Below are 72,089 nucleotides of genomic sequence, written 5' to 3'. Positions count from 1 at the left end.
GCAGCACTTAATGTCTGCAAGTAGTGGGGTTGACCAATGAGTTGTTTGTCTTGCAGACTTCTTTCGGGCCCATGTTGGTGTAATCGTTCAATTTGAGTGTTGTGTTTATTGCAAATGAAGCATCCTCTACAGAGGACCGCGCCCGCAACCTCGGCATCATACTCGACTCCTTCCTCACTGGCGTATCTTCCTCGTGCTTCAATACCCTCCGCATTCTCCGCTACACCTTCAAATGGATACCCCCCGAATCCAAATAGCCTGTCACCCACGCACTCATAATCACCAGACTGGACTACGGGAATGCCCTCTATGCTGCAATCAACAAATCTCTACTCAAACTCAGACTATCCAGAATGCTGCAGCCAGACTCGTCCTCGGCATCCCACGACAAAACCACATCACCCAGCTCCTACGAGAACTCCACTGGCTCCCCATGGAAAAGCGAGTGACCTTCAAGCTGCTCACTCATGCCTACAAATCCCTCCACAACACCAATACCTCAATTAAAGACTTTCCTTCAACGCACCCAAGAGAAACCCTTGCTCCGCTGACCTTGCCCTGGCCGAAATCCCAGGCATTCGCAGAGCCAGAACTGAAGGAAGAGCCTTCTCCTACATCGCGGCCAAGACCTGAAACAAACTCCCCCCTCAGCATCAGGCAAACCCCCACACTGCAAGCATTCAGGAAAAGCCTTAAGACCTGGCTCTTCCGATGAGACAGAGTTGCCTAAGCTCCTGCCCCCAGTGCCTTGAGACCCTCACGGGTGAGTAGTGTGCTTTAAAAATATCTGACTAATTGATTGATTGAGGTGGAAGCATCTTGCAACCTTGACTATTCCTGTGTGCTATATGGTGTGACACTGGTTGTGGGTGATTCATAGGTAGGTGTGTGCATGACGTATGTGGATTTATGTATCTTTTTACTCAATTGGGGGTGTTGGGAACCGGCATTGTGACCTTCATTTTAATCAGCCTACGATGAGTAGGTAAAACTTCATAAATCCTCTAGAGTGTGTGTATGAGTGTGTGATCAGGCATTCTGTATGGTGTATTTTCATTGTGATCCTTTTGCGATATGTCATGTAGTGTATTCCTATTGTGCCAGAATGAACTTGCCATCTTTTGCCTTTTTTTCAGGTCCCTCTAGGGTCCTCTTGCAGGATGGGCTGGAATTGAAATGAAGTGGGGGGTCTGGGAGTAAAGAACAAGAAAGGTCTGGGGCGTACATATGAGGCACTAGCTCTGAAATTCACTGCGCTCTGGGATAAGGGGGTGGATGAACCCCAGACATTTAGTGCCTTGTATTTATTATTGTTCCTTAGAAAAGGAAGACACATAGTAAAATGGTTGCATGGTACCCTCAATGGGATGGAAACGAAGCCTGTAGTTGGTCTCAACCTAAAGTGGAAGGCAATATTTCGGACCAGGATTGGTCAAGGATACTGGCTTACCCATAGACGGTCCCCCGAAATACTTGTCTTAAAGTTGTCCAATTTAATATCATCCATCAGACCTCCCTCGCCCCGAAAAAGCTCACTGCGATATATGGGAGGGGAAGGCCAGGCATTGTGTGCTGTTGAAGGCAGATTTCTGCCATATGACCTAGTTATGCGCTCATACGCAGGGGTTTTGGTCATCGGTGGTGCAGAAGTTGAATGGGACGCTTGACCGCACCACCGGGCCAGCCGTCAATTTCCATTTCATGGCAATGTGCCTCTTAGCCAAGCTAAGCGCTAAATCTAGAAACCAACTCCCCACTTTCTTGGATTTTGGATGGGGGAAGGCCCCAAAAGGTTCACTTCCAAGGACCACACTGTGCAGTGCACAGTAGGTGAACCTGTTGGGGGCCTTCCCCCACCCAAAACCCAATAAAATGGGTAGTCGTTTTCTAGATTTAGCACTTAGCATGGCTACAAGGCACATTGCTATGACATGGAAATTGCGGCTGGCACGGTGGTGTCAAGATGGGAGGCTGCTCTTAAGCAATGGGCTCAGGCAGAGGACCAAGCACTTCGGAGGGAGGAGGCCCGGGGGTTGCGGAGAAGGCCCATAGCGCCCCTCTGGGTGGAGGTACTGGACGCATTTGAGAAGCCAGAGGATCGAAGCAATTCACCTTCTGGTGGATTTTGATCCAGGAAATAGGATGGGGTGGCTGCCTAGCAGCCGGCTTGATGGCTCTGTAGTTGCTTTGGGTTATGAGTGCCGTTGAGGTCGACTGCCTGAAGTTGTGATGATGTGCGCCTTGGTGTTGCGGATGCCTAGTGCCATTGTCATGAGTGAGCCCTATTTTGCATAGCTGGTCCCCGACAACGGGAGCTCCCTCGGCCCTTGAAACCTGGAACCCATGCCTGAAGGATGTGCTGTATACTAGACCACCTAGAGCCCATCAAATGAACTGTTTATTGTTTCTATTTCCAGCATTTGATGTCACCTATTACAGATCTGTGTGTTGAATATCAATGTTTTGTACACCCAGAGGGCTGAGGAGACATGCAGGGATACGGTGGGGACTGCACTTGATAACTCACGGATTAATGCTGTGCAACTCTATCATCAAAATTATGATGTGCCGCCCTCCCCGAGGGCATGATGGAGATGGTATAATGCTATATTACTGTCCTCTGTGATTGGATAACATTGAGAAACTTGTAATAAACATACTTTTTTTTAAAAGGTCTGGTGGGTGGAGACATTGTTGGTAGTGGTGTCTGCACTAGTCAGGTAGGTAGGCTTGGAAAGATTGGGAGGTTGTGAAGGATATTTGGTACTGCATAATTCATTCTTGTAGATGGGTGCTCTGCTTTCTTCATACCTATATGCACCGATATTTAGTATCTGTTGGTTTTCACATTCTCTAGGGGGCCAACTGGTGCAGTGTTGTCATCTCCCCAGGGGCTCGTTAAGTCAACTTCACAGGCTTTCAAGAAGGATATGGTACCCTTTACATTACATACTGGAAGGGTCTATGCTGGTCAAATATGATGATTTGTTTACTTCTTTTAGCTCATTGGACCAATGCAAGGTTGACTCCCTTTATCTGCTCACTGAATGGGAAAAAAGAGTCAACAGAGAAATTGCTATTCTGCATACCCCGTGTTCCATGTTTAGCTCACAACATCTCGGCAGGGGAGCGATAGCTGTCTGCAGACGGCATTGAAGCCATACTTAAGCTACCCAGACCTGTTACTGTATCCCAAGTACATCGTTTTTTAGGGGATAGCAGGCTTCTGTAGGGTGCGTTTTTAGGTCTTGGCCTCGCGGTACACTGCGCAGCAGTGTTAGTGCAGCCAGAGTCCTATTGTACGCGTTTTGAAAATGGACCTGTACATACCACACGCTCATGCGTGTGTTTTTTCCTTTCCGGTCTGCTATTTGCCTTTGCCTGTGTTTTAGTTTTAAGGGGAGCATACCATAGGTCAGCATAGGTCAGACACGGGCGCATAGCTCCGCCCCAGGCCTATTGGTGTCTGTTACGCGCATTTCCTGACATATGCTTTAAATTATCCCGGCCGGAGACGGGCGCGATAATGGAAAGCATATGTCAGGAAAGGTGCACGCACCACTCCTGGCTTTGGTTTTTTTCCCGATTGCTTTCAGTTTCCCTCAGCGCGGCTCAGGCGGCCGACAAGCACATAGGGACCCGACCTTCCTCTGTACATCTGGGCTAACCGGAGCAGAGAGGGGAGTGCTGGTACAAGTGTTTTTACGGCCTGTGGACGACGCACCCTCCCCAATGAGCCTAGGGCTATGGCTGCTTAGGGAGAGGCATCCGTGCTGCAAGAAGCTGAAAGTGCTTTCACGCTTCAGCCTCTCTCTGCGAACATTAATCTGTCCTGGGAAGTAGGCGCATCCTTTCGCTAACTAAGTAAAGCCACGTTTCGAGATCTCACGTGCCAGGAAGCCCTCCCTCAAAAGCAGAGTGGGTAGGAAGCGGTGCCTTCTCACTACAGGGCAGCGGCTGCATCCCACGCCCATCTGTGGAGTGTGGCGAGGGGTGCGAGGGATGCTCCGGCTCCGCGTGAAGTGCACCCCATCCGGGGCGGTTGTTATGGAATCTAGGTCTGAGAGGACGGCACACAGCCTTGCACCTCATCCCGCGGGCTGCAGCCCTGTGTGTGTCATTGTGCTACAGTACTCTAGCGCTGTATGTAGTGCACACCGCACAAAACGCTCATCACTTATACTCTGGAAGAGCAGTGGAGCAGGAGGGCGCCACACGCGCACACTGCGCTCTAAGCTGTATAGTCAGGGCTTTAAGTGGGATGCAAATACTAGGGGGACTTGTAAAGGGGCGTGACCAATGTAATTAAGGTCGTGATTTAAAACACTTAAGCTAAAAATCTGTGTTTAGCACGCTGTGCCGCCCGACTTGTATTTTGATGTTTTTGTCATTGCATCCAGTATACCATACAAGTGACATCATACCTACAACAAGGCAGGACCATTGGCTTTGTCAATGGTTGTTAGTTGAACCTGGGGGTGCACCTCATCCCGCGGGCTGCAGCCCTGTGTGTGTGTCATTGCGCTACTGTACTCTATCGCTGTATGTAGTGCACGTGGCACAAAGCGCTCATCACTTATACTCGGGAAGAGCAGTGGAGCTTTAAGTGGGATCAAAAAAACTAGGGGGTCTCGTAAAGGAGCATGGCCAATGTAATTAAGGGTGTGATTTAAAACACTTAAGCTAAAAATCTGTGTTTAGCACGCTGTGCCGCCCGACTTGTATTTTGATGTTTCTGTCATTGCATCCAGAGATACTATACAAGTGACATCATACATACAACAAGGCAGGACCATTGGCTTTGTCAATGGTTGTTAGTTGAACCTGGGGGTGCACCTCATCCCGCGGGCTGCAGCCCTGTGTGTGTGTCAATGTGCTACTGTACTCTAGCTCTATAGTCAGGGCTTTAAGTGGGATGCAAAAACTAGGGGGACTCGTAAAGAGGCGTGGCCAATGTAATTAAGGTCGTGATTTAAAACACTTAAGCTAAAAATCTGTGTTTAGCACGCTGTGCCGCCCGACTTGTATTTTGATGTTTCTGTCATTGCATCCAGAGATACGATACAAGTGACATCATACCTACAACAAGGCAGGACCATTGGCTTTGTCAATGGTTGTTAGTTGAACCTAGGGGTGCACCTCATCCCACGGGCTGCAGCCCTGTGTGTGTCATTGTGGTACTGTACTCTAGCTCTGTATGTAGTGCACGCGGCACAAAGCGCTTATCACTTATACTCGGGAACAGCGTGGAGCAGGAGGGCGCCACGCACGCACACTGCGCTCTAAGTTCTATAGTCAGGGCTTTAAGTGGGATGAAAAAACTAGGGGGTCTCGTAAAGGGGCGTGGCCAATGTAATTAAGGGCATAGTTTAAAACATTTAAGCTAAAAATCTGTTCAGCACGGTGTGCCGCCCGACTTGTATTTTGATGTTTCTGTCATTGCATCCAGATATACGTGTGACATCATACCTACAACAAGGCAGGACCATTGGCTTTGTCAATGGTTGTTAGTGGAACCTAGGGGTGTACCTCATCCTGAAATGCAATAGGTCTCGCGTTATTAAAGTTTGAGCTATTGGCATTGTAATTGACAATGCCTTTTATTCATTTGCATCAGTGCGTAAACAAGCACTTTGTGCTTATAGTCCATGCTTATGAGAAGCAAGGCTGTCAGTCTCTTTTACTTCCAGTCTTGCTCATCGTAAGCAAGAACTATACGATCAAAGTGCGTGTTTATGGACCGATTGCTGGTTTTAAAAACAAATGAATAAAGTTTCCTGTATTTCCTATAAGGTCAGTTTTAGTAATGTGGCCATTTACCTACAACTGTATGCTTATTCAAAGCTTGCAATATTTCCTATAGAGTCAAATTTAGTAATGTGTGCTCTTACCTACAACTGTCATTAAACAAAGTTTGCATTTTCAATATTAATAAACATCTTTTACTTGCAAAATGTGTTCTTTCTTTTTCGCAAACTGTAAATCAAAGTCACAAACACATATTTTACTTACTTACTCATTGCATAACTAAGATTTTCAAAAAAAGATGCAAAATACATACATCAATATTTATTAACTACTTCAACACCATTATCTATCATTTACCTTTTTAATACACCTACGCATTACATGTGCTTGTATTTGAGTATAGTTGCAATTCCATATCTAGCACTAACAACATTGCCATTTTCAATGTCAACTGCTCAAACTTTAATAATGCTAGACCTATTGCATTTCCATTGCTTGTTGATTATGTTAACATTGTCAAACTATAGCAAGAGTTTGCGAGGAATGTCAGCGCAGAACTTTTCCCTTGGTTTAAGAGGCCAAAAGAAGCATTTCTATCTTTGAAAAAAGTATATTATATTGTATTGAAGCATTTATTTAGCGCTTACTACCCTTATGTTGGGCATTGAAGCGCTTGTCTTCATGGGCGATACAAAAGGGGATGATGGACGGAGCGCTTGAACAAATCAAACACTCACCCCCAGTCAACTGATCTGGGTTTAATCCATCACCATTCTTTAGTTCACTCAGCCACCCCAGATCAGACATGGCTATATGCAAATCAGTCTGACCCTGTGCCTTATGGGAACAGTCCAGCCCGAACTGCCAAGCCATGTCTTCCCTGGACCGGAAACAAGCATCCTGGGACCGGTTTCGGATTCACAATCCTCATCAGCCAGGCTATCTTGAATCCAGTGGCCAAGTGAACAAGGGACTCACGTCTGAGCATACCCTGCCACACTTAGGGCGAACAAAGCGATACAAAAGGGGATGATGGACGGAGCGCTTGAACAAATCAAACACTCACCCCCAGTCAACTGATCTGGGTTTAATCCATCACCATTCTTTAGTTCACTCAGCCACCCCAGATCAGACATGGCTATATGCAAATCAGTCTGACCCTGTGCCTTATGGGAACAGTCCAGCCCGAACTGCCAAGCCATGTCTTCCCTGGACCGGAAACAAGCATCCTGGGACCGGTTTCGGATTCACAATCCTCATCAGCCAGGCTATCTTGAATCCAGTGGCCAAGTGAACAAGGGACTCGCGTCTGAGCATACCCTGCCACACTTAGGGCGAACAAAGCGATACAAAAGGGGATGATGGACGGAGCGCTTGAACAAATCAAACACTCACCCCCAGTCAACTGATCTGGGTTTAATCCATCACCATTCTTTAGTTCACTCAGCCACCCCAGATCAGACATGGCTATATGCAAATCAGTCTGACCCTGTGCCTTATGGGAACAGTCCAGCCCGAACTGCCAAGCCATGTCTTCCCTGGACCGGAAACAAGCATCCTGGGACCGGTTTCGGATTCACAATCCTCATCAGCCAGGCTATCTTGAATCCAGTGGCCAAGTGAACAAGGGACTCACGTCTGAGCATACCCTGCCACACTTAGGGCGAACAAAGCGATACAAAAGGGGATGATGGACGGAGCGCTTGAACAAATCAAACACTCACCCCCAGTCAACTGATCTGGGTTTAATCCATCACCATTCTTTAGTTCACTCAGCCACCCCAGATCAGACATGGCTATATGCAAATCAGTCTGACCCTGTGCCTTATGGGAACAGTCCAGCCCGAACTGCCAAGCCATGTCTTCCCTGGACCGGAAACAAGCATCCTGGGACCGGTTTCGGATTCACAATCCTCATCAGCCAGGCTATCTTGAATCCAGTGGCCAAGTGAACAAGGGACTCACGTCTGAGCATACCCTGCCACACTTAGGGCGAACAAAGCGATACAAAAGGGGATGATGGACGGAGCGCTTGAACAAATCAAACACTCACCCCCAGTCAACTGATCTGGGTTTAATCCATCACCATTCTTTAGTTCACTCAGCCACCCCAGATCAGACATGGCTATATGCAAATCAGTCTGACCCTGTGCCTTATGGGAACAGTCCAGCCCGAACTGCCAAGCCATGTCTTCCCTGGACCGGAAACAAGCATCCTGGGACCGGTTTCGGATTCACAATCCTCATCAGCCAGGCCATCTTGAATCCAGTGGCCAAGTGAACAAGGGACTCACGTCTGAGCATACCCTGCCACACTTAGGGCGAACAAAGCGATACAAAAGGGGATGATGGACGGAGCGCTTGAACAAATCAAACACTCACCCCCAGTCAACTGATCTGGGTTTAATCCATCACCATTCTTTAGTTCACTCAGCCACCCCAGATCAGACATGGCTATATGCAAATCAGTCTGACCCTGTGCCTTATGGGAACAGTCCAGCCCGAACTGCCAAGCCATGTCTTCCCTGGACCGGAAACAAGCATCCTGGGACCGGTTTCGGATTCACAATCCTCATCAGCCAGGCTTTCTTGAATCCAGTGGCCAAGTGAACAAGGGACTCACGTCTGAGCATACCCTGCCACACTTAGGGCGAACAAAGCGATACAAAAGGGGATGATGGACGGAGCGCTTGAACAAATCAAACACTCACCCCCAGTCAACTGATCTGGGTTTAATCCATCACCATTCTTTAGTTCACTCAGCCACCCCAGATCAGACATGGCTATATGCAAATCAGTCTGACCCTGTGCCTTATGGGAACAGTCCAGCCCGAACTGCCAAGCCATGTCTTCCCTGGACCGGAAACAAGCATCCTGGGACCGGTTTCGGATTCACAATCCTCATCAGCCAGGCTATCTTGAATCCAGTGGCCAAGTGAACAAGGGACTCACGTCTGAGCATACCCTGCCACACTTAGGGCGAACAAAGCGATACAAAAGGGGATGATGGACGGAGCGCTTGAACAAATCAAACACTCACCCCCATGGCAGCAAGGTACGCCGTTCGTTTAGGGTTTGTGCTTGAAAGGGTATTGTCTTTTTTCATATATTAGGTTATTGCTTCATGCCAGTAGTGTAACACAGGCCCCCGAAGCCCCTGCGGTGTGGGGGGCCCCAAGCTCCAGGCCCCCCCTATCAGCCCAGTACTCTGACCGAAGAGCTCCTGTTTGAGCCCGGAGGGGGCCCCTCCATGTTCCTTGCAGGGGGGACCCCTCAAGTTTCGTTACGCCAGTGCTTCATGTTTTATAAACACTGATTAGACTTAAGTTGCAGGTTGCACTTTATATGATATTGTTGAAAGCCTTTGTCTAATGTCCATAATGCTGAAGTAGCTGAACTACCTGCTCTCACACCTGCATGCATTCGATCTGCTCAAAATAACTGTAGCAATTTTCATTGATTTGAAGTATGCCTTTGAGGTTAACACCCACACTGGGCTTTTTTGTTCACTGGAGTGCCCATCAAAAAAGGATTCTTTGTTCAAGGTCTGATTCATGCTCTTAAATTTCCATCTAAAATTGCTTTTGTTAAATGTGATGCTCAGGATGAGGTGTCCAGGGGGAAATTCCTTGCTAATGAAACCACTAGAAAGGCCATTCTGTCTCCCAATTCCGAAGACACTTTGCATTTGTCCCAAGTAGCAGAACTTCTCACACCTTCTTTAAAGGATCTTGTTGAACTACAAGAATGTGCCCACAGTACTGAAAAGAGTGTAGGTTAAATCAGGACTGTAAAAGAGACTGAGGTGGATTTTAGGGAGACAAGCCAGGCAGAGTGGCTGCCCAAAAAGTGTCACTTCCGACTCTTGCCCGACTGCGCCATGGTGTCACCCATATAAGCAGAAATGGCATGATCTGCGTTGCAGATATCCACTTGTGCAATTTATTTCCTTTCCATGTCAAACAGTATTGTTACTTCTGTGCCTGTTGCCAGGTCCCCAGCATCGGAAAGGGTGTCAGAATTAGCCCCTCTACCCCTCCTCAATGGAGTCTGATCGTCCATTTTCAAATAAACTTTATCCATATGCCTCAATGTTGTTCTTATGTTTATGTCCTGGTTGTGATGTGCATGTTTTCCGGATGGATTGAAGCTTGCTCACGTGCTCGAGGAGATGCAATCACTGTTGCCAAGAAACTTCTTCAGAAAGACCTGGATTTGCAATTCCTCTTTTATAAAAGAGTGACAATATTGCTCACTTAATGCCATCTGTAGCCCAAGAACTATGTAAGGCTTTAGGAACCAAACAACACATTCACTGAACTCACCACCTCAAATCCTCTGACAGAGTTAAAAGGTTCACCACCACTCCATAGCTAAGATATTTAGTGTAGCATGTAGGTATGTAGTAAAAAGGGGCTTACCTGGCCTGTTGCTCTTCCTTTGAAAACTGTGTCAATTTGAGATATTCCTAAAGAAAGGACTAAACTGAGCTCCTTAGTCCTCGGAGGTAATAATGGGAAAACCCATGACTATTGCTTCTACACCACAAATGTATCCAGCTTTGCTACAATTGCATCTGAACAATAATGTGACACTGCGGTATTGCAACAACTGATGTGTTTTCTCAAAGAATTCCATTCCCAGATGCAAGCCTTACTGCTCACCCGTCCAACCGAAGCTTGTCATGATTTGCAACTCTGGTTACTGACTGTATGTGAAGCGTCACCAGAGAAAGTCAGTATACCAATTCCGATGGCAAGCTCCCAATGAGAGTCTTCACCCTGCTGTAAAGTGTTGGGGACTGCCAAGCCTAGATTCATGCATTGGACTGCAAGTGGACCACCAAACAGACTCTGGACCTGCAGGCCAAGCTACCCGTGCATCTCTTCCTGTCAACAAAGGAGATTCTGCACCTACTGTGCTGACTACTGCCTCAGTAAGACACCGTGCTCCTGCTCCAGTGCTCCTATTGCTGCTGCCTATCTGTACAAAATGCATCTTAATGCAGCCCCTCCTGTTACCAACAGCTACAGCTTGCAACTCGAAGCCTCCCGACAACCTGTTTTGTCAGTGGATCTGGCTAGTCCTCTTTGCTGGCTTGGTCACCATGAGATTTCTCTTGGAAGGGCCAGATGGCAGGCTTGGAGAAATCAACCACACTAAACCTTCTCCCTATTTCCGAAACTGAAGCTAATTTTCTTGTGATAATACTTTCCTGCATATCCTTGAGCTGTAAAGGCAGAGCCTTAACCTTTCTAAATTTTGTACTTGTGCCTAGTGGCCCACTGAGTTTAAAGGAGGAGTGCCAGATGGCCCTTCTTTTCATGAAGATGAACAATGCCTTGAAACTTACCCACATGGCAGCGTATCCTCTGAATGATACATTGCCTCTGTCCACAATCCCCTATGAATTGGAGGCTTTGTTTTCTTGACCAACAAATCTCACCCCATTTTAGGTCTCGTCTGGTATTAGCAGTGTGCATGCGCTGCCCTCGCCATGCGAGGGCTTCTTGGAATCAATACGGTTCCAGAAGTCGTGTCTCCGCTCCGTCTCCAATTTTCATTGGCGTGCGTCGTTTCTCATCAATAATTATGCTGAAAATACTTTGTTCATTGCACAGGAGGGTTTTTAGTCCCTCCTGGTTGCCGCCCTGTCCTCTTTAAGCCACGCCCACCGGGATTGGATCTTTCACTGGTGGCGTGAGACGGTGGGCTTTATAATGACTGGGCGCACTTTTTTTTTTACTATTGCGTACATTGGCACAGTCGTGTGGCGTGGCATCGCGACAGCTGTTTGTGTGGTTACATTTTCATGGCGTCCACTTCAGGGACACCGCGCTCTGTTTGTGTTTTTTTTTTACTTTGTAACTGAGCGTGGCGCCGCTTCACGGACAACGTGCTCAGTTTATTTATATATTTCTTAACTTTAACACTGAGCGCAACACCCACTTCAAGGACACCACGCTCAGTGTTAAAGTTTAGAAATATATAAAGAAACCGAGCGCTGTGTCTGTGAAGCAGCGCCACACTCAGTTTTACACTTGACAGTTTATTCTCGATTCACAAAGATCTGGCATTATATACCACGCCCCCTCAGACTTGAACCCAACTATTTGGCATTTCGCAAAAAGTTGAAAACACACCTATTCCCTAACTAATTGTCTTTCCTCCCTTCCTCTCACTCAACTGGATTACAACTCCTATAGCGCGGGGATGCCCTTGGGTCACCAGGCGCTTTACAAATCGTTATTAAATTAAATAAAAAAATTAAATGTAGGGGGCTGCTTTCTTCCCTCAGCCTTCGCCAGGCTCTAAAAATAGCAAGCAGAACGCGGTGCTTACTCACACAGGGAAATTCTCTCTCTGCTGATTGGGTGGCAGAGTTCTTTGTGCACTTACTGTAAATAGAATTATTTGTGAATTAGAGCAGGAACGCCAACAGCGCTAGTAACTTCGGAACTGTTGCCCAGTTGTCTGCCTTATAGAATGCACAGCACAAATCGCAAGCTGTTCCGGCAGAGCAGCTGTCCTCGCGCTGCTTTTCGTCATGCTACAGCACTTTCGGATGTTAATGGTTGTGGCTGCCCGTGTACCCACCCCGTCGCTTTATGCTGTCCTCTTTGTAATTGCTCAATACTAAACCGAGCCGCCTAAGCCATGACCATCGCCTCCTGTTAGTTAGGGTGTCTCCATTTTTTTTTCTAAATCCACTTTTTAGCTGTTATAAAAAAAAACATATATCTGTCTTCCCACAACCGTACCTCCCTGTGTAATTCCAAATTGTCACATGCAAAGGAAGGAATCTGGCACAGTAGGAGGAAAATAAACTTGACATATTTGCAATCAGTTGTTACTGTTAGGCTCGCTGGCATCCCCACAAGGCGCAGAGGCACAGTTGGTGGATGTCTTAACAACAAAGTAAAGCATTGGCATAACCAATAGGTCGTGCCTTTGGTACCTGCTACATAACTAAATACTTATAAGGTCCCAAAGGTGAGATCTATTGGCTATGCCAATACTTGTTCACTTTGCATGCACTGCTTATGGACGAGGCAGTTAAACTAGAAATGGCAGTGTCCTTGTAGGCCGTAGTGAATGTGACTTTGCCTATCATTGCCAACCTGATCCTAAACTAATTTCTTCCTTTTTGGAACTCACATTAGGGGTACTCTGTAAGCATAGCTGCTCCCCTGAACTGCCTGTGACAGTCTTCATTTGTTCTAACTGAGGCTATGCCTGGTTACCAAAGAACTGGTCTTCCAGTTCTGCTGCTTATGCTGTACCCACTGAATGACACAATCCAGCTAAACTCCATCCCCTACATAAGGGGCTGCCTGTAACTGTTCATAACAAAAGAGAGAGAGAGGGAAAATAATTACAGGCACTATGTGAGGTGGGAACTCCTGGTCCCCCAACTAATTTGCAAAAAAACAATGGAGGAGTAACCCCTCGTAGGCAGAGAGAGGTACCTCTCTGACAATGAGCTTAAGTGCTCTGGTCAGCACATTTTGCCCCAACCTGTTACTGGATAATGAATATCCTTGTAGAAGACCCCTCACTCACCAACCTAGTTGGTGACATGCTTCATCATCGGGGTTCCACCCCATAGGCCGAGTGCCTATAGGGTGTGCTGCGACACCTGATTACAGTGGAGCTGGTTTTATTTCTTTTATGTGTTCAAGACTATAAACAAATCTGTATTAAAAAGGGCCAACACTACTCACTGCAAGTATTTTATTCTTGAGTGCTTGAACCCTCATTAAAATTAAAGTGTGGCACCTTTGCCTAATTAGGTAGGCTTTGGTGTCATAAGTAGTATTAAAATATATAAAAATAGCTAAAGTGTGCTATGTGAATGTGAATCTATACAAACTATTGTTTAAGGAGGTCTACATGTTTCAACCCATACATAAATTCAAGGGTTTTCGTCAGGACTGTGGTGATTTGAACTGGGTGGTCCGCCCACGCTAAGGAGCGTCCTGCCCTAGTTCAAGTAGGAGACCGCAAATTGCGATCTCGTGAAAAAAGGTGCGTTTTTCTTTTTTGAAAAAACCTGTGAAAAGACAGGAAGACAAAGAACAGGAAGGGGTCACATACTGGGGTAGATAAAATGACTATACCACATTTAACATATACGTTAATGGTCAACACCACAATCGTAACATCCAGGTGTTGAGTCATGCCAGCATATCAATATTGAGTGTAGATTTTCTCTATTGCGTTCTTACAATGGTACTACAGTGATAAGTTGCCGAGTTGTGCCTTTTCACTCAAAGGACCGGCGCCAAAATGAGAGGTGTCGAGATGGTTTTGGCGTCATGGATATGTGAAAAAAAAACAGGGATCGGTAAATGGGAGGGTGACCTTATAGCGTGTTGCGGTGTGAACGGCTGCCAGACGTTGTGAGCAGTCGTGTAATAACTGTCATGATTTGTGGAGTCGACTAGTTATTGGTAGATGCTTACGCTTGGAAGCGGAACTTTTTTTTCACATATCCATGACGCCAAAACCATCTCGACACCTCTCATTTTAAACAATAGTTTGTATAGATTCACATTCACATAGCACACTTTAGCTATTTTTATATATTTTAATACTACTTATGACACCAAAGCCTACCTAATTAGGCAAAGGTGCCACACTTTAATTTTAATGAGGGTTCAAGCACTCAAGAATAAAATACTTGCAGTGAGTAGTGTTGGCCCTTTTTAATACAGATTTGTAGATAGTCTTGAACACATAAAAGAAATAAAACCAGCTCCACTGTAATCAGGTGTCGCAGCACACCCTATAGGCACTCGGCCTATGGGGTGGGACCCCGATGATGAAGCATGTCACCAACTAGGTTGGTGAGTGAGGGGTCTTCTACAAGGATATTCATTATCCAGTAACAGGTTGGGGCAAAATGTGCTGACCAGAGCACTTAAGCTCATTGTCAGAGAGGTACCTCTCTCTGCCTACGAGGGGTTACTCCTCCATTGTTTTTTTGCTGCCTGTAACTGCCCAGAAAGATTTCTGAGACTGCCCTTTCATTTACCAACCAGTTTCCTAGCTATGTGGTAAAGTGATCTACCTACGAAATCCAACTACTAGCCAAAGTATTCAAGGAGGTAGCAATTTTGAATCCGTTTAATCTTGGGTTGATCTCTGACTAAATGGAAGCCCAACAAACTGTGATTTTACAGAACAGGATGGCCCTCGATTTTTTTTACTTTCATACCTAATGTCTCATTAGGTATACATGAGCAGAGTGATCAGATGTGTCAAAGTGTTTAGATGATTGGAAGGGTTCTGAAGGGTAGAACATTGGTCTTAGCTGGCATGTGTTATTGAAGCATGGGGATTGAAGATCCTTGAACATGTTTTGGTCATCTTTATTCTCCTTATACAGACTTATATTATTGTCGAACTCTGTATTGTGTCCATCAACAGTTTCACCAGAAACAAGGGCACCTGCTCATCCCACGCACTGAAAACAATGGATAATCATCTAGATTGTGAATCTGCTTATTGTTCTTGAGAACGTTTTGAATCTGATAGGCAATTGGAAGTGAATGTTTTGATGTGTCATAATTGCACTAATAAATAGTGTAGGAGGGAGCAACGTGTGTTTTGCCCATGCTAACCATGTCTGATCAAAATACCAGTTTTGCGTCTTTCTTTCACATCTTGGGTTCCAGAGATGAGAAAATATTGATTAACTTGCTCAGCCGAAACTGTTTGCATTCTCATTACCCCTGAAGGCCATATTCGTCCTTTCCCATGATCTCAGACCCCGGCAGCTGTTTGCTCCCTCTGTTTTATAGTCATGTGATTGCCATTGGAAGCCTTTATGTGAAACTCAATATATTTGTGCCTTGCCTTTGTTTAGGGCTCTTTCTTAATTAAGGTTATCAGAGGGATCCCCTGCTGACTCAGTCTGTGAATTCACAGGTAATTCATTTTCTGTTGGTTAATAAATCCTTTCAGACTGCGATGGGCATGGGTGCGGATTTTCTTTACTACCAGCATGCCGTAGTAGAGCTGCCTTCAGTGTGCATTTCCCCCAATAGCAGCTGCCACCATGAACGTGGAAGCTGTTTTGGCGCTAAAACGTTTACCTGCACAGCAACAACTTCAAATAAGGTCATAGCTGATATAGAGGATGTACTGCCTCCACCAAACAGCTTTTTGGTAACCCAGCCCCTAATTTTGAAGTCGGGCCTTTGTCTTTTTAAGAGAAAGCAACAATATTTGGGTATTAATGACCTCTCTGAGAACCTACTGAAATAGGTACTGGGTATGGGGGTGGGGATGAGAGAAGGTAATAGGTTGTTGAGAGGTGGAGTGATGGAGGGGGCTGTTATAAGAGATTGAAATGATGGGTCTGGGAGGGGGAGACATTGGGTATTTTCAGGATATCTCACATTTGCCTGGACTGGTTGGCTGCTGCCGACAGTGTGCTTGTTGGGTATTTGTGTAAGGTACAGCAGATATGATTCTGGTGGTTCCTGAAGTGCCCTATCCTATTCTTACAGAGCGTGACGTATCCTTTATACTCTGATCCACTGGGTACAACAATTCCTCTGGAGCAAAGTGGAGGACTCTGCACAACTGCTGGGATTTATCAGGAATCTGCGAGAATTGGTTTCTGTTTGTAGGGCCCAAACATCTTCAGATTAAATATTTTTAAAACCTAGATGAAATGCACCTACATTTCCCAATATTTCAGCACAAACACTGGCTCCATTTCCATCCTTCTAAATATGAAAATGCAGATGCAAAGCAAACCTGACGCAGGTGTTGCCTTCTCGCAGTCCAGCAATTGGCATCCTACTGTTACAGATGTCTTCATCCTCCCTCAAACAGCATTCTAAATAAATTCAGACTGACAGCCATCCAAACTTGCATCTGTCACTTACTCATCAACCATTGCTCCCACCACACCTTCCTCCACATCACAAGTTCCAGATAAACTCAATGTGGTAAGTCCTCCAAAGACCCACATCGACTCCAGTAGTTGAAATAAATGTTTGTTTATTGTAGAGAAGAGCTACAGCCAGCACATCTCTCAGCTAGATCTGGTCAGCGCAACTGTCACCACAGTTGAACCTATGCATTCTACCTTTAACAACACAGCCTCCACTGTGGAATGTTTTCGACCTCGAAACACGTGTCCAGGGATGGCCAGCACAACGGTGGATACACTCGACTTTTTTCTGGAAGCGCACACGCTGGAACTAACTGCATTGACCACGATGCCCCGGGGGTGAACCCGCTGGTAGGAGGAGCAGTGTGCGACCATATGGATTTCTGTTTATTAAGGCTCCCATGAGCCTGTTCGAGCTGACGAGCTCATGGTAACGCACCTGCGCGCCGCGAGAGGTATCAAGACCTGAAAACACTTTTGGCAGCCTACGCAGCAGCCCCATACACACGCCTATTCCCTGCTGATGAGAGGTAACGACCTCGAAACACGTGTCCAGGGATGGCCAGCACAACGGTGGATACACTCAACTTTTTTCTGGAAGCGCACACGCTGGAACTAACTGCATTGATCACGTTGCCTCGGGGGTGAACCCGCTGGTAGGAGGAGCAGTGTGCGACCATATGGATTTCAGCATTCTAAATAAATTCAGAATGACAGCCATCCAAACTTGCATCTGTCACTTACTCATCAACCATTGCTCCCACCACACCTTCCTCCACATCACAAGTTCCAGATAAACTCAATGAGGTAAGTCCTCCAAAGACCCACATCGCCTCCAGTAGTTGAAATAAATGTTTGTTTATTGCAGAGAAGAGCTACAGCCAGCACATCTCTCAGCTAGATCTGGTCAGCGCAACTGTCACCCCAGTTGAACCTACGCATTCTACCCTTAACAACACAGCCTCCACTGTGGAATGTTAAGGTAACATTCCACATAATACATCACCACCTAATATGAGAGTACTGCACCTTCATTAAAGTCTCTTCTGTTCATACTACAAAATACTACACCATTGCATGAATCATAGACATTTTCTTCCAATCTATGATCTGCTTCACCTCTTGGGGGAGAGTGGCAACCTTGTTGTTTATGGTCTGGCAAGGTGGGCGGAGAGGTAGGTTGGGTGGGAAGGTGGAGAGCAAGTGAGGCTATGGGGGTTAATAGGGAGATGGGAACTTCCAGCCCTGTTTATTTTTGGGATTTCTGAAACCGAAATCACACCTCCAATTAAGAGGTCATGCATTTTAGAGATTACTTCATTACCTGTTTATTACATAGTCTAATTCAAGAAAAAGTACTTGTATATATATATTAGGTTTGTTTTTCAAGCATGCAATTAGTAATAAACTACACTGTGCATTGATAAGGACTGTAATGAGATTCCATCAGTTCTTTCAATACTCCTTTGTACGGACATGTACCATGGAACACTTTCTCAATCGTGAGATAAACACATCAATTACTCTACGCCTATCCTCACTTGCGGTATGCAGTGCTTTCCCAAAAAAGAGTCCCACCAAGCTAAAATAATGCACCACTACCCAAATCTGAGATCTCTCAGTCAATCCACAATCCTGGTACAAAGTTGTATTTCTGGGACATGAGAACCATATGCTTTTTCTTACAAGTCTTGATCAACAAATATACTCCCCATCCTCAACTTTCTAGGGTGAGCCAAAAAACCAATGAAGCACAAGTCAGGGCAGAGTAAATACACACTGTCAGTAAGGGACCAGACGTCATCCACCACCCTTCACCAGAAAGTCGGAATCACAGGACAGCACCATACCATATAGGAAAAGGCTACATCTAGAAACCACTTGGGGAAACTGAGTACAGACGCCGAAGACACCCTTCTGTTCATTCACCCTAGCTAGCAATGTACGTCATCTTGCGGCCAGTCCAGTGAGAGGTCGCACAGATCAGGCATAGCCTGAGAGCAGTGGCTTTCCAAAATGATGGGGTCTCCCTGTAGAATGTAATGAGGGGCCATACGTTTCCTGTATCTCACAGATGTTCATTGGCCTTGTCCTGAATGGGGACCCCCTGAAGGGTTAGGCCCTCCATGCACTGCAGGGGCCTGCGAGACGCCTCCGCTGGGGAGGACTTTTATCGACCCTGGGACTATTTGACTGACGGTCCCTTCCATCACCTCCTTAACCTACACTAGGAAAGTAGGCCTCTCATCCCGTGGAAGAAAGGGTCGCATAGAGCAATATGGTGGATCAGGTTCCAACCCACACAGTAAAACTGAGCATGATCGAGGTTAAAGTAGAACAAAAAAGTGAAATACATTAACGTGCCAGCTAAAGAGATGCATGTAATAGACTGCTTCTTCAAAGCCACCCACCTATCATTCTAAAAAAATTGAAAAATACTTTGCGATGAGTCACGCTTTTTGCTTTCAGTGTGTGCATGACCCTTCCTAGTCTACCCTTTTAGCGTCTGATAAATGTATGCAAAATAAAGTAGTCATGTATTCCCAGAACAGAAAAGAAAAGAATGAAGAGAGCGGTGTTTATAGCACAAATGTTTCCATGGAAAGCATCCTACTCAGCTATGAGTAAGGTGGTAATATTTGTAAGCTCTGCCTTTGTGTTTCTCGCCCTCCTGGAGCCTGAGGTCAAAATCAGAGGCGTACCTTTCAATGATGCAGCAGGTGCAGTGGCACCAGGGCCTGTAAAGTTGTGGGCCCTAGGCCAGCATGCTGATTAAATTCTAGAGACCAGAAGTACGTATGTATGATTGGCCTAGGGCATGTATGCCCGGCCCCTTTTATTGGCAGGGTTACTTGCCTGATTGGTGACGCCTGTGTTAGAAGTGTGTAGGGTGGGTGTTAGGACTGGCCCTAGGGAGGGGCTGCTATACTGCAGGACACTACATTAGTCCCAAAATGCAAAGTCCAACAACCTGTGGAAACGAAAACAACAATAAACTGGATACCACATGGGCCATCATTCCCTAGAGTCAATCATGAGGACATCAGTGGACTTATGGACTGGTGAAGCTGGCTGCAACAGGAAATCTCCAATCGCATTTTCATTTAACCTGATTGGTTCAGAACCCGAAAGCTGACTCAGAGACGTCAGGGACATTCTGGATACATGGCTGTTGGCGTCTTGTCCACTGTGTGGAGTTGGCCAACTCTGCTGATGCTCCAGATGATTTGTTGTTAGTATGAACAGTTCGAAAACGTGGTGCATCAGGAATGTTGTCAGTGTTCACCACAAAGTGTCCATCACAGAGCATACTGGTGATGTTGCTTGGCTCACTGAAGACACTCTTCTAGTACTGCAACTGTTGGAGTATCTGCTGCAAGGCCTTGCTACCTCCTGTAATCCATCGGTGGGGCAGTGTCAAGTCCATCTCTCGCTTTGGATGGGTTGCCACATGACTGTGTGTGGTCTGCACTAGGGGTGCATGTGTGCTATGTTTGGGTCGCTGCAAGTCCGCAGAGGAGCCACTGTCTAGTAGCTCGTGAAAATGCAGGGGTAGATGGGTCCTGCTCAAGACCTGCTCTCGCTGCCAGGATCAGGATGTAGGCGAGGCATGCAGGTAGTCCCTTGTTGACTGATTCTTCAGGTGATCATTAGAGTTTCTTGCCTGTAGGCATGAGAACAGTGTTTGTCTCTACTCTGGTTGTGTGATGCTCTTTGGGTGACAGTGATGATGCACTAGACGGGCTGTCAGGATGGGTTTGCCAGTCATGGGGTGAACCTGTATGATAGGGGGCAATGACTTGCCTTGATAGTCGCAGGCAATCTCTCTTGGGTTGTCGACAACTTGGAGTGACCATGGCCAGGTGCTTACGTCCTTTCTGGAGGCACCCGCATCCCTCAGCCTGGATGCTGTGAGTTGCTGAACCGCTGGCAAATGTGTCTGGACGGTTACACTGGGAAGCGTGGGACAGAGACTCTGTTTGCGCACCTTTGTGGCTTACTCTCGGTTCTCCCGCTGTGCTGTCACCAGATCGTCCTCGCTTCACTTCAGTCACTCGCTTGTGGGGATGAATTCACTCTGTCAGAGGCTCGAGTCTTCTAAAGCGTGCCTTTCAGGCCTGGCCTCTCTTGATCTTCCCTATTGGACTTGGCTGGTCATCGGGTTTCCCAATGTGGACCAGTAGGTCACATTTCCTTCGCTTCTTTGTCAGGCCCGGTTCTAGCGGGTGGGCCGGGTGGGCCAGGCCCACCCAAACATGAGCCTGGCCCACCCAAACGGGATCCTTGGCCGTCAGCAGTAAGGGCTTGATGGCAGGCGCGCACCGGCATTGACCTTAAAGGGCTGTCTGGGTGTGTGCGCGCCGGGCTGAGACAGCTTCCCGGGCGCGCACACACACAGACAGACAGTTTTAGAGATTATCACAGCCGCACCCGAGTACTTAACAGGTCTTTAAAGACCATTAACATGTTAACGAGGCTTTGTTTATTTTGTCACCCCTTCATCTCTGCTTGGCGAAAGGTGACAAATCCTTTCATTGACACTGCTAACCTTTGGTAACCTTTGCCTCCTGTCCTGCTGCGTTGATATTCCTTTTTCTAAGCAGCACAGGAGAAAAGAAGTTTGTTTATTCCTAGTCACCTTTTCTAACCCCTGCAGCGGCTTATCACATCAGGCTGTGACACAAAGTTTGAGGAATGGAGTAGGTAAGAGAATGTGTTACTACACTTTTTAAAATCTGCCCAGGCCCAGCAGGACACATACTTCGTGTGTGCTTCATTTAAACAGCATTTATCATTATCATGGCCAATGCAGGATAACAATAAGACAATACAAACTGCCCAGAGAACACTGGTGATTAATAATCCTGCTGGAGGGCAATCATTTGTCTGTTAGTAGTTTTAAAATGCAGATGAACTGTATTTTATGTGGATAGCTCAGTGGGTTACTGCCTTTGTCACAGAGATCCTTGTGTTACTTGCAGTACAGAAGTTACAATCCTAACATAGGGCAGTGACCAATGAACTGTCATTGAAGAGCTGCCTACAAACATGAATGGTACAGTTAGAACTTTGTTTTTTTCTTTTGTAATATAGTTAGAACTTCCCCAGTCTTTCATTATTATAATATTGCTTAAATGAGTATGTTTGGGCAGATATACATTTTTATCAGTAAAGCTGACCCCCATGGAATACTCTTTAAATAGTTGTGTTTCCCCATACCAAACCCTTTTAAAATATACTGCCCACCAGTATGGATGACATGTGATTCATACACCTTGTAATCCTCATTTGCTTATGTGACATTCCCTGTAGACTGATTTACATACTTGTATGATTAATTATCTCTGTATAATGTGTGCCTGGTGTAAAGTACTGACACACACTACACTGATAGGAGTAGCGCTATACAACAAATGAAATGCATATGAGAGAGGGGCTACGTAAAGATGAGGGGCACTGTTGGAGGGTGGCAGTAAGGGAATCCGAGGAAGAGGTCATTGGGTGGAGGGGGAGCTAGTGAGAGCTGAGGGGCACTGGTGGAGCGTGGTAGTGAGAGAGTCAGAAGAGGAGGTCATGAGGGGGAGGGGCTACAGAGAAATAAGGGGTACTAGTCTCCGAGAAGGAGGTCATGAGAGGGAGGGGCTACAGAGAGATAAGGGGTACTGGTCTCCGAGGAGGTCATGAGGGGGAGGGGCTATGGGGATATGAGGGGCACTTGTGGCGTGAGGTAGTGAGGAAATCCGAGGAGGAGGTCAATAGGGGGTCATGGAGGGATGAGGGGCACTGTTGGAAGGTGGTAGTAAAGGTATTTACGGAGAAAGAGGTTATTGGTGTGGCGCCAACAAAGACTTTCACATTAGCGCTAAAGCCGGCCCTGTCATGGCGTTTTTGTTTATTTAATTAGCAGTCGGGTCATAAGGGCTACTGTGAAACATACTTTAAAGTGCGTGCTAATTATATTTACTGCTATATTCAATGTTTTAAGTTTGAAGGTGTTTTTTCTAATGTTTTACCTGGAAAAATTAAAGTGGAGCCCGATGGTGCCTGATATGGGGCTGGGGCCCAAGGTCAGCTGTGAGAAGAGGTGCACTGGAGAGGAGTAGTGGATATTCAAGCCTGTAAGGGAGTGCGTTGCAGAGTCTGGGGTCAGGTGGAGGTAGTAATAAAGAGGGATTCTTCCTGAAGGCTCGCACAGAGGGAGCCCGAGAAGTGTCACTTGCCTGATACTCCCACCTCAGAAACCTCCTCTTCCCATCAAAGGAACATTACATGGAAAAAACACTTTTTGAGAGTGATGACATTTAGAAAGAGATTTGGAAAAGAGTGCGTTTTACTGGGCCTTGTAAGACTAAGAAGATATAAAAGAGGGCTCTGAAGCAGGCCTGCCCAGAAATATATGCGACACATCGAGCCCCAGTGGCCCACCCAAATGCACCCTTGGCCCACCCAAATAGAAATTCCTGGAGCCGGGCCTGTTCTTTGTTCTTGGTGCTTTGGCATGCACCTTCTTTCCAATGATGCGGTTTGGGACTTCTCATTGTATGGTGTTTTCCTTTGATGCCTCCCCTTCTTCTTGGTACTGAGGCTGGGTCGGAGCGCTCGGCTCTATTTCGCTGCTCATTTCCTCTGATTTTTTTTTCATCTCTGGGACAATGGGCTTTGGGCAGGCTTATGGCAGGGCCTTTGTGGCAGGGTCGGCGGCGACCGTCTGGTACTGAGGTGCTATGATGAACAACGCCTTTGGCATGCAACCAAACAATGTCTGTGCGCACTCTGGCAGTGCTCTCGCCGCAGGATTGTGCAGGACCGCTCTTTCTGGGTGTGAGATCGTGTCTTGAGGTCTCTGGGACCGGCCGCCACCATTTGTCCTTCGCTGGGTGGCGTTGCAGGCTTTTGTCACTCTGTGTCGCTGTCTGCCTAGAGGTGGGTGTCACATACGTGCTACTGTCGTCCCTCCCCGACAGTGTCTCTGCTATGACCTGTTCCTGCAGAGCTATGCCCATTTATGGTACAAGCTTTGTGTCCGTGCTCATGCTCCCACTCTGGCAGTTTGTGAGCGCTGCGTCTGCCATCTTGTTGCACCTTCAAGTCCTGGCTTAGAGGCTGCTGGCGTGTAAATTGCACAATTGAAAGTCCCTTCACCCAGGGCGTTTGAAAGTCCCTTCACCCAGGGTGTAGCCAGTTTTATTTCTGGGTGTTGTCTTGAATGTAACTAGTGATGCAAGGGAAGGGTAGCTTAGAGTCCTGGCTCATCATGGCCCATATTTGCAGGGTCTTTTATGTTTTTGTCCATCAGCTCCTCTCATGGCCTGGGCACTGGCACACAGGCACGGCAGAGGGGGCACTCCCCTGAGGACTTCGTTTTCCACTTAGAATGGATGGTGAGTGCAAGCAGGGCTGCTGTGCGAGGCGAATGGTCTCCTGTCATTGGCAGTGCCCAACAGGGAGTGGTGTGTGCTTTCTGCACCCCTCGTGCCTTCTCTGGCTACATACACTGGGCTCACCTTCTGTACGTGTGCTGTTCCCTGACTACTGGTGCCACTGTTTTCTGTTTTTTATTTATTTTTTAAGATTTTAAATGTGTAGAACTGGCTCAGGGCACATGCACCCTGCCCCTTTTATTGGCAGGGTTACCTGACTGACGACGCCTGTGTTATATGGGTGTAGGATGGGCGTTAGGATTGCCCCTAGAGAGGGCCTACTGTATGATGTGTCCTGCAGGACACCACAGGGCCAAGTCAGAGGCATGAGGGGCTCACTGAATCCTGGTTATTTCGGCATTTTACTACCAAACAACCACTCAGGGTTTGTCAAAAGGCTACCTATGCAATATGCATCCTCATTCATGTCTTAGAAATGAGCCAGTAGCTATATGAAGTCTCAAGAATGCATTCCGCATTCCGTTGCCTCACAATTTCAGTGTTGCTTGCACTATCAGTGAGACGTGCCACTTCTACCTTGTGTTGACGGCATGTTGAGCTGGGTCCCCTTTGGTATCGCTTTGTGCTGGCTCACCAGGATAATGGGCGACCACCTCACTCTATGTCATTACGGACACCCTTTCCAGTCCTAATGCATACTGGGCGATGCAGTCTTGCTTTGCTTCCATTAAAGGCATTAGACTACCACACCTATACCAAAGATTTGTAGGTGAAAAGTTTTAGAATGGAATCACTGTTCATGAGGCATGGATTGTGGTGGTTGTGGTACCAGGCCATTACTTATCCGCCGGCTGAAAGGGATTTGGAACACTGACATGTTGGGGGGAGAAAACAAGTTCCACATTTTAGAAAATCTGTAGAAAATCAGTGGAGGGTGACCAAATGCTGAGGAAACTTCACCCTCTAATCCAAGAATGATTTGTGAGGCCACAGTGAAGTCTGTCAGTTCACTAAGGATCTAATTACAATTGCTACGGAGGGGTGGCTAGTATTTATCACACCATAAAGAATCTGACACACTATGGTTTGGAATTCTTCATTTGCGATAAATAGCACCTCTTCCCAATTTTTCAGCAATAAATTGCCGATTTTGGAGCGTACTGAACCAAAAGCCACATGTCCTAGTAATGGGAGGACCTTTTTCTCCTGTTAAATTCTGGCAAATCCGACCTGCTGAAGCTTGGACTTCTTTGCACCCGGTAATTAACAAACTCTCAATAAATCAGAATTCCAAACTGTGGAAGAGTAACTTCGACTGAACAGATCAGAACTGCACCTCATTGTCAGTTGCAATCCGCAGCATGCCTTCTAGTCGGAACATGAGCCCGAGAAACCTAATAAAATGTGAGGCAATGACCCCATCCTTCACAGTTGCTACCGGTCATCTGCGCACATATTTAAATTATGCTAATGTGATGTAAACTCCCCAAAATCACCTTTTAGTTTTAGTTACAATTGCATATCGAGAATGACCTATTATCTTGTACAATATGACCTGTACAAGACCATCCTTGTGAGTGTAAAATACAACGGATTTGGTTTACTCCTCTTATTTGTACCCAAAGCTCCAGTCCTCATAAAGCCATGCTTCAAGTTTCAAGTTTACTTTATTTGCATAGTTAATTAAAACCATTGCAATACAAAAAATATACTCATTTAAAAACTGTCATGTACATAATTAAAACTCTTGTATCTAAAAAGTCATATTGTCTGGATTTCTGAATCACATACTCAGAGTGTTCACAGACCCCTTGCTTTTATGCAAGTGCTATTTCTGGTTCGGTTCCTATTGTCAGTAATTCTGGCATCTTACTGCCGTACAGTCTCAGATATTTTACTGTTCTACAGTTCAATTGTGGGTTGCTCGGTTCAAAACATGCTAGCAAGGCTTACCTCCTGGTGCGGATCCCTCGTTGATTTAAAGGCTGTTTGAGAAATTTACCTTGTTCCTTTGTAAGTTCTTTACAGGAGCATAGTAGGTGCAGCATGTCTTCCTGAGCTGATCCACAAAGGCGGCACGCAGAGCCAGCTTGGATCCGAAGCCATGCAACCTTCATAGGTTGTACCACTGCAGTATCTAGGCAATCACCCCTCTTGTCCTGTAGTTATTTTGCATGTACTATGTGAATTAGTACTGTTCCATTGACATGCTTTGTGAATGCAAACATTCTTTCACCAATCATTCAATCACTGTTATTTTATGGGAGGGTACATGATTATTTCTTACAATGTAACTCTCTTCTTCACACAACGTGCTGGTATTGTATAACTCACACACACCCTTTAATTACCGAATGCCTTTGTCATCTATAAGCGATATTGATGCAGTCCCATTTTTGCTGTCTTCTGTACCACACTGTCTGACCATTTGTTTCTGGAATCAGTTACACTCATGTTATTTACTGTAGTGACACAACCATAGAGTAGACATTCTACATGGCATAGTTCAAATTCTTAAATAAGACATAAGATTGTCTTTGCTGATCTCTAGAGGGTAGGGGCACAATTCAAATTATTCTTGGATTTGAAGCACTCTTACTGCTTTTCCATCAACGAAAGCTGAACCGGTGGTCATTATCCAAAAAACATTCACCAATCTTTGTTGAGCTCATCACCATTACTTCCATCACCACTGTATTGCCCTGAACATCTTAGACTCTAAGAATAGCCTACAATATATTATGTTACGTCCACTTTAATTCTACTGCAGTGTAGTCTTAATATATATTATGCATCAACTGCTACAATACTAGTGCAGTTGAACCCAGAGCAAATGCCTCATCTTGAATAATATGCTTTATCAGAAGTGATGATTGCCTGTGCCTCCTATTCTACAGTACTTGGTGGTACACCTCCAGAACAGTGATGGTGTTCAAATCATTTGCTTCATAAATGGTGCCCAATGTTAGTCGAAGGGTACCAGGCAATTCACATATGATTCAGTCCACTAAGGAAGACGCACAGCCGGATGTTACCATTCGACTTTTTCGCCACAAAGAGGGGACTAACCATAAGGAGTAAATGTAATGCATCTTCACAAACAACCTTTTTTGATCTATCTGCAATAAAAATGTTTGAATACTGAAAACTATTTTGTTCACTTTATAGGCTCAAGTAACAGCCACTCCTTTAAGGTAATATCACAGACAGGGAGTTGATGTTTCTCAATCAACAAATACAGATTTGAGGCGATAAAATGAATACCAGCAAATTGGGTCCTAATAACATGTTATCATTAGCACCTGAAGAACAGTTGGTTTGTAGTGTGTACCACATATGCAGACAGTATATACCAGCTACCTTCCCTAATTTGTTACTGAATTTCAAACTTGTGGATTGACAAGTTACATAAAGATCTCAGCAGTGGGTCCTGACCCTACTGATCTATCTAGCAGTAGTTACATGTGTAAACATAAGGCACTATGTTGAAAGATCTATGGGAGCTGCTTGTAAATAGACCAAGTGTGAGTGAACTCAAGTTATTGTTTACTCTGGTAACGGGCAGAAAAACTGCTTTTTCACAATGTATACCAGAGGTCCCACTCTACTTTGCGTAGGGTGACCACTGGCCATAGAAACACATTCTTGAAGGGATTGTAAATTCAGGACAATGTGTCAAAATTCAAGACAAAACTTCAGGACAAAAGGTCAATTTTAAGGACACACCATTGCCAGACAAGCATTTATATAACAGTAAGTAAATAGATGGAGACACACGTACAAGTCAAAGTGGGATTATGCTCTTTGTATAAGAAACAACATATTGAGCATTGTATGTACTGGACTTATTTACAGATTTAAAACTAGAAAATATATTCATAATTTGGTATCCAACATACGGGACAATTACAACACGATTCTGCCCCCTTACTGTGAATAACAGTCCCGAAGCATCCCTCTGTTGATAAATGGGGATTTCCAGCTCAAATTTAGTAATAGTGTAGAGACAGAGAAAGAGAGAAATGTAGAGGAAGCAGTTACAGTACATTCGAGGGAGACAATGTATGTGTCAAAGGACCAAAGCCCCTTTGAGTAAGCATAAAATAGAATATGTTTGACAAAGGACAATTATATAATCAAACCTAAAAACAAGAATGTAAGGCGGAAGAGGAGCACAGACAAAGCTTTGAAAAATCCAACACATGCAATACTCGATCATCATACCAGGTAGGCACCAAACAGTGGAATACTATTGGTCTGAACTGTGCACTATTAGCCAATGCATAATGTACATTCACCATCAGCATAGTTCACCATGTGTACCACAGCGCACTACCATTCATAGAACAGTGCAATACCACACAAAGCGCATTCAACTACAACTTCAGGCACACTGTACCATCACCCTCAGAACCGTGCCCCTCCATCTGCAGCAAAGTGCACCATCACGCACTGAGTAATGTACCCCAGCAAAATGCACAGTGCACTACTATCACAAAACAGTAGACATTCGGCTCAGTTTATCGACAGACCATGTAGTGGACAGGTGGCCACCCTAGCTCAAGAAGACATTTAAGAGAGCTACACTGGCTGCCACTGCAATAAGTAATATTTCCTATCACAATGCAGTCTGTGGAAGTCTTTCACTCCATCTTTGTTGATCTGAGATTTTTTTAACTATCTGATTCAGTTGAGGAGTCTGCTGAGCCGAGTTCAGGAGCCAGTACAGGGAAGGAAAGTGGTCAATATGACTTGTGCAGCACTTGGAAAACAACCTCTATAATGATTCAGTAGCATAGTATTACCTTACCACCAACAGGATGCAAGGCTTTTCACATGCTCACTTTGAATGTACCAAGAGACGCCTGGAGAGCACAGTGATTGTCTGAAGGCCTCCAAGAGTTCCAATCTCCATGTAGTGCCTCTAAAAGACCTTCCTGGAATCTATATGGTAGCAGCGGCTCATTTGTATCAAAGTCATAGACAGAACCCTTTTGCCTCTGGCAAGTACAACAAGCAACAGCTCGTGTAATACTGACGCTCAACAGAGAGGTTACCACTACACTGAATGTGGACTGTGCGCATCTAGAGATTGTTCATATTTATCCATCCCAAACACCTATCCATCCATCAATGTATCCAAGCACCCAGTTGTCCATCCTTCTACCTACCATGATCCATCTATCAATGCGTCTATCCATCCACCCAGATCTATCCACCCATTTTCACCTGCCCACACCCTCTTCATCAATCCTTCCACCCACTCAACCTTTTAACCATCTAGACCGTTTACTTTCATCCCCACACTCTCTGTCCCCAACCAACTACAAACTCTTCAACCACTCTGACACTGTGCAACCATACCTCAACTGCGCCTTCATTCCTCCCCACACTCTTCAGCCATTCATCTAAACCATGTTAATTCATCCTAAACACTATCCTTTCATCCACCATCTACACATTCTTCATTCATCCTCACATTCTGCAATCCATTCACCCACACCCTCTTCACTCATCAACATACTCTCCATCACCCAGCCATCTTCCCAAAAATAGAGACATCCATTCACCATCCCCTCATCAACATAGCTTTTGTTCACACTAAAATGTTTAAGGAACTGTTCTTTTTTCACAGACCATTTGAAGTTTGGAGGTAAATGAGCATTTCAAATATTTTAGAGCCATGCAATAAATAATGGGGCATCTCAATGCAGTCAAATGAGTGTTTGTGCTTAGTTTAATTACAACACACAATACAACACAAAACATAGAAAGCTCTACTACTTTGAAAAACGAATATATTATGAAATACGAGTTAAAGGCAGACATCATTAATCTAACCTAAATTAGCATACATTTGGGTACACTTTTATAAAATGAATAAGTAGTTTGACAGTGTTACTGCACCACCATGAAACAGTCTGGAGAGACAATAGTTTGATTCATTGGTAATGTAAAGCACAATGACATGCAGTGGAACAACTCATGTCATTTTTGGAACAGTGGCAACCACTAAGGACATTTTAATGAACCTCCGTCCTCAGTTATTAGTACATTTTCTGAAGAGGAGTCCCACATTTCAAAGGAGCTTGCTCTGTTTTTGGGTGTCTGAGTACATATCTTGTGTATGTGCACTAACCACTTACCATCCAATGCTCCAGTTCCTTATGTGGAGGGCAGAGGTATAGAGCTAAATAAGCAGGCTGGTCCCCTCCTTCCCATTGTCTTTTGTCTGCACAGACAGAAGCCTGAGCAGCAGATAATGATATTGAAAGAGCGTTTACAATGTTTAAAATCAATAGCGGCCCTCAATGTTTTGAACAGGTGCAGCACCAAGGAGGGATGCTGCTGCACTTGGTGTGCACATTCAACACCTTTTAAAAGAGTTTGGCACATGTGCCTGTTTAGAGCATCGTTACTTAGGCTGTAGTTGGGCTGCTCCAAATAGCAATGACCTACTAGGTGATGACTACTTCTCAGTATGTGGAAAACCAAAGATCAACACCAACAGCAGGTGTCTGAATGATTGCAGCAGAACTCTCAGGATGCTGATGTAGAATATCACCTAAGTGAGAATGGTGCCAGAACTCACAAGTCACTCAGTCAGGGGCGCTAATTTGTTTCTGGTAGAGGGAAATTCCTCTGCGATCAAAAGACATTCCCCTTGATAAAAAACAGACTTTTTAAGGCATTAAAATCCTGACAGTGTGGATCTCAGAACTCACTAGCAGAGCCCTGGAGTGGCGGGAAATCTATGCGTCATGTCTTTAGGACTCGTTACGAACTTGTTTGAATGACAGAGTCCGTGGGAAATACTGGGTGTGATTCAACACCTGTTCAGCCATCATGTATGACTCATAGAGCCCTGCATGATAGGATTTGCCCTTTAAAGGGCCTTTTCCACAGAAATGTTTGTGAACAGCTAACCCTGTATAGACAGGTATACATAATTGATACTGGCAAGTGTATGCTTGTTACTCCAGGCACCTTCTATTTACAGGTTTCCTTCCCCGCTGTACCCTTCCTAATTACTCACCCCCTCATCTGGCCATGCTGACAGAGTCAGAACTGCAGGAAGGTGGCCTTCCGGAAGACACTGTTCCTGATGATCGCCAGAGCTGACAATTGCTGCCTAATGTGTCCATGTCCAGTGATGGGAAATGCTTGCATTGTTGTTGTCCTCCCTGTACCTGTCCTCTGAAGGAGAGAAGTTTGTTCTGCTTCTGCCCAAGGTGTACTTTTTCTACCAAGGAGTGGCTTTGATGATTTTGCCCCATCTTATGAAAAAACATTCGCTCTTGAGCCTATGCTTTTTAAACTTCTGGTAGGGAGACATCAGTAAAAAACATTTTTAGTTCACCCACACAATTTTAATACAGGTCTAACAGTTTAAATAAAGAGAGAAGAAAAATGTTGACACATAACCTCACCCATAATAGGGAACCCACATATAGGAGACCGTACAACCAATAAACAGTAGTATTCACACAATTCTCAGTGCTAGATGTGGAACCCAGTGCTGAAGCATACCACACTAGATAAGTGAGGGGTCATTATCCTTAGTGAGTACATGAATGCTGATAACTCCATAAGAGGTTTTGAATGTTTATTCCAGGGGGTTTGCACTTCTTGTATTTTTATATTTATTTATGGAGGGTGTGCACAGTCCTTTATCTCCCGTCATGCCCTTTTTAGTGTTTTTGCTACCTATGCTGTACCTGTCCTGTTTGTGTGGGAAAATCATGTGAGGTTCCTCTTTCTGCTAGCACCTGACCTATACTCATTCTTTGATTTTGGGAAGGCTGCACTGCAGCTGTCCATGTTGTACCTGGAACTTCGGTATACAACATTCTACTACACAAAGGACAATGAGGTTTGCACTGCTAATGCTTGTTTTAATGTATGATGTGTATGAAAGAAGAAACTCTTACATAATGTGTGAGCAGAGAATAACATGTAAAACATTTGGTTTTACATGTGAAACAAGCAGTAGTTTTGAATGAACTAGAAGACTTTTTAAAATTTAAAAACATATCTGACAAGTGGTTCCATGACATGCATACAACCTTTAGCCAATTCTGGCATTTTAGCCAATATCAATTTGCCATCTGTGGTTTGTAATCCATAATGAAAGTGTTAAAATCAAAACTTTATGACCCACGATGCAACCTACTGTTTGGCTGAAAAGCAAGACTATAAGTCCCTCAATTAAACATGCTGTGTGCTGAAAAGTCGGGCGGATCACACCGTAGGTCTTAGTGGCACTTGAAAGACTTGTGATTTGCAAAATACAATTTAGTTCCTCACTTTCTGCTTTTTTAGGTCTGACCTACAAGAAGGTGCATCTATATAATAAGGGGTTTTCCCTCTATAACCCAAAGAGCATCTGGGAAAAATATATATCAACACACAAAGTGACGCTATGGGACCAATTCATTCTAATAATTGTTCAGGACAGGTTTATGAATTACCCATCCAACCTGAGAACTTCATATAGATTAAATCTTTACAATTTATTTTGTCACTTACTGCCCATTACCTCAACAAATCAATTATATCCAACGGATATGTATTTCTCTTTTTGAATTTTGTTTTATTTATTCCAAAACATTTTTTTTTGTTGTATCTTCATTTACTTCACATACTTACTCTTTTTTGTGCTATACATATAAAATTATACTATTTACATGTCACACAAACAATTTACCGAAACATCTACAAAGCAAAATTGAGATGAACATTTAAACATTCACATACAGTTTCACAATAGCCCCTCTTATTTATATGGATGCTCTATATCATGTTATCTCGAGAATCACCTCAAAAATACAGGTACACCTTATTAGTGCAGTATTAAAGAAATCAGTAATTTTGATCCTTCTACTTCGTACTGCTGATTATTATTTGTCATCAAATCTAAATTCAAAGGGTGTCCGTTCCAACGGTTGTCGACGCGTTTCAGCCCCTTAATTTCTGGGCCTCATCAGAATTAGGGCTTAAGCATTAACACACAAAGTGTGCTGCACCGATTCGATAGTTAAAATCTCGAATATATGTCGGTAGTAGCGGTTCAACACCTATATAAGGTTGTAGCCCTTCCACTGTACTTCTCTATATTGAAAATGGCGACTCTCATTCACTTATAAGCGTCTGACGTCATCATATCCATCTTTATCGCTTCAATTATAGCGACTATGCTCCATCATGCGCAGACTAGACAATACCTATAAAATTCCTAAAAGGTGCTTTGATGCGCGGCCGTGCTCACGCCTAATCAACACTCTCCACTTCCGTGTTGTAGCCTGCAAGAAGGTGCAAGCTGTCTGTTAGCAAAACGACCTATACTCAGCTTGCAGTGGGCTTAAAGTCCACCCTTTGCTTACCATTGGTTGCCTTGTTCATCACTCTCATTTGATTGCTCTTTATTCATCAGCCTGCATAGGCTTTACTTCCTCTTCTATTGTTTGACTCTCCTCTGGAGCATGGACGAATTACTTATGTCCATCCCCTGCTCACTTTTGAAACAATACCTTTTTTGTTCATTATGCACACCTTGCGAGTGCATGTGTTTTCCAACTGTCTCCCTTGTGTACTGCTCTTCTCCGCTCCGCCACATTATGTCTTGTCTGTGTGCTTCTCTCCTACCCCTGTATTGTGCTCACCCTTGTATACTTTCCCTGTGTGGCTTTCTCGACTGTGTACTTCCTCCCAACATCTCCATGTTCCTCTCTCTAGTCGTGTGCCTCTCTTTCCCCCTGCACATTCCAAATTCCTCTCTAGCCTGTGTTGCCTCCACCCGCACTCCGTGTTATTTCTGATTCCCTCCCTCTGTTTTCCTTTGACCACATATGTTCCCTCCGTGTTGCTTGTCTTCACCCACATCTCAAAAAAAGAAAAAAACCACTTTCGCTTACTTTTCTATTTTTTATTACCTATCCAACTCAGACTGGTAAATGCACGTGTGTCATTATGTAGGCTCAAGTATGTGTGTTGAGTGTGCCTACAAAATGAGGCAGGTGATCTCTTCTCAGCACCTTAATTTTTGGTTCCACTTTAGCCACGTTTCATCACTAAAAACCACTAGCACAGCCAAGAGGTCCTAAAGGCGAGACCTACTGGATTTGCAAATACTTGTTTTCCTGTAGGCAGTCAAGGGATAAACAGCCCAGTGGGTGAGAGGGCAGAGATAGCCTTAAAGGCAAATGCAATCATCTCACAGCTAACAGCCTATCATTAACACTCTTAGAAAAACAAATGGCGTTGTTGAACAGAACAATACAAGCAGCAGCAACTGAACCTGTCTTAAGAGACACTATGAAAGGAAGAACAATGTGTTGGCACCCCTCTTGCCAAACCTATCCTTGGGCTAAAGATTGGTGTGTGTTAGGACTAGCCTTGGCGGCTCCTCTGCTAAGGTGGAGCAGTGAAAGAAAGAACAAATACAGTGATAATAACTTGAGGTCATTATCATTGTGCTTGTTCCTGCTGCTCAGCTTTACGGGGCGGGGCTGCTTTCAGAGCAGGGGAGGAGTGGTTTGCCCACTCCAAGTGGGCAATGACTGTTTTGCCAGTCAAACAGTCATGCGCATTTCACAAGCTCACCATGCAGGCTGCATTACAGCCTGTGTGGAGAACTTACCCACTCAAATCATCCATGGGGCGTCACATTAACATAGCCCTTGGGGCAGCCCATCCAACCATTCTAGCGCTGTGGGGAACCGCCTCTACTCCGACACGCCTAGGGGGCCTTCAGCGCCTGTGGTACGTTCTGGGAATGGAGAAGCTCACTATTGCACTCTCTGCCCAGGGCGACACGTATAGAATTCTCTGGCAACCTTTCATAGTCCTTCTATCTCAAGAATTTAAGGAACTGACCTGCCCCCGCTACGTACGGTTAGTACGTCTCACAGATCCTGCTTCCGCTGAGGATAAGGAGGGCCCTCCTTGAGCCACACCGGCCGGATATCTCCATTTCTGTATATTCCTATTGCTACTGGTATCCGGGAAGGGAAGAGGGAGGGATGTTGGGTTGGGGTGGGGTTATTGTTGAAAGTTACGCTCTAAGTATGAGATTTCAAAGAAATTGAATCTTCCGTGATGGCAAGTTCATTGTTATGAGGAGCAGAAGCTGTAACAATAAAAACAGCTGCCGCGGTCCGTGCTGGTCACAGCGGTGGGGCGGTGTTGGGGGGGAATTTCGAGGGATGATACAGAGGGAAAATTAAATAAAGAATTCATTTTCCCTTGGCATCGTCCCTAAAAAAAAACGCGCCGCCCAACGCGGCCCCACCGCCCTACCGCTGTTACCTGCACGGACCGTGGCTGAAAAATTGATTTAAACCTAAAACTGTCTCTCTGAGGCATTCAGTAGAGGTACCAGACCACCTTGCAAACAAGCTAAAAATCAGTTCTGACTGTGTTCTTTTGATCGAAATGTTTTTCTTCAGTTTTGTGTACAGACCCTGTGAGGCTTCCAGCCAATCCTTCTCCAACATGTGAAACGTGTGCAAACCTCTGCCAGTGAATCCAAAACTAACAAGGACTTTGCCCTCTTCGGCCTGACTCAGAAAACCCACGTCTGGACAATATCTTCCAAGATAGGCCGTACCCATAAGTTTGCTATTAACAAGAGGCCTCTCCCATACAATTAATCTTGCTTGCACTTATCACAAGAAAATGGTCACCTTGTCTACGCTGCAGTCTAAAAACACGTTTTTGTAGTAATGAGGCTGCACAGGAAGTAGGTTCAGCAGATTTATTCATGAGCAAGACAGCTTAACAACCACAGGTAGGAAGGGATCACCTCAACATCAGCTAGGCAGTAACAGACACCGGTTAAGGGAAAACATTCCAAGAACTAAACACTCTACTGAGTGACATAGTAAGGTTCTAGATGACATAGGCTAAAGATGGAATACCACACACCTCCCCCCCTTAAAATAAAAAATTGAATAAAAAAAAACAAGAGGAAAGAGAAAAATAAAGAAAAAGAAAAAAAACTAAAGCCTAAGCAAAAACAAGATAACCCTCGAAGAAAGAAGAAAAAAAAAACACTTAAGATCTAACGTAATCTCTAAACTTTGAAGGAGCATATTTCACACGCTCACTGCGTCTTAACAAGGTATCTTCACATTCTACATTAGATTGGTTGTCTACAGAAACGCATGGAGCAGGTGGAGAATCAGAGTTAATAACAACATCAGAATTATTTACAATCACCCTTTCTAAATTGTCATAGACTTCATGCATACCAGAAAAACCCTCTGGATTATGGTCTGAGCCAAAGTCTGAAACCAGCTTGTCTGAGACAAATTTCTCTGAGAAAGTAGTCTTTTGTGAAGAAGAAATACAGGGTTTGCATAAGGAGACCCTTCTCAGATTCCAAATTTTCCCACCTTCGACTCTGACAGCTTTGCTGAAAATTTCAATGACCCTGATAGGATCAGACCATCTAGACACATTCTTATGAAACAACCCACCCATTTTTACAAGAACAAGATCGCCAATTTTGACATTGCAGGTATTGTACTTCTTTTTAGAAGAGTGTTGAATCATACTTCCCTGGTGTTTCCGAATTTTATCTCTTAATACCTTAAAGTCTACTTCATAGGGGGTATCGCCTTTTAACCACCAAGGTAAAAGACGAGAACCTGGTTTCCTCCCTCGCAATAATTCAAAAGGAGATAGACCAGTGACTGAATTGGGAGACAAGCGGTAGGTTAACAAGGTTGCTTGAAGAGCTTTCTTCCACTTCAAACCGCTTTTAATAGCCAATTGGCAAGATTCTTTAATGACTCTGTTGAACCTTTCAACCTGGCCGTTGGCTTGGGGAAAATAGTTAGAGGTCCTTTTGTGGGTAATACCACAATTCCTAAGAAAACACTCAAATTCATTGCTGATGAACTGTGGACCATTGTCTGAAATAAGTTCCTCCGGTAAGCCTTCCCTAGCAAATATCTCATCAAGAAACTCGATTACATGCTCAGAAGAAACTTTCTCAACAATCTTTAATTCAGGCCACTTGGAGAAGTAGTCAATCAGAACTAATGCAAACATAACCTTACCGGACTGATAGCTAAACGGTCCAATGATGTCAATTGCTAACCTTCTCCAAGGACCATTAGCATACTCAATGGGAGTAATATCAACAGAAATGCCCTTTGCAGACTTGTCGCTCAAAGAACACGGAGAACAATTCCTGACCCAACTGTCTACCATGGCATCAATACCAGGCCACCAGTAGTGTTCCCTGATCCTTCTTTTAGTGGTGGACATCCCCATGTGCCCCTCATGTGCCAATGTGCAGATTCTTTCTCTCAAACTAAAAGGAGGTACGATTTTATCTGATCTGACAATAATGTCTCGACATAACATAAGATCATCCTTAACTTTATAAAACGACCCCAACTCTCCAGAAAGTTTCCTTTCCTCGGGCCAACCTCTAATCAAAAATTGCCTAACTTGAGTCAAAATAGAGTCATTCTCCATAGCTTCTGTCCAGTCCTTCTCTGTAAGGATTAAAGAACTTTCTTGATCTGAAATAATGTTGACATCTGCAAGTGAATAGGCAACATCACAATCAACACTGTCACCAACTTCTACACTAGCTGGAAAACGCGACATGCAATCCGCATGAACGTTCATACGTCCTGGAATGTACACAACCTCGCAACGGTATTCCTGTAATTTGGCTGCAAGTCTCGCTAACCTAGCAGTAAGAACTCTTCCACCACCAGCAGCTAACATAGTGATAAGAGGCTTATGATCAGTTTTCAAAAGGAATTTTGTCCCCCACAAGAATTGTCTGAAGTGCTGAGCTGCCCACGTACAGGCAAGTAACTCTCGCTCAATGGTTGAATAGTTTTTCTCAGCGTCACGTAGAGTTCGAGAGGCATACGAGACCACAAACTCACCAGATTTATCCTTTTGCATTAAAACAGCCCCTAATCCAATGTTGCTTGCATCAACATAAACAATACATTCTTTGCCCACTGAGTAAGGTTTCAAAAATGGAGCTTCAACAATTTTTTGTTTCAGAATATCAAAAGAATTTTCTTGTTCTTTGCCCCAAATAAATTTTGCATTTTTTTTTTAAAAGAACCCTCAAAGGATGCACAATATCAGAATAGTTTTTAACAAATTTGCCATAAAATTCGGTCAATCCTAAAAAAGAAAGTAGCTGTTCTTTTGAGTTGGGGAGGGTGCATTGACAATGTTTTGAACATGGTTAACTTTGGGTTTGATTCCGTAACTAGATATTTCATGGCCAAGGTACTCCACTTTGTCTTGCCTGAATTTGCATTTGTTAAATTTCAAAGTAAGACCCTTGGACCGAACTCTTCCCAAGACGAAAGCTAAATTCTCATCATGTTCAGTATAGTCTTTTCCAAAAATCAAAATGTCGTCTTGGAAAGCTATAGCTCCCTTGCAATCTGTCAATAGTTCTTTCATAAGGCGCTGGAAGACGGAGGCCGCACTTGCCAATCCGAAAGGCATGCGTAAGTACTGAAACATGCCCTCTGGGGTGACAAAAGCAGTAAGTTTCCTTGAGTCTTCATCTAACTCCACCTGGTGGTAGGCACTAGCCAAATCAATTGAGGAGAACACAGTAGCACCTGCCAAAGCGGAAATCAATTCATGTATATTAGGCAAAGGATGTTTGTCTATCCATATTTCCTTATTGAGACTGCGCAAATCCGCACATAAACGGAGTTCGCCTGAACTTTTAACTGAAATTACAATGGGCGAAACCCAAGGGGAAGATTCAATTGGCTCTATTATATTCCTTTTTACTAAATCGTCTAGAATATCTTTTAATTTGGATCTGTAAGCTAAAGGAACATTTCTCACTTTATGCCTGACGGGAACAGCGTTATTATTTAAAACTATTTTGTGCTTGAAATCAATGTATTTTCCCAGCTTATCATTAAAAATTTCTGGAAAATCTTAAGTATGCTTTTAGTAAAATCAGAATCACTAGCTGTATTCAAAGTTAAATTAACTAGAGAATCGGTGATGTGTTTTTCAAACCGGGGCTCCTCAACATAAACTGGTGGAACAGAATTTGGATCTAATTTGATCCCTAGAATGCGTTGATGAGGCCAACCCAGAATGGAGACACCTTTGGTGGCAACATAAACCTTTGCTCTGACATCCCAGTTCTTAAAAAACAATTTGGTCCAAAAGAAACCCTCTAATGCAATTTTTTTTCCTGTATACCCACCAGGGTATATGTCAGGACTTAAGAGTTCCCTTTTGTGCCAAAGACGTTCAAAAATATCCTTACCAATAATACTATACCAAGCACACGAGTCAACAAAAATTTCAATAGGTTTGTTGTCCATAAAAATAGTGCAAGAAGGGAAATTATTTTGAATACATTCATCAATAGACAGTATGCAATTTAGACTATTTAGAACTTCTTCTTCTTCAGGAGAGATATAATTAATTCTTTGACCAGATCTGCACACATTGCCAAAATGTCCTTTCTTTTTGCACTTGATGCAAATCTTATCCCAAGCAGGACAACCTTTATAGTTGCCCACATGGTTAGAACTACCACATCTGTAGCAAACAATAGTACTTCTTTTGGTAAAACTCTTAATATCACTAGTGTTTCTTACATATTCTTTCTTAAAGGCAGGTTTGGGAATAAAAGTGTTTGAAGTGGAATTACTGGAATGAGTTTTAACAACGGCCACTTCAACTTCAGGAACATTGGTTTTAAGATTTTTCCCTCTTATCTCAGATACAAACATTTCAGAATGTTCAATGCCCTTAGCTATATTCACAACTGCGGAAAGAGTGGTCTCAGTACCCAACCAAAGTCTTTCTTGGATCTTCTTGCTTTTTGTTTTCATCATGATTTGGTCTCTGAGAACCTGCTCATATGATATGGTTTCGAAAGAACAAGTGCAGGCAAGTGAACGTAAAGCTGCAACGTAATCCTCAATGGTTTCATCAGATTTCTGTTCACGAGAATAAAATTTAAACCTTTCCATAACAGTATTTATCCGTCTGCCAAAACGAATTTTCATTTGCTTAGAAGCTTTGTTAAATACATCCATCTCACCTGCGTCTTCTAAGGGTGGTAAATTATCGAATTCTTTTATTCCTGCACCACCAAGACAATGTCTAAGAAGAGCAAGTTTTCTTTTTGCTGAGCAATCCTCTTTTTCTAAAACATCCACATAAGCAATAAACATAGGAAACCAGAGATCCCATTCTATAGGAGGATCGCCAGCAACTTGAAGAAAATGAGGTGGTGCTGCAATATTAGACATTAGTAACTGAGAATAAGAACAATGTAAGCAATTAAACGAGTATGAAACCTGAAAAGTAAAGATATTAATGTAGAAGGTGTGCAAATCACCGTAGAAAAGGATTTGCTGAAATGAATTTTCAAGTTTCAAGTTTCTTTTTTTTTTTTTCTTTTTTTTTTTTTTAAGGTCAGAATTTAAAATATTTATCTCTCTTTAAGTCGCTTTAAACCGCTGAGAAAATTGTGAAGGTAGTGCTGTAAAACTGAGAAGGTAGCACGTAGAAGTGAAATCTTCGAGAGATTTGCTTAAAAACGAACATTTCGCTTCAACCTTTGGTAAGATGGCCGCCGATAGCGTCGAAGCTGCGCGATGACATGCGCAGTGACGCGAGTGACCCAGAATGCAATTCCGTATGCTCGATGACAAAGGAGCAAGGCAGACTCGAGCAATGTCTCACGAAAGGTTCGGAAAACGAAGGAACTGCCAGGCGCTCGAGTGAAGCTCGAGGTGGGTCTTTTTAAATGTAAACAAGCAGAGAAGAAGGTTTAAGGTTGTGAATGCGCAAAATCAGCGATTTTTCAGATTAAAGTTTGTAATGCCCATACACCGCTCGATAATGCGGTCGGAAAGTAAGAGCACAGAGTATAAGTAATTAAATCCAGAAAATAACTCACGTTTGGCTGAAATGCGGAGAATACAATTGATGATGATCAAAAATTAGTTCTGTTAGTTGAAGATGATAGCAGAAGTTCCTCACGAGTAGAAGTGGGAAAACACCTTCTTTTAAGTCGGCAAAAACGGGTTTTGCACGAAACAGGAACCGTAGTAAGCGAGTGAACGCTGTCTTCATGAACTTCACTGCTCCCAACGTCGCCAGTAATTGTGTAGTAATGAGGCTGCACAGGAAGTAGGTTCAGCAGATTTATTCATGAGCAAGACAGCTTAACAACCACAGGTAGGAAGGGATCACCTCAACATCAGCTAGGCAGTAACAGACACCGGTTAAGGGAAAACATTCCAAGAACTAAACACTCTACTGAGTGACATAGTAAGGTTCTAGATGACATAGGCTAAAGATGGAATACCACAGTTTTGTCCCTGATGTGTCGAACTCAGGCGGTTTTATGGGGATGGTTCACACAATAAGAATAAAATATGGGCGCTATATAAATAACATTTTTTTTTATTAATTGTTTGATTATTTGTTTTTGTATTTCATAAATTGTTTATTCAATTACACAATTCTAGCCTTAGCCATATATTGTTTGTTTCACTAAAGTATGTCATTATTCCAAGTTTCATTTAATAGTTTGATTGTCCCTTTGCTTAGTAGGCATGAATGCTTAATAAATCAACCATTAATCTATTTTATAGTTTAGTCATCAGAATTGCAAATGACAATCAATAAGTAATACCTAATTCATTTATTAGGAGTGAAATTGTGTGATTACTGTTAAGATCAATGTATATTTCAACAGAACCCGATCTAGAATGGTGTGAAACAGCAACAAGTATTGTCAAAGTCAACTGGTCTCACCATCTCGCTTTGTCAATGCAAACCGAATGGTTTTGCCAATGATTTTCAGGTTTTTACTACAAAGCACTTGCCCTTTGCTAGCGAAATCTCTTGTAAATAACAAACAAAAACTTAAAAAGGACTTAGAGCCTACCCATTCCTTATGATTATTTGGTTCAGACGTCACTCTTGTTTCCTTGCTTCTTATTGGTTAGAGCCTCCTTCTCAGTTTCATGTGTGTCCCAGCTGTGGAGCATGGACCAAGTACAGCTACTTGGCTGCGGTCAATGTCCTTCCAGTGGCCGCAGGTTCCTGCAGGTACTCTTTTTTACTTTTTTACATGTACTCCTATAGAGTGCATATGTTTGTACTCCCTCGTCCTTACCCCTGCCCTCCTCTCACTGGTACTGCTCCCTCTCTCATGTTGCTTTCCCCTACCCTCCTCCCGCAGTCTATGCTTTGTGGTTCATCCTCCTGTTGTTCTTGCTTTGCTGTTCCCCACCCTCCTGACCTGCTCCCGCTGTCTGTGCTTTGTTGTTCCTCAACCCCAACACTCCTACCGCTGTCCGTGCTATGTTGTACATCCTCCCTCTGTCCATAGTTTGTTGTTTCCACCCCCCGCCCTCCTCCAGCTATCCGTGGTTTGTTATTTATCCTCCTCCCATCCTCCCGCTGTCTGCGGTTTATTGTCCAACCTCCCTCATCCCCTCCCCCTCTTGTTGCGTGACCTCCCAACCCCCCATGCTGTTTTTACGCATATTGCACAGCTGGGTGATCTGCTGTGCAGCATGGCTTGAAAGAAAAAAAAGCGCTATGACACGCTCAACACTGGTTGTGTCATAGAATATATATATATATATTACTTTAAGCCATGTTGTACAGAAACTCGTGCTGCTGTGCAACATGTAAAAAGAATTTGACAAAGCCAATAGATCTCGCCTAGGTGAAACATTGGTTTTTGCAATGCTTGTTTACAGTGCTATCCGCAGTTGGAAAAAAGAAAAAAAAACATATCTCTTGCTGATGCTTAACAGCATTGACAAAATACGAAGTGCTGATATATACACATACATGCATGATGATGCGTGTCCACAAATGCGTCATGATGCCGCAAGCTAATGCGCACCTGATAAAAATGATAAAATCATTAGGTGACACCTAAAATATGGGGAAATTCTTGTTAGGCTTCCTGGTAGCTGCAAATTTCCTGGAAAAATTAACACAGCATAAGATACATCATGTTGAACGCTGGCTTTTTCCTATAATATGTATAATTGTATTACAATAAAAAGCCTTCGGTAATGCTGACCTAAAACCGACGGAGGGTCGTGCTGAATGGACAGCAGAGCTTCTGGAGATGATAGATTCACCTGACCTCTGTGAAAGGGAGAGGAGCTCAGACGACCTCTACAGCATGGGTTGAGTAACTACAAACATTAACCAGTTGAATCTAACAGATGGGTAGCCTTGGAATGTGTCTACAAGATGTTTGCCAGCACACTGATGATTTTAATTTGGGATATACTCTAGAAACCGAAAATAGAAACCTCTTATGTTTGAAATGGTGAACACATAAAAAGAGGTTAAAAAACATCACGTTAAAGTGGAGATACCCTAGTACGTTTTACAGTGAAACAGAATCTGCTAAGGGTACACTGAAATTGTTAAAAAGCCTGCACTTCTGAACAAATGCAGTGCCCTGCTGATATAGGTGTATATGACACCGAGATGGCCACAACTCTTACATTTGTGTACTTCCATACATGAGCAGACTCTGAAAAATCAGCAATGAGGGTCTTTTATCCAGTATCTATTACTGTCACGTTTTTTAGCACTTTCACCCAGGCGAAAGCTAGAACATCTATTTATTTGGCAATAACTGACATTTATAATATACAAACCAAAGCAAAAATTCCCCAGCTCGTATAGCATTAGCACTTAGTTTTCTGAGATTTGTGAGTCATTTTTTTTACATGGCCACACAAAATAGAGACTAAAGCATGTAACCAGAAAGTGCACCAATTTTCTCCATCTTATTGTTACATTTTATGCAAATCCCTGCACAAGATTATGGTCGATAATAGGTGTAAGCACAAAACGCAGGAAATTGCTATTTGCACTTAACTGTATATGAGAGCTAATGCTAAAAATGAAGGGGCAGATTTATCATTGAGTTGCGCCGCCCTTGTCCCACGCAAGTGGCACAAGAGCGACGCAACTACTCAATCAGATTCATCAATCCACGCAAGGTCACTTTTGCGCGGCCCTGCGTGGCTTGATAAATCTAGTGTAACGCAAAGCAGCACAAATCGCTGCATATGACATTACTCTGCCCTAGAGAGGCGTTCCATGGTTGGATTTTGGTGCATTTCTAGATTTACCATTACCGGTAGGATAGGATAGGATAGGATGTGAATTTATACAGCGCGAATTGCTGCCCGGAGGCGTCCAAGCGCTAAGAGTACCATGAACCCGCACGAGAGCATATAGGGAGGCTAGGATAGTTAGTTGGGCAGGATGAATAGAAAAGTTTTCAACTGTTTGCGGAACGCAGACAGATTGGGGTTGGCTCTGAGGTGCAGTGGAAGGGCGTTGCAGGACCTGGCAGCATTATAGGAAAACGTCCTGCCTCCAGATCTTGACCTTTTTATTCTGGGGGCCATTGCGAGGAAGGTCTGACTGGAATGGAGGCTTCTGCTAGGAGTATAGTGGGTGATTAGGTCACGAGTAATCCTGGGGCCAGTGTTCCAGAAGGCCTGGTGTGCTATACACATTGCCTTGAACATAACTCTCTGGCGCACAAGTAGCCAGTGGAGGCTTACCAGTCCGGCCCTCACTGATTGTCTGCGGGGGAGCTCGAGCAGAATGCGTGCTGCGCAGTTCTGCACTATCTTGAGCCTTCTCAGAGTGTATTCTGGGGCGCCAAGGTAGAGCACATTATTGAAGTCAATGCGTGACTGTATTAAGCCCTGTATGGCCACCTGTTTGGCTTCCATGGGGAGAAGAGGGAGGATTTTCTTTAACATCCTCATGATGCCAAAACAGGTGGCTGAGAGTTTTGTGGCTTGTACGTTAACCCCTTGCACGCTGATGACGGAACCGCTCCGTCATCAGCTGCGGGTGCGCTGTGCTGATGACGGAGCGGTTCCGTCATGGCCCGCCCCGCTCAATAGAACGCTCATGCGCGGCGCGAATTCCGCGCCTGCGCTGAGGGTTCTATTGAGCGGGGCGGGCCATGACGGAACCGCTCCGTCACCAGCATAGCTCAACCGACGCTGGTGACGGAGCGGTTCTGTCACCAGCATGCGGCCGCCGCGCGGCCGCCCCGCCTCCTTAGCACTGCGGCGGAACAGCCGCCGCAGTGAAGGGGTTAAAGGACAGAGATCTGTCCAACCAGACTCCGAGACTCTTAATGTTGTTTTTTGGAATTGGAGGGGAACCCAGACAAGGCGGCCACAGGGAGGCGGGCAGGCCAAGATCTAGGGGGCCTAGGAGCATCAACTCGGTTTTGTCCCCATTCAGTTTTAGGGACGATAGGGACAGCCAGGTCTTCACTTCCTCTAGGCACTCTCTAAGCCCGCCTGGTACAGGCAGGTTGGCTTCCTGCGCCAGTGAGACCACCAGCTGCGTGTCGTCCGCATAAGAGATGATCTTAACCCCAAATGAGCGGACGACATCAGCCAGTGGCCTCATGCACAGGTTAAAAAGAGCGGGGCTTAGAGAGGAGCCCTTGGGGACTCCGCATTTCAGAGGTGTGCTTGTGGACACAGACTCGCCCTCGAACACTCTGAAGGATCTGTCCTCTAAGAAGGACTTAAACCATGACCAGGCTTTGTCCTTGATCCCGGCCCGGGACATGCGGTACAGCAAGGTGTCGTGGCTGACCGTGTCAAAAGCCGCGCTGAGATGAAGGAGGATCACTGCCACTGATCCTCCTTGATCCAGGATTTTTCTGGCTTCCTCGGTGACCATGAGGAGGGCGGTCTCAGTCCCGTGTTTCGGTCTGAAGCCCGTCTGGATGGGATCCAGTAAGTGGTGATCTTCCAAGAAGTTTACCAGCTGTTGGTTTATATATTTTTCCAGGATCTTGCTTGCCCATGGGAGCAGGGAGATGGGTCGATAGTTACGCAGGTCAGTGGGGTCTAAATTAGGCTTTTTCAATAATGATCTGACCATGGCCTGCTTCCATGCGGTCGGAACAGTGCCAGAGGAGATTGAAGCGTTTAAAACCTCCCTGATTATGGGCAGAGTGGTCTGAGAGGCTGCCATTATTATGTCTGGCGGGGCTGGGTCGTCAGGGGATGCGGTTTTTTAGGGCTCGGACTCCTTCCCAGTGAAACTGGGAGGAGTTTGAGAACTAATGTTAAAGGAGAAAAAAAAGAAGAAGAGGGCCTTGGAGAGAGAAATTCCAGACATTCCTTAGCGTTTTCTGTCATCTGGTCAGTGATTCGTCTTCCTTGTGTTTTCTTTTTAATAGGCTTGAAGTGATAGGGTAAATGTAGTTTTGTTCCGCCATTTTGAGGCATATTTCGTGCGTGCTCGCGCAAAGAAGTACATTAATTATAATTAGGAGCTGTCAGGGTGCCTCCGTTAGTGAATACAGATGGCCGGGCGCGTTCACAAATCTGCAGCGCTCAGCGCGCAGCTTCCTTGTTTTGCAAGATGCGATCACCGCTTTAATACAGATTCGCTGAGGTACGTTCATGAGGCATTTATAAGGTATTGGCAAAATTAATGGTCCAGGCTTACGAATTATTCACGGCAATTCATGTATATATGTTGTTGTTTTTTTAAAGGCACGATTTCTCACGAGCGTGTGAAGGACTGTTTATTTTCCAGACCATTGGATTATTTTTTTTTCGCTATCACAAGGTATGTCAAGTAAGACACGGTTTTTTTTAAGACACACACTGCACCGCAGTTATTAAGTAAAATAACAAAAAGGAAGCGAGTGGGGCCGTGCATGAACGCACAATCGCCTAGTTGCAAAGAGTACATGGGAAGTAGTTTGCATTGTTCCCCGCCTGCAGCCGCGGTTTGAATCCGGTCCTGGAAGCCCGGGGCCCCGCCGCAGCTTGGCACACTTGTGGTTGGAAACTATGACTGGTCTGTTTTTGTGTAATCTGGCGGAGGGGGGGGGGGTCGCTTGCTGTGTAATTACTGATGCTCCCGCTCGGATGCATTGAATCCCGGCGCACCCTTTGCCTCCCGCTGTGCACGCATGCACCGCCCGGACGAGGCCACCGCGCCATGCTTTGCAGGGAGATGCTTCATACGAACATACGTACACCGCAGTTATTAAGTAAATGCTTCATACGTACACCGCAGTTATTAAGTAAAATAACAAAAAGGAAGCGAGTGGGGCCGTGCATGAACGCACAATCGCCCAGTTGCAAAGAGTACATGGGAAGTAGTTTGCATTGTTCCCCGCCTGCAGCCGCGGTTTGAATCCGGTCCTGGAAGCCCGGGGCCCCGCCGCAGCTTGGCACACTTGTGGTTGGAAACTATGACTGGTCTGTTTTTGTGTAATCTGGCGGAGGGGGGGGGGTGTCGCTTGCTGTGTAATTACTGATGCTCCCGCTCGGATGCATTGAATCCCGGCGCACCCTTTGCCTCCCGCTGTGCACGCATGCACCGCCCGGACGAGGCCACCGCGCCATGCTTTGCAGGGAGATGCTTCATACGAGCCCCTGGAACGTGCAGACCTGCCCACCGCTCCGTGCCACCCACTGAGATGGCCGGGCGCGTTCACAATTCTGCAGCGCTCAGCGCGCAGCTTCCTTTTTTTGCAAGATGCGATCACCGCTTTAATACAGATTCGCTGAGGTACGTTCATGAGGCATTTATAAGGTATTGGCAAAATTAATGGTCCAGGCTTACGAATTATTCACGGCAATTCATGAATATATGTTGTTGTTTTTTTAAAGGCACTATTTCTCACGAGCGTGTGAAGGACTGTTTATTTTCCAGACCATTGGATTATTTTTTTTTCGCTATCACAAGGTATGTCAAGTAAGACACGGTTTTTTTTAAGACACACACTAATGTGGATGTAAGTTTGGAAATGACAGGAGCACCATATTTCTTACAGATGATTATGAAATCGGATGGTCAGCACCTGGTCCTGCTTTAATCAGGTCAGCTACATTCTATACTTATTTGAGGGTGTTATCGGAGAGAGTAAGCAGCACAGCACTTTTCAACTCAGGTGGCAATAGTACATTTGTTGATGTATGTACAACCATGCAACATTTGTATCAGTGCTCCCTTCACACCTCGCCATAGCCTTGTGCCCCAAAACGCTTGTATTGATCATCACGGGTTCAAACTGTGTGATCCTGGACACATCGCCCACCCCTCCTTTGTCCCCGATCTCTGGCAAAGGTGGGAGCGCTTAGAAGCAAGCGTATACCCGTGTTAAGCAGCATATATGGAACTGGGTCGGTACGTTGGCAGCTGCCGCTAGCGCCCCCCTCCAATACCCCCACAGCTCCCCCATCCCAGATGTAAGTCTCCCGCGCCCAGTATTGGCTACTTTACATGTCTCGGCCTGGGAGTTCATTCCGTAGGAACCCGGGCTCACTTAGCTGACGTCTCAGGGCAGGGAAGGATGTGCGCTGCCACGGTGCCACCCACATGTAAGTACGTGCCTGCGGTGGCCCTGTCTTTGCATTCCTATTTGCATTCAGTGCTCTTGTAAGGACATTTCATAATCCCACAATTTAAATCATCCCTCAAGGTGGAGCTTTGTGAGTTTATCAGGAGCCTGGGAAAGGGTACCAGCATGCTACAATAGAAGTTGGACAACTCGGTGGGTCAAGTGCCTGCTACAGAGATCTGAGTAACCTGCAGGGGTAATATTCGAATATAGACAGGGCCAACTTAGATTTCGCAGCACATTTCACTGTTGTAACACATGTGTGCAGCACCAGTACTATGAGCCTCTGGTGCTCAGTGCCACAAAGGCTGAAGCACAGTAACTTTCTAAAGTACAGAAATCCAAGCTTGTGAGCACGATGCTGCGGTCCAGTCCTAGATATTCTTACCAGCCTGCCAGTCCTCTTCAGACTGCAGCTCCTTTCCTCCCCCACTGGAGATCTAATGTAAGTATCGCGCCTGCCGCTGTCCATCGCAGAGTGCAGTAGAGTGCAGCGTGCAGTAGAGTGCAGCGTGCATTAGAGTGCAGCGTGCAGTAGAGTGCGGCGTGCAGTAGATTGCGGCGTGCAGTAGATTGCGGCGTGCAGTAGATTGCGGCATGCATTAGAGTGCAGAGTGCAGTAGAGTGCAGCATGCAGCGTGCAGTAGAGTGCAGCGTGCAGTAGAGTGCAGAGTGCAGTAGAGTGCAGTAGAGTGCAGCGTGCAGCATGCAGTAGAGTGCAGCGTGCAGTAGAGTGCAGTAGAGTGCAGAGTGCAGTAGAGTGCAGTTGAGTGTAGTTGAGTGCAGTTGAGTGCAGAGTGCAGTGTGCATTAGAGTGCAGAGTGCAGTAGAGTTCAGAGTGCAGTAGAATGCAGTAGAGTGCAGTAGGGTGCAGTAGAGTGCAGTAAAGTGCAGTAGAGTGCAGAGTGCAGCAGAGTGCAGCAGAGTGCAGCAGAGTGCAGTGTGCAATAGAGTGCAGAGTGCAGCAGAGTGCAGCAGCGTGCAGTAGAGTGCAGTGTGCAGTAGAGTGCAGCAGAGTGCAGAGTGCAGCAGGGTGCAGTGTGCAGTGTGCAGTAGAGTGCAGTGTGCAGTAGAGTGCAGTAGAGTGCAGAGTGAGTGCAGAATGACTGCAGAGTGAGAGTGAGTGAGTGCAGAGTATGAGTGAGTGCGGAGTGCGTGCAAAATGAGTGCAGAGTGACAGTGAGTGCAGAGTGAGTGCTGAGTGCATAGTGAGTGCAGAGTGAGTGCAGGGGCAGAGTGAGTGCAGTTGCAGAGTGAGTGCAGGGTGAGTGCAGGTGCACAGTCATACAGTTGCAATATTTCAATAGATACATTTAATAATGTCTGATCTTACCTACAACTGTGTCAATGAAAACGTTTTCCTTTTCGAATATCAATAAACAACTTTTACTTGCAAAAAGTGTTTTTTTTCACAGACTGTAAATCAAAGTTACAAACACATATTTTACGTATAGTGTGTGAGTGTGCAGAGTAAGCAGTATGTGGGATTAGTGTACAGTGAGAGTGAGTGCAGAGTGAGAGTGAGTGCAGAGTGAGTAAGTGTAGAGTGAGTACAGAAAGAGTGAGTGCAGAGTACAGAGTGAGTGCAGATGCAGAGTCAGTGCACAGTGGGTGCAGGTGCAGAGTGAGTGCAGTGTGAGTGCAGAAAGAGTGAGTGCAGAGTACAGAGTGAATGCAGAGTGAGTGCAGAGTGATTGCAGATGCAGAGTCAGTGCACAGTGAGTGCAGGTGCAGAGTGAGTGCAGACTGAATGTGAGTGCAGAGTGAGTGCAGAATAAGTGTGAGTGCAGAGTGTGTGTAGAGTGAGTGCAGGTGCAGAGTGAGTGCAGAGTGAGTGCAGGTGTAGAGTGAGTGCAGAGTGAGTGCAAGTGCAGAATGACTGCAGAGTGAGTGTGACTGCAGAGTGACTGCAGTGAGTGTGACTGCATAGTGACTGCAGAGTGAGTGTGATTGGAGAGTGAGTGTAGAGTGAGTGGAGGTGCAAAGTGAGTGCAGAGTGAGTGCAGGTACAGAGTGAGTGCAGAGTGAGTGCGAGTGCAGAATGACTGCAGAGTGAGTGTGACTACAGAGTGACTGCAGCGTGAGTGTGACTGCAGAGTGACTGCCGAGTGACTGCAGTGTGAGTGTGACTGCAGAGTAACAGTGACTGCAGAGTGACAGTGTAGGAGAGTAGGGTCTGCAATCCTATGATCACCCAGATTTTTGCTTTTTGCTGCACTGGTTTACGACTTTCCCTGGCTGTGGGCCTGCTAATCAGACCCACAGCCTAGCTGTTCTCTCTATCCAAATTGTACTCAGGTACTGAATTGGCACTGGGCCCTCTCCAAGTCCCTGTACCCAGGGCTGAGGTGCACCCAGAAGTCTCCCAGGGGCTGAAGCAGGTATTGTGCCACCCCTGGATTGACTAACTAAAACTGACACAACTGGCTGCACGACAGCTGGGGCAAGGTGGTGTACTCACCCTTTGCTTTAGATATAGTATACCTATATCTAACCCTAAAATGGACACACAGGTCTCCTATCAGTCACTCCTATGGCAGGCCTTAACAATCCTGAAGGCAGAGTGCTTGGAATCGTGTGAGATAGTGCTCTGGCATGAGCTGAGCCTGTCTGCGGCTTTCGGGATCCATCCCTTAGCCGTTTCCATGATATCGCATACCATATACTCTTAAGTGCATTATAATCCTCGCGGTTATGTGCCAACTCTGGTATCGCTTTATCAAAACATGTCGAGTAAGGTGTCATACGAATTGGAATACTAACCCCTCGCCAATTCTGGCGACGGGGTTAGCATTCCACCCTTCTAGAGGGACACGACATGCCTGTAACCTATAACCCGGTTAAAAGTCAGACAGAGCCTTAGCATCCACAAAATGGATGCTGCCACCGAGACACAAGTCTGCCCTCCTGCTGCTGGGAGTCCTCCCAGAGCAGGAGATAAGGACAAAGGGTTTCCTGCCAGGGGCGGTGCCAGCACCGTCCCAGACAGGGTTTTGTGTATTGTAGGTAGGCAGGGCTTTAGAGGAAGGTGACTGCACGTGGCACCCCGGTGCTCACTGTGCATAGGCTGGCTGGAACCAGTTCCAGGGTCACTCCAGACCCTGTGCTGGGGAAAAGCCCGCCAAGGAAGGGGGTGTAACCACCCCCCTCCTAGTCCCACCCATAGGGCAGGACTTAGTCGCGTGCCAGCCCCTTTTTACAGGATAAAGGTAGAGACTGGCCCCCTTCCAAATCAGATCATCTTTGAATCCTGAAACTACTTTCTGCGAAAGGAACTCAAGACTTCTTCCTAAGATTTCTCCCTTGTGACTAAGGAGTAGTCACCCTGCATCCGCAGGCACCATCTAAGAACACTGCGGTCTGCTGCAAGTCCTTCCTCTGGAATCCGACTGCCCAGCTCGACGAGAACCGGCTTCCCTGGCACCTCTGACCTCTACCCACCTCTACAGCCCAGCTGAGAACCGTGGGTGCGACGAGACCTCAAGGGACCGGCCATCTGCAAGACTGCACGACTTCTTTCCAGCAAGCCCGCCGAGTAATCTACTGGTGAGTGCTTTGGGGTCCGAGAAGCCCCGACTCTGAGCAGCTCCAGCTCCGAAGTGCAGCCCCCCAGCATCTCCACGATCTGCGTGGGGCCCTTCTGCTTTCCGCTGCTCACCGCGTTGTTTGGCTACTAGCCCGTTGGCTTGTGGCCTTCCTAACGACGCCCGACGACATTTCTGCTGCTGGTCTGGTTGCTCCAGACTGGCCCTTGCTCCCTTCCCGAAGAGGAGCACCCCGGACCCTCCTGGTCCACTCAAGACGCCATTTTGAGTCCACCGCGTGGGCTTGAATTAGCCAAGGCTTGTTGCCCAATCCTGGGTAACTTCGACGCCAACGACTTCATCCATCGTGGGACAGCTCGCACCTCCATCCTGGTCGCCGACAACGCCTCCTGGTCCGAGAGACTGCAGAGCCCAGCAGCGCCCACTCACCTGACTGCGGTGACTTCGCCCGGTGCCATCCTGGTGCCCACTTAATCACTGGCTAGTGATTCAAGAACTTGGTCCCCTCTGCTTTCAGGTTTTCTTCTTCCTTGATCCAGGCTTGGATCCATCGAACTTTCCTTCACTGGTCGCCTGCCACCAACTAGCCCGTTGGCTTGTGGCCTTCCTAACGACGCCCGACGACATTTCTGCTGCTGGTCTGGTTGCTCCAGACTGGCCCTTGCTCCCTTCCCGAAGAGGAGCACCCCGGACCCTCCTGGTCCACTCAAGACGCCATTTTGAGTCCACCGCGTGGGCTTGAATTAGCCAAGGCTTGTTGCCCAATCCTGGGTAACTTCGACGCCAACGACTTCATCCATCGTGGGACAGCTCGCACCTCCATCCTGGTCGCCGACAACGCCTCCTGGTCCGAGAGACTGCAGAGCCCAGCAGCGCCCACTCACCTGACTGCGGTGACTTCGCCCGGTGCCATCCTGGTGCCCACTTAATCACTGGCTAGTGATTCAAGAACTTGGTCCCCTCTGCTTTCAGGTTTTCTTCTTCCTTGATCCAGGCTTGGATCCATCGAACTTTCCTTCACTGGTCGCCTGCCAGCAACTTCTTCCTTCCAGGCTCCTGGTCCGGCAACGAGATCCCCGACGTCTTTTCAGACCTATGCAGCTGCAGCCCCTGGGCTAGGTAACTTCGGCACTCCGGTGTCCCAGCATAGCCTCACTACCCAAGGGTCAGGATCCACTGTCGTTTTCTCCCTACCAGGTCGGGTTCGCCCGTGAACACTAACTTTGTGAATTCTAGCTTCCATAGACTTTGTCCCGCATCCCGCGTGAGAGTGCACACTCTGCACCCGAGTCCCCTGGGCCTCCTAGTAGTAATCTAACGATTCCCTAGTCCAGTCCTAGCGATTCCAAAGCCTATTAGAACTGTTACTTACCTGCTAGTAATTCGCATTCCACTTTTAGCGTATATGGTTTTTCGTGCCCCTCGGGCATTTGTGTAACGTGCTAACTTAAAAGTATTTTCGTAAGAGTTTTGTTGTGTGCCTAGCACCCTGTCCTCATAAAGAGTACAGGGTTGTTGTGATTCTAATAAATACACTGTTTATTTTCATAACACTTGTGTGGTGTCCTTTCACTGGGTGTTCAAGGGGTAATGTGATGGTAAAACAGCTGGCTTAACACGCCCTCTAGAGTCTTAGCCTTAGACTGCTCGTATCCATGCTACTAGGATAGCTGGTCTATAAGGTTGACTTACAACCAATCATCAATAAGGGTTGTTTGGACTGATATATAGTGATCACTAGAATAGTGAGCACTGCACATCAGGCCAACTTCTCACATTGGTGAGCAGCGGTTGGGATTTGAGCTTGCTGTTGTTTTACCACACATGCCCTAAGAATATCTTGTGAAAGATCACATAAGTACTAAAGGTACATATAACTTAGCTTAGAATACTCTGAGTTCTACTGAACCAGCTGTTGTAGCTCCTAGGGCCTAGCACACCCTAAACTACAACTCTAGCAAGGGATCAGTAGGCAAACATATAGTGTAGGTAAGTGCACCACTTACACCTCACTAGAAAAGCATGTCGACTCAGGGGGACTCTACTGAGACTCCCCTGGTCAGTGTTGACCCTCCACAGGTCACTTCAAGATATGCAGCTCTCAATTTTCAGGAGATGAGGCAACTCTGTGTCTCCAGGAAACTGAAGCAGGGGTCTAACCCCACCATTCCCTTTCTGATAGGTCTCTTAGAGACATATGATGCCAGAAAGCTCTCTCAGTTACATGAGAGCATGCCAGCCTTAGAGGGAACCTCTGGGGATCCAGACCTCCCCAACACTGCTACTGCAGTTGAGGAGGAGGAGGATCAGGAGGAACTCTCTGGGGATGAGGTAGACAAAGGTCTTGAGGTAGTCAGAAGGCTAACTAAGACCAACTTAGACTTACTTGGGCTAAGATCTGGGGGACCCCCGGTACTGACCCGAAGTGGGCCTAACCTTGGAGTTAGGAGAGATAGATCTCTTTCTAGGGACTCCAATAGATCTCTGCACTCTAATGCCTCTTCTCAGGGGAGAAGGAATCCTCCACAGAGGAGATTTACTTCCCCTCAGAGAAGGGAGCATGAGGCTAGGATGAGACAAGCTGAACTGAGGATTGAAAGGGAAGAAATTGCCCTGGCCAAAGAGAAGCTTGCCCTGGCAAGAGAGCAGCAGATGAGTGGGCTAACTCCCACTGGTGGCAGCAATCTCCCAAGAGATAGAGAGAAGGGTTTAGATACTAAACACCTGACTAAAATAGTGCCCCCCTTTAAGCAAGGGGATGACATCCAGAAATGGATGGCTGCTCTGGAGAGGGCCTGCACTGTGCAGGGCATTCCCCAGAGTCAGTGGGCAGCTATACTGTGGCTCTCCTTTGATGGTAAAGGTAGAGATAAGCTCCTCACTACAAGAGTGGAGGATGCTAACAATTACCAGGTCCTGAAGAATACACTGGTTGATGGGTTTGGTTTAACCACTGAGCAGTACAGGTTGCTGTTCAGAGACACCCAGAAAACTCAGTCTCAGGACTGGTCTGATTTTGTGGATTGTGCCACTAAGGCTTTGGAGGGCTGGTTGCTGGGTAGCAAGGTTACAGATTACACAGGATTGTATAATCTAATGATGAGAGAACAAATTTTAAACAATTGTCAGAACCAGTTGCTGCACCAGCACCTTGTTGATTCAGATCTGACCTCTCCCCAAGAATTGGGAAAGAAGGCAGACAAATGGGTCAGGACAAGGATCAAGCAGAACCAGAACCAGAACCAGGGTGGTCAGAAGAAAGCAGACCAGAAGGGTAATGTTAAGAATGAGCAAAATGACCAGAAGTCTTCACCAGGTCCCCAACAAACCAAAGAGGGTGGGGGTCAGGCTTCCCAGAAGAAGAAGACTCAAGAAGGCCAGTCAAAAAGGTGGTGCCAGTACTGCAAAAGTAAATCTCACTGGTTTAGTGAGTGCACCAAAAGAGGAGGAGGACAAACTCCTGCCACTACAGCTCCTAAAGCAACTGCACCCCCTAGTACAGTCAGTAGTGGTAGTGTCACTCCCAAGGCATTAGTTGGGTTAACCTTGGGTACTGAGGGGTCTGACAACTTAGTTGGCACACTCACTCAGGCTGTCCTTGTCTGTACAGGGGATATGGATATGTCCCCTGAAATAAGTCCCAATACTTTGGGCAAATACAGGCAGACACCTTTGATTAATGGCAAAATGGCTCAGGCCTATAGGGACACTTGTGCCAGTGTCACCATGGTGACACCTAACTTTGTGGACCCTGGACAGATCATGCCAGGTACTGATTTCCTGGTGACCAATGCCAGCAATGTCACTACTAGTCATAGTGTGGCAATTGTGGCTTTCTCCTGGGGGGGAGTGAAGGGACAAAAGAAAGTTGTAGTCAGTTCAGACCTCCCAGTTGATTGTTTGTTGGGCAATGATTTGGAGTCATCACAATGGTCAGAAGTGGAGCAGAGGACTCACATGGAGATGTTAGGCTTGCCAGCACATGTGCTTGCTGTGACTAGGTCACAGGCCAGAAGATGCCCCACTGAACAGGTGCTGGATCCTGAAATTATGGACCAGACACCTCCCAAGAAGAAGAGCAGTAAGGGTAAGGCTTTGCCTTCCCCCTTGCCCCAGGTTGAGGATCAAGTCTCTGAGGAGGCTGATCTAGAAGAGCTGAGGGAAACTGAGCCTAAAGAGCTTGAACTTGATCAAGTTGAGTTTCTGGGCTCAGGGGGACCCTCCAGAGCAGACCTGGGGAAGGAACAGTTGAGCTGCCCTTCCCTTGAACCCCTCAGACAGCAGGCTGCTGCTGAGGCTGCAGGGAATGCCACAGGTGCCCACAGGGTATACTGGGAAGATGGACTCCTGTACTCTGAGTCAAGAGACCCCAAGCCTGGTGCAACCAGGAGGCTGGTCATCCCCTTGTCTCTGAGAGGTTTCCTTCTCACCTTGGCCCATGAGATTCCCCTTGCAGGTCATTTAGGTCAGACAAAGACTTGGGACAGGCTTGTCTCACACTTTCACTGGCCCCATATGAATGAGAATACCAAGGAGTTTTGTCGCTCATGTGTCACTTGCCAAGCCAGTGGTAAGTCAGGTGGCACAACAAAGGCCCCCCTCATACCACTACCTGTGGTGGGGGTCCCCTTTGAAAGAGTGGGGATTGACATTGTTGGACCAATGGAACCCCAGACAGCATCAGGACACAAGTTTATACTGGTGGTGGTGGACCATGCCACCAGGTATCCTGAGGCTATTCCCCTTAGGACCACTACAGCCCCTGTAGTGGCAAGAGCCCTAGTTGGAGTATTCTCCAGAGTGGGTTTCCCTAAGGAGGTCGTTTCTGACAGAGGTACAAACTTCATGTCAGGATATCTGACTGCCATGTGGAAAGAGTGTGGTGTGAACTACAAGTTCACCACACCCTATCATCCACAATGCAATGGGCTTGTTGAGAGATTCAACAGGACCCTGAAAGGGATGATTCATGGACTACCTGAAACTCTTAGGAGAAGATGGGATGTCCTGATCCCCTGCCTCTTGTTTGCTTACAGAGAGGTCCCACAGAAGGGGGTTGGCTACAGCCCTTTTGAGCTTCTGTATGGGCATCCTGTAAGAGGACCCCTGTGTTTGGTGAAGGAAGGATGGGAGAGACCTCTCAAAAAGCCTGCAACCAACATAGTGGACTATGTACTTGGTCTCCGCTCCAGGATGGCTGAGTATATGGAAAAGGCATCTAAAAACCTTGAGGCCAGCCAGGAACTTCAAAAAGCTTGGCATGACCAAAAGGCTGTACTGACTGTGTACCAGCCAGGACAGAAGGTGTGGGTGCTGGAGCCAGTGGCCCCAGCAGCTCTGAAAGACAAATGGTCTGGGCCCCACACCATCATTGAGCAAAAGGGAGAGGTTACCTACTTGGTGGACCTTGGAACTCCCAGGAGCCCTCTCAGAGTGCTCCATGTTAACAGGCTCAAGGCATATGTTGACAGGAAGGACATGAGCTTGCTCATGGCCACAGATGAGGGACAGGAGGAAGAGAGTGACCCTCTCCCAGACCTGCTCACTCAGAATCCTGATGATGGGTCAGTTGATGGTGTTGTCTTTTGTGGCAGCCTCACTGAACATCAGCAACAGGATTGCAGGCAAGTTCTGCAATCCTTTCGACATATGTTCTCTCTGACACCCAGCCAAACTGATTGGTGTACCCATGATGTTGACACTGGAGACAGTCTGCCTGTCAAGAGTAAAATCTACAGGCAGCCTGATCATGTTAGAGACTGCATCAAAACTGAAGTGCAGAAAATGTTGGAGCTGGGAGTCATTGAGCCCTCAGATAGCCCTTGGGCTAGCCCAGTAGTTCTAGTGCCAAAGCCTCACACCCAGGGTGGTAAGAGAGAGATGAGGTTTTGCGTAGACTACAGAGGCCTCAATGCAGTCACTAAGACTGATGCCCACCCAATACCAAGAGCAGATGAGCTTATAGATAGATTGGCTTCTGCCAACTTCTTAAGCACATTTGATTTGACAGCTGGGTATTGGCAAATCAGGTTAGCTGAGGAAGCCAAACCTAAGACAGCATTTTCTACCCCTGGAGGGCATTATCAATTTGTGGTAATGCCCTTTGGACTGAAAAATGCACCTGCCACCTTCCAAAGGTTGGTGAATCAAGTCCTCACTGGGCTGGATGACTTCTGTGCAGCTTATCTTGACGATATTGCTGTCTTTAGCTCCACCTGGGAGGATCACCTGGTCCACCTGAGGAAAGTGTTAGAGGCCCTGCAAAAGGCAGGCCTCACTATCAAGGCCACCAAGTGCCAGATAGGGCAGTCACAGGTTGTATACCTGGGCCACCTTGTAGGTGGAGGCCAGGTTCAGCCACTGGAGAGTAAGATACAGGCCATCAAGGACTGGGCTCCTCCAATCACCCAGACTCAGGTTCGAGCTTTCTTGGGCCTGACTGGGTACTATAGGAAGTTTGTCAGAAATTATGGGTCCATAGTGACCCCCCTTAATGACCTGACAAGCAAAAAGATGCCAAAGAAAGTTCAGTGGACAGCAAGCTGTCAGAAAGCATTCAATGACCTAAAGCAGGCCATGTGCACAGCACCTATCCTCAAGAGTCCAGATTACTCCAAGCCATTCATTGTCCAAACAGATGCTTCTGAGTTGGGTGTGGGAGCTGTTCTGTCTCAACTGAATTTTGGTGGTAATGATCAGCCTATTGCTTTCATTAGTAGGAGGTTGACACCCAGAGAGAAAAATTGGTCAGCTATTGAGAGGGAGGCCTTTGCTGTGGTCTGGGCCCTGAAGAAGCTGAGGGCCTACTTGTTTGGCACTCACTTCACCATTCAGACAGACCATAAGCCCCTCTTGTGGCTAAATCAGATGAAGGGTGAAAACCCCAAACTGCTTAGGTGGTCCATTTCCCTACAGGGGATGGATTTTACAGTGGAGCATAGACCTGGGACTGATCACAGCAATGCTGATGGGCTCTCCAGGTATTTCCACTTAGAGCAAGAAGACTCACCTGGTCAAGGTTAGCTTATTGTCCCAAAGTTTGGGGGGGGGTCATGTAGGAGAGTAGGGTCTGCAATCCTATGATCACCCAGATTTTTGCTTTTTGCTGCACTGGTTTACGACTTTCCCTGGCTGTGGGCCTGCTAATCAGACCCACAGCCTAGCTGTTCTCTCTATCCAAATTGTACTCAGGTACTGAATTGGCACTGGGCCCTCTCCAAGTCCCTGTACCCAGGGCTGAGGTGCACCCAGAAGTCTCCCAGGGGCTGAAGCAGGTATTGTGCCACCCCTGGATTGACTAACTAAAACTGACACAACTGGCTGCACGACAGCTGGGGCAAGGTGGTGTACTCACCCTTTGCTTTAGATATAGTATACCTATATCTAACCCTAAAATGGACACACAGGTCTCCTATCAGTCACTCCTATGGCAGGCCTTAACAATCCTGAAGGCAGAGTGCTTGGAATCGTGTGAGATAGTGCTCTGGCATGAGCTGAGCCTGTCTGCGGCTTTCGGGATCCATCCCTTAGCCGTTTCCATGATATCGCATACCATATACTCTTAAGTGCATTATAATCCTCGCGGTTATGTGCCAACTCTGGTATCGCTTTATCAAAACATGTCGAGTAAGGTGTCATACGAATTGGAATACTAACCCCTCGCCAATTCTGGCGACGGGGTTAGCATTCCACCCTTCTAGAGGGACACGACATGCCTGTAACCTATAACCCGGTTAAAAGTCAGACAGAGCCTTAGCATCCACAAAATGGATGCTGCCACCGAGACACAAGTCTGCCCTCCTGCTGCTGGGAGTCCTCCCAGAGCAGGAGATAAGGACAAAGGGTTTCCTGCCAGGGGCGGTGCCAGCACCGTCCCAGACAGGGTTTTGTGTATTGTAGGTAGGCAGGGCTTTAGAGGAAGGTGACTGCACGTGGCACCCCGGTGCTCACTGTGCATAGGCTGGCTGGAACCAGTTCCAGGGTCACTCCAGACCCTGTGCTGGGGAAAAGCCCGCCAAGGAAGGGGGTGTAACCACCCCCCTCCTAGTCCCACCCATAGGGCAGGACTTAGTCGCGTGCCAGCCCCTTTTTACAGGATAAAGGTAGAGACTGGCCCCCTTCCAAATCAGATCATCTTTGAATCCTGAAACTACTTTCTGCGAAAGGAACTCAAGACTTCTTCCTAAGATTTCTCCCTTGTGACTAAGGAGTAGTCACCCTGCATCCGCAGGCACCATCTAAGAACACTGCGGTCTGCTGCAAGTCCTTCCTCTGGAATCCGACTGCCCAGCTCGACGAGAACCGGCTTCCCTGGCACCTCTGACCTCTACCCACCTCTACAGCCCAGCTGAGAACCGTGGGTGCGACGAGACCTCAAGGGACCGGCCATCTGCAAGACTGCACGACTTCTTTCCAGCAAGCCCGCCGAGTAATCTACTGGTGAGTGCTTTGGGGTCCGAGAAGCCCCGACTCTGAGCAGCTCCAGCTCCGAAGTGCAGCCCCCCAGCATCTCCACGATCTGCGTGGGGCCCTTCTGCTTTCCGCTGCTCACCGCGTTGTTTGGCTACTAGCCCGTTGGCTTGTGGCCTTCCTAACGACGCCCGACGACATTTCTGCTGCTGGTCTGGTTGCTCCAGACTGGCCCTTGCTCCCTTCCCGAAGAGGAGCACCCCGGACCCTCCTGGTCCACTCAAGACGCCATTTTGAGTCCACCGCGTGGGCTTGAATTAGCCAAGGCTTGTTGCCCAATCCTGGGTAACTTCGACGCCAACGACTTCATCCATCGTGGGACAGCTCGCACCTCCATCCTGGTCGCCGACAACGCCTCCTGGTCCGAGAGACTGCAGAGCCCAGCAGCGCCCACTCACCTGACTGCGGTGACTTCGCCCGGTGCCATCCTGGTGCCCACTTAATCACTGGCTAGTGATTCAAGAACTTGGTCCCCTCTGCTTTCAGGTTTTCTTCTTCCTTGATCCAGGCTTGGATCCATCGAACTTTCCTTCACTGGTCGCCTGCCAGCAACTTCTTCCTTCCAGGCTCCTGGTCCGGCAACGAGATCCCCGACGTCTTTTCAGACCTATGCAGCTGCAGCCCCTGGGCTAGGTAACTTCGGCACTCCGGTGTCCCAGCATAGCCTCACTACCCAAGGGTCAGGATCCACTGTCGTTTTCTCCCTACCAGGTCGGGTTCGCCCGTGAACACTAACTTTGTGAATTCTAGCTTCCATAGACTTTGTCCCGCATCCCGCGTGAGAGTGCACACTCTGCACCCGAGTCCCCTGGGCCTCCTAGTAGTAATCTAACGATTCCCTAGTCCAGTCCTAGCGATTCCAAAGCCTATTAGAACTGTTACTTACCTGCTAGTAATTCGCATTCCACTTTTAGCGTATATGGTTTTTCGTGCCCCTCGGGCATTTGTGTAACGTGCTAACTTAAAAGTATTTTCGTAAGAGTTTTGTTGTGTGCCTAGCACCCTGTCCTCATAAAGAGTACAGGGTTGTTGTGATTCTAATAAATACACTGTTTATTTTCATAACACTTGTGTGGTGTCCTTTCACTGGGTGTTCAAGGGGTAATGTGATGGTAAAACAGCTGGCTTAACACGCCCTCTAGAGTCTTAGCCTTAGACTGCTCGTATCCATGCTACTAGGATAGCTGGTCTATAAGGTTGACTTACAACCAATCATCAATAAGGGTTGTTTGGACTGATATATAGTGATCACTAGAATAGTGAGCACTGCACATCAGGCCAACTTCTCACAGACAGTGACTGCAGTCTGTGAGTCTGCAAGGTAAACAGTATGTGAGTATGTGAGTATGCAGGGTGAACAGTGTGTAAGTGTGCAGGGTGCAAAGTGTGTGAGTGTCCAGGATGAACAGTGTGTGACTATGCAGGATGAACAGTGTGGATGTGCAGAGTGAGCAGTGTATGTGTGTAGGGACACTGTGTGAGTGTGCAGGAGACAAACATTAAAACTAAGTTCACCACACACATACATAGGACCACACACATAAAAACCACACACCACACACACATACACCACACACACATACCACACTCACACACACCACACACACCAGCCTCTCACCACCACACACTCATCACCGCACACTCACCACCACACACTCACCACCACACACTCACCACCACACACTCACCCCCACAGACTCACCCCCACAGACTCACCACTACACACACAACCACACGCCATCAGTGCACGCTTTCACCAAGCACAAACACCACCAGCCATCAATGTACGCTTTCACCAAGCATAAACCACACCATGCGTCAGTGCATACTTCCACCACGCACACAACACCAAATGTCAGTGCATGCTTTCACCAAACACACACACACACCACCAGCTGTCAGTGCACACTTTCACCAGTCACACACAACACCAGCTGTCAGTGCACACTTTCATTAGGCGCACTTGCCACCAGCCGTCAGTGCACCCTTTCACCAAGCACACACATTACCAACTATCTCTGTACACTTAACAGGCACACACACTACCAGCCGTCAGTGCACGCTTCCACCAGGCACACACACCTCCACCCGGCACTGCATGCTTCCACCAAGCACACATACCACCAGCCATCAGTGCACAATTTCTACAGGCACACACACCACCACCCATCAGTGCACACATCAATTGTTAACGCATCTACAATTAACTATTGTAGCAATCGCACTATGCTGCACTTACTTTTAAAAATATTCATCTAAAGCGCAGCATGCACCATTGCTACTAGTCCAATCCAACACACATATTTCCACTACACACCACATGCATACACTCCATAACACATGGCTACAAGACATTGCCATTTACAATGCCATTACCTCCAACTCAAAAAAATCCGAGACCTATTGCATTTCTAATGCTTGTACTTTCCATGCTAAGGATTCGAGGGTAGCGAGATCCAGAGGAGGGAAATGAGTCAGAGTGGGTAGGTGATGACTGAAGGGGGAAAAAGTGGGATCCAAAGGTGGGGCTAAGGGGGTCAGGTTATTGGGGGGGAAAGGCTGAGTAAATAGTATTTACTTTCGGATGAAAGAATTCCGCAACATTATTGCAGTGGGTGATGGACTTATCCGCCTGCAGGCTGAGGGAAGGTTTCGTTTTTTAATGATTTGAAAAATTTCCTTGGGTTTTGATTTTGCGAGCAGAATTCTCTCGGAAAAATATGTAGCCTGGGCCGCTTTTACTAGAATTTTATATTCACTGATGGCTTCTCGGTAGCAGGTTTTATTGTCTGCTGAGTAGTCAGAACGCCATCGTCTTTCCGATTTCCTGCATAGGCGTTTCTTGTCCCTAAGAGCCTCCGTGTACCACGGTGCAGTTTTCTGGGCGCGCTTAAGCGTAATTTTCTTTTTGGGGAGTATGTCATCTAGAGATTGAGTAATCCAGTTAACATATGCCTGGTTGGCTAGGCAAGGGTCATTGTTGATAAGGGGTGGATTACTAGCGAGTTTGCTAGACCAGTTGTCAACTGCTAGGCGGGACCAAGCTCGCATGAATCTCGTGATAGGTACGGGCGGTGAGGGTTTGGGCGCAATCCAGCTTATGGGGACCAAAAAGTGGTCCGTCCAGGGGAGGGGAATAGGTAAACTTGTTAGAAGATCTAAGCAGTTGCTGAAGGCAGGGTCCAGCAGAAGGCCCTTCACGTGCGTGGGGGTGGTAACACGTTGGGTAAGTTGCAGAGCTGCTAGATCATCTGCTATGGTCAAGGCTGTATGGTCTAAAGAGGAGTCGAAATGAAGGTTAAAATCGCCTAGCAGAGTGAAGTTGGGTGTAGTGCTGACTCGTTCAGCCACGCTTAAGGGTAGACTCACGTGAAACTGCTTCAGGGGGCCGGGGGGGGCGGTAGATGAGAATGCCTGAGAAGCAGCTGTTAGGTGAGAGTTCAATGTTAAAAGCGAGGCTCTCACAGTCCGGGATGGTTTCTGGGACAACTCGGCAGTGAAGCTGTTCTTTATGAATGATTGCCAGGCCTCCTCCTCTCCCTTTGAGTCGGTCTTGCCGAGAAATTAGGAAGCCTGGTGGAAGAGCTTCTATGACCGCTGGGTCGGCGTCAGGGGAGAGCCAGGTTTCTGTTAAAAACAGTATGTCTGGCGTGTGTTCCTCTATTAAAAGCGTAATTTCAGCCCTGTGTTTAGGTAGAGAACGGCAGTTCAATAAGAACATGCGGAAGTCATGCAGCGGTTCAGTAGTTATTTTGGGTTTGAGGGGGTGATAGCATTTGGGGCAGGCCTGCGGCAGAGTGTCAGCTTGATAACTATGTCGACTGCAAATGCTGGTAGATGGCCTGAGGCTATGGAGGGTTTCAGCACTGTAGTGTATGGGATCTGCGGGCCGAGTTGCAGGGGGACCGGCCCTAGGCCCGGACTCGACGCGGACGAGCGCAGACGAGCTTGCCTTATGCGCGCCTTTGGCGCGCAATCGTCGCGCCCGCTGCGCTTGTCCGCTGTGCCTCCGGAACATGCACATTGTTATGGGGCAGGGAGGGGACGTGGCCTCGAGGTGGGCGTGTCCCTCGTTTCAATGTGGGCGATGGCGGCTGGCAAGAAGCCCACGAGCTCTCCCTCTCAGCGCTAGATCGGCTGATAGGAGTGCTTTCAGGCAAGAGGGGTGCAGGTAAAGATCTTAATTTAAAAACACAACACAAGTTTTAAAAGGTTACAAATGTGCAAATATCGCAATGCTAGCTCCCGGCTGTGCCTCAGGAGGGTTTGAGTATTCTAACACGCTCGCAGATCAGCGCGCTTTTAACTCAGCTGAAGGGGGCGTGGCCTCGAGGTGGGCGTGTCCCTCGTTTCAGCGATGGCGGCTGGCAAGAAGCCCACGAGCTCTCCCTCTCAGCGCTAGATCGGCTGATAGGAGTGCTTTCAGGCAAGAGGGGTGCAGGTAAAGATCTTAATTTAAAAACACAACACAAGTTTTAAAAGGTTACAAATGTGCAAATATCGCAATGCTAGCTCCCGGCTGTGCCTCAGGAGGGTTTGAGTATTCTAACACGCTCGCAGATCAGCGCGCTTTTAACTCAGCTGAAGGGGGCGTGGCCTCGAGGTGGGCGTGTCCCTCGTTTCAGCGATGGCGGCTGGCAAGAAGCCCACGAGCTCTCCCTCTCAGCGCTAGATCGGCTGATAGGAGTGCTTTCAGGCAAGAGGGGTGCAGGTAAAGATCTTAATTTAAAAACACAACACAAGTTTTAAAAGGTTACAAATGTGCAAATATCGCAATGCTAGCTCCCGGCTGTGCCTCAGGAGGGTTTGAGTATTCTAACGCGCTCGCAGATCAGCGCGCTTTTAACTCAGCTGAAGGGGGCGTGGCCTCGAGGTGGGCGTGTCCCTCGTTTCAGCGTGGGCGATGGCGGCTGGCAAGAAGCCCACGAGCTCTCCCTCTCAGCGCTAGATCCGCTGATAGGAGTGCTTTCAGGCAAGAGGGGTGCAGGTAAAGATCTTAATTTAAAAACACAACACAAGTTTTAAAAGGTTACAAATGTGCAAATATCGCACTGCTAGCTCCGGGCTGTGCCTCAGGAGGGTTTGAGTATTCTAACGCGCTCGCAGATCAGCGCGCTTTTAACTCAGCTGAAGGGGGCGTGGCCTCGAGGTGGGCGTGTCCCTCGTTTCAGCGTGGGCAATGGCGGCTGGCAAGAAGCCCACGAGCTCTCCCTCTCAGCGCTAGATCCGCTGATAGGAGTGCTTTCAGGCAAGAGGGGTGCAGGTAAAGATCTTAATTTAAAAACACAACACAAGTTTTAAAAGGTTACAAATGTGCAAATATCGCAATGCTAGCTCCCGGCTGTGCCTCAGGAGGGTTTGAGTATTCTAACGCGCTCGCAGATCAGCGTGCTTTTAACTCAGCTGAAGGGGGCGTGGCCTCGAGGTGGGCGTGTCCCTCGTTTCAGCGTGGTCGATGGCGGCTGGCAAGAAGCCCACGAGCTCTCCCTCTCAGCGCTAGATCGGCTGATAGGAGTGCTTTCAGGCAAGAGGGGTGCAGGTAAAGATCTTAATTTAAAAACACAACACAAGTTTTAAAAGGTTACAAATGTGTAAATATCGCAATGCTAGCTCCCGGCTGTGCCTCAGGAGGGTTTGAGTATTCTAACGCGCTCGCAGATCAGCGTGCTTTTAACTCAGCTGAAGGGGGCGTGGCCTCGAGGTGGGCGTGTCCCTCGTTTCAGCGTGGGCGATGGCGGCTGGCAAGACGCCCACGAGCTCTCCCTCTCAGCGCTAGATCCGCTGATAGGAGTGCTTTCAGGCAAGAGGGGTGCAGGTAAAGATCTTAATTTAAAAACACAACACAAGTTTTAAAAGGTTACAAATGTGCAAATATCGCACTGCTAGCTCCGGGCTGTGCCTCAGGAGGGTTTGAGTATTCTAACGCGCTCGCAGATCGGCGCGCTTTTAACTCAGCTGAAGGGGGCGTGGCCTCGAGGTGGGCGTGTCCCTCGTTTCAGCGTGGGCGATGGCGGCTGGCAAGAAGTCCACGAGCTCTCCCTCTCAGCGCTAGATCCGCTGATAGGAGTGCTTTCAGGCAAGAGGGGTGCAGGTAAAGATCTTAATTTAAAAACACAACACAAGTTTTAAAAGGTTACAAATGTGCAAATATCGCAATGCTAGCTCCCGGCTGTGCCTCAGGAGGGTTTGAGTATTCTAACGCGCTCGCAGATCAGCGTGCTTTTAACTCAGCTGAAGGGGGCGTGGCCTCGAGGTGGGCGTGTCCCTTGTTTCAGCGTGGTCGATGGCGGCTGGCAAGAAGCCCACGAGCTCTCCCTCTCAGCGCTAGATCGGCTGATAGGAGTGCTTTCAGGCAAGAGGGGTGCAGGTAAAGATCTTAATTTAAAAACACAACACAAGTTTTAAAAGGTTACAAATGTGCAAATATCGCAATGCTAGCTCCGGGCTGTGCCTCAGGAGGGTTTGAGTATTCTAACGCGCTCGCAGATCAGCGTGCTTTTAACTCAGCTGAAGGGGGCGTGGCCTCGAGGTGGGCGTGTCCCTCGTTTCAGCGTGGTCGATGGCGGCTGGCAAGAAGCCCACGAGCTCTCCCTCTCAGCGCTAGATCCGCTGATAGGAGTGCTTTCAGGCAAGAGGGGTGCAGGTAAAGATCTTAATTTAAAAACACAACACAAGTTTTAAAAGGTAGACCTGGGAATGCGTCAAACTGCTACGCCTTCTCAGGTGAAGCGTAATGAAGAGAAATATCATTATTGCTTCTTGTTTTTCCCGCACACATAGAAAGAGGCAAATGCCTCCGAGATTTGTTTTTGCTCAGAAAAACAATCCTATCTGCAATGCAGACTCACTTGCACCACAGCGCAAGGGTGCCTGCGTTGGCGCTAGGCAGCACATATTTGGCAGCACGCAGAAATGGCAGGAACGTGCGGTATCATGTTCAATATGGCCCATTCCTGCCTTTACCCTTTCACGCAGCGCAGCGAGGTGGCTCACTGCGCTGCATGAAACAATTATAAATCTGCCCCGTAGTAAAGGCAGTTTGCGTCGCTTTTGCGCCGTCACCAGGGCGTGATAGATCTGTTCGAATGCGGTTGGATGTGCGTCAGCAATTAAATGATCTTTGATTTGCTTCCTAAACAGTGATAACAAAATAATACATGACATACGTTCTCTGACTTGAAAGCAACAAGTTTAAAATGATGCAGTTTAGGGTAATACACATGGAAGGGAGGGAAATTGAAGTAAATACCTAAAAGGCAAAGGAAAAGTTCACAAAGATGTCTAGATGTTTACATTCGCGAGGGGGGGCAAGGGAGTGAATGTATTTCTAAACGGCACTGTAGAAATGGAACTGAAACCGAATCGTACCCAATAACCAGCAAGGCTGCTGCAAAAATACGTAATTCTGGGCGGTAAAGGAAAGCAGCAGATGAACGGAACCGAACAGAAGGGGTGTTTCATAAGGTGGCAGAAAGAGATGGACATTGGTTTAGAAAGGAAAATGCAGGAGTTTCTAGATGGTGCTTGAAAGACAGGAAAGGCAGAAATGTCCACATTTTCCTAATATAGGACATGTGTAAACTGCATTTTGTTAGTCACTATCGGAGTGAGTCAGCCTAATACTTGCATCAACGTCGAGTGCTCTTGCAGAAGAATAGTCAGTATCTTTCTTACAACTTTCTAATGAGGGGTTTCATCTTTCGGTCTCTCTTCGTGAGCATAGCCAAAGTCCTAGGGTCAGATTGACTAAGGTTTTGCCTCTGGGTTGCATCACTTTATGGCACTGCCCGATGTAAAATCCTTTTTAGCATTAGCCAAGCCACGCAAAGTAACTTTGCGTGGTATCGTAAATACAAAGTAACACAAGGCAGCGCTATGCACTGCTTTACTTTTTTACTTTGCATCGGGGAGGCGTTCCATGGATCAGTGGCGTAACAAAACTTGAGGGTCCCCCCCTGCAAAGTACATGCATGGGGCCCCATATCCCCGGCCCACCACCTACCACTTTTGCTGGGGGGCCCCCCTGGAGTTCACAGGCCCCCCCACACCACAGGGGCTTATGTTACACCACTGCCATGGATGGAGCATGGCAGTTTCCATACATCCATCCATGAAATTTGCAGCATTCCCAGATCTACTCAAACTAGTAAACCTGAGAATGCGTCAAAGCGCTATGCATCCCCGAAGCTGAAGTTATTTCCTCTTTCAACGTGTGCTGCATTCTGCCTGCCATATAGATTAAGGAACTAGCCTCTAAGGATTGTTTTTATCCAGGAAGGTGGCCCTTCCTACACAAAAACAATCCTGACTGTAACGCAGACACCCTTGCACCGTGGGGTGCCTGCGTTCGCGCTAGGCTGCACACAGGGCACCAGCGCAAGCATAGAGCAGAAATACTCCATATCTTTGTAAATATGGCGCCTTTCTGCTCTCTCCCTTTCACACAGAGCAGGACCCATGCTTGCTGCCCTGCGTTGTGTGAAATGTAAGTAAATAAGCCTCTTAGTTTGAACAAGCGCGTGCCGATCCTCGTGGTCAGGCTCAAAGACAACTGGGACAGGCAGGTGTCGTCAGCTTACCTGAGGGGTCGAATTCAGTCATAAACTCAGGTTTAGGCGCCAGGCTGTATGTGCTCATGGGTCCCAGGCACCAGTGATAATTTACGCTCGAAGCCTGAGGGCCAGTCAGGACCTTTCACATTGTGTTATTTCTGGCCAGACCTGCCCCTGCATGAGGGAGGAAGCAGAGTATTCCTTCCCTGTTGTGAGTTGTGGAAGACATGACGAGGCAGCTGAAGAAGACCAAAGAGAAACCTTTCGTCTCCAGCTGGACGCAGCGCTAGGTGTCTGCTTTCTGAAAGACTGTCGAAAGGTGTTCAATGCTGTAATTACCATATCTAAGGCTTTGCAGGGCAGGGGGGAGGGGGTTCAAACTATCTCTCACCCTGCTTAGAGCATTAGTACCAAAACATCACCATATACAACTCAGAGTAAGTGGGCACATATTGCTTCCTTTGCCAACCATGGTCTCGCGAGATCATCACAAACTGAGGAATAACACCAGGTCCCACGAGATCATCAAAAACTGATGAACAAGACCATCGTTTAAGAGGTGGAGGACAGAGCTGCTGCCACTTTGGAACTGGGGATCCAGGCTGAAGTTGCTGCGTCGACTCAACACCCTGTCATTTGGGGCAAATCTCTGTATCTCCCCGTGGCTAAAAACCAGGAATTTGATGGGACCTTGTGTAATGTAACTGGTGGGTATGTCAAGTGCTCCAATACCTTTTGGGAGAGGTTACAGCTGCATGAAACTGCAAAGAAGAAGTGCATGGCCCTTCTGGAGGAGAAGTTGGGGGAAGATTGGAGTGAGAGGGTTCTAAGTTTGAAAATAGCATGACCTATGTACCAAGACCCTCAACTATATCTGTGATGGTCACGGAAGATATGTATTTTGGATTTGATTCTGACAGTTGTTCACTGATTGTCAACTATAACAAGCTGAAAATGGCAATAAAAATTGAGCTGAAAATAAACCTCAGAAAATATGTTTCATTCATTAAAAAACAGACAATTTTACATATACCAATAACTCTTACCTCTACTTTGTTTTAAAATATTGTCATTTTGAGTATTTTATACGGTAACCAATAGAATATTTATTGCTAGGCAATCAATAAAATATGTTTCTTATTACCCAAACAGTGATATTGTTTTTAACCTCAGAAGTATGAAAGATTGAGAAGAAAGCAGCAGAAGCCCACGGCACCATGCTTTAGCATAGGACGTCCCAGGTCATAGCTGCCAAGGTTTCGGATTACTTATGTGTGATATTTTCATGGTTTCGGTGTAATTGTCAGTGACATTCAATGACTATGAGTGACACTCTCTCGCAGTCAAAATCAGGCAATGAATATGACAGAAATATATAAAAATACGAGAAAAAATACCCTTTTGAGCAACGGAAACTCTAATAAAGCTTGGAACTGTTGTAAAGCACCTGAAATTGAAGGGCACTAACCTAGTAAAAAGCAGTAATTCACAGCTAATCCTCATCAAAAACAGTTTTGCGAATATATATGTGTGGTTCTTATTCTTTCTCTCCTAAACACTTTTTGTCCTCTTTCTTGCTTTTTCCCTCCTTCATACTGTCTCACTTTCCTCCCTGTCCCTTGTGCCCTTTGACTTAGCACTCCTTCTCCCCATGTTGGGGAAAGATCCAATCTCTATACACCGGAGTGTCAGTGACCCCTCTGAGAGAGTCCCCAGCACCAAGGGAGCCACTCACAGTTGAGGTATGGTATGGCGCCCCTTGCCAAAGCACTCCCTCTCCACTTGTTGGGGAAGGCTCCAATAGGTAGGCCTTGGAGTGCCAGAGACCCCGCAGAGAGAGTCAACTGCGTAATGGGAGCCTCATGTAACGGAGATGTGGGAATGATACCACTTCCCCTGGGATTACTGCATACGGGACCTTGGACGCGGCTTTTACTCATCTATCGGTTTATGCCCCCTTCACCCTTCCCCTCATCTTTCATGCTTTATCTCTCACCCTCCCCCACCTCTTTCCCCTCTTTCATTATTTGTATACTTCCCCTGCTCCTATCCCCTCTCCCCTGAATCTCTTTATTTTTTTTTCTCAACATAACATGTTACTACGCCGCCTAGCCCCCTGTCATTTGTGGCCTTTGACTAAGCACTTCTCTCCTTGTTGGGGAAAGATCCAATATTTACACTCTGGAGTCTCAGTGACCCCTCTGAGAGAGTCCACAGCGCCAAGGGAGCCACTCACAGTTGAGGTATGGTATGGCCAAAGCACTCCCTCTCCGCTTGTTGGGGAAGGATCCAGTAGGTAGGCCTTGGAGTCTCAGAGACCTCTCTGATAGAGTCCACTGCGTAAAGGGAGCCTCTTGCAATGGAGATGTGGGCATGATACCACTTCCCCTGGGACCACAGCTTACTGGACTTTGGACGCAGCTTTTACTCGTCTACCGGTTTGTGCCCTCGTCACCCACCCCCTCCTCTAACATGCTTTGTCTCTCCCCCTCCTCTTTCCCTCCTTCATTCTTTGTCTACTTCCCCTGCTCATACCCCCTCTCCCCTGAATCTCTCCTATTGCCTGATTTTTCCCTTACGAATACGTTCTTATTGTTTTTCTAGACCTATCATGTAACTATGTAGCTTTGCTCTGATACTGTGTAATCCTTGTAACGATATAACCTGCAACTATGGGCTGATACTCATGTAAAGCGCTCTGATACCTTCGGGTCTAGCCGATACCTTCGGGTCTAGCCAGCGCTATATAAAACCTTTCAAATAAATACATATAAATAAAAAAGTAATAGCAATACCAGATCTATGCAAGCTGTAATTACCAGTGACAATAACAAAATCTATCACAGAGCTCCAACTTGGAGAAATGTGGTGACTCCTTTTTGACTGACATAAACCAGAAGATGATGCCAAACTTCGGTTCAATGCTGTTTTGTTGAGTATGACTTTCTATAAGGTACATCAGGCCATCTTCGAGCAAGGTAAGCCATCACAAGTGGGCAGAGGAGGTATAATGATTTTGGTGCCACGCTTTTAAGGCCCCACATTCTC

The sequence above is a fragment of the Lissotriton helveticus genome, chromosome 9 (assembly GCF_964261635.1).
Source record: "Lissotriton helveticus chromosome 9, aLisHel1.1, whole genome shotgun sequence".
NCBI lineage: Eukaryota > Metazoa > Chordata > Amphibia > Caudata > Salamandridae > Lissotriton > Lissotriton helveticus.
Note: the sequence above shows the minus strand (reverse complement) of the source record.